This window comes from Dromaius novaehollandiae, chromosome 13 (genome assembly GCF_036370855.1).
Source record: "Dromaius novaehollandiae isolate bDroNov1 chromosome 13, bDroNov1.hap1, whole genome shotgun sequence".
NCBI lineage: Eukaryota > Metazoa > Chordata > Aves > Casuariiformes > Dromaiidae > Dromaius > Dromaius novaehollandiae.
This window is the reverse complement of record NC_088110.1, coordinates 8,014,282-8,086,370: the sequence shown is the minus strand read 5'-3', so window position 1 is coordinate 8,086,370 and position 72,089 is coordinate 8,014,282. Positions and strand designations below refer to the sequence as shown.

General features: G+C 37.7%; 3 long non-coding RNA genes across 11 annotated transcripts in view; all 3 read right to left on the bottom strand.

The window, feature by feature from the left end:
- Nucleotides 1-557, bottom strand: part of LOC135329767 (uncharacterized) — a 15,431-nt gene extending 14,874 nt beyond the window's left edge. For 2 of the 9 annotated variants that reach the window (XR_010391401.1, XR_010391399.1), the window contains exon 1: nt 418-557. This is a non-coding gene — a long non-coding RNA (uncharacterized LOC135329767). Of the gene's footprint in view, nt 1-236; nt 297-417 lie in introns of all 9 variants that reach the window. The other 7 variants (XR_010391400.1, XR_010391404.1, XR_010391405.1 and 4 more) reach the window with 6 other exon arrangements.
- An 11,743-nt stretch (nt 558-12,300) lies between these two features.
- Nucleotides 12,301-52,288, bottom strand: LOC135329728 (uncharacterized). Its single transcript, XR_010391335.1, has 4 exons — nt 52,246-52,288; nt 20,839-20,887; nt 14,798-14,950; nt 12,301-12,430 (listed from the first exon to the last, which is right to left on the bottom strand). It is a non-coding gene; the product is annotated as an uncharacterized LOC135329728 (long non-coding RNA).
- A 2,705-nt stretch (nt 52,289-54,993) lies between these two features.
- On the bottom strand, nt 54,994-69,722 carry LOC112984408 (uncharacterized). The gene is made up of 5 exons (XR_003259492.2): nt 69,608-69,722; nt 65,630-65,788; nt 63,396-63,497; nt 60,217-60,310; nt 54,994-55,063 (listed from the first exon to the last, which is right to left on the bottom strand). It is a non-coding gene; the product is annotated as an uncharacterized LOC112984408 (long non-coding RNA).
- Between the last annotated feature and the right edge of the window lie 2,367 nt (nt 69,723-72,089).

Here is a 72,089-nt window from a genome sequence, read left to right as displayed (position 1 = left end):
AGGACACTCAGAAACACACTCCTAAGACTGGTAGCAGTTTGGATACTAAGACTTTGAACCAGCAAAGTATTTAAAGCATAAATGACATCAGAATACTTCCATTTATTTGTCAAAAGCTTTGAAATATAGTAGCATACAGAAATTAGGGGAAGTGCTCACAGAGGAAATGAAAGAAGATGAATATGACATTTAAAATGCAGTAATAAGATCATTCCCAAGGACTAAAACAAACTAACCTTTTACTTCTGATGTTTGCCTATCATTCCCACTTACATTTTTTCCACAAAATTTTGTATCTAAATAAAGAAAAAAGATTTAATTAGCTCCATAAAAAACGAAGCCATTGCATTCTCCCTGAAAATCCATAAGCAGCTTTTCAGCAGATTTTACTAACAAGCAGAACATACACACACATACCCACACAGAGTTGAGTCTGTAGTTTATCTTTTCCATAAAGCCTTCTTCCCCCTTCTGTGCAAATCAGATGAACAAGCTAAAAAAAAGGGCAAAGTCAAAAGAGAGGAATGCCCTACTGTAATGCATGATGAACTACAAATATTTATAGAAAAGATGAAAACACTACTGTGCGCACATCAGGATTGCCCTAGGACAGCTTTAACATGCATAGTTAATGTTTATGGAACAAACCCTACTTACTGAATGTGAAATCTTGATTTCCCTCATAGGCACGCAAAGTAAATTGACACACACACACACACACACACACACACACACACACACACACACACACACACACACAACCAGTTGTCTGATCCAGCCCTGAGGGGAAAACACAAAGCATTTTTCTTAATACTGTCACAGGTAGACAGAAAAACTCATAGTTGCATTTTCTGATAATTTTATCCTCAAGTTGCATTCAGCTTTTTGCTGCACACAAGTAGAATAGCAGTCCGACATGGAAAGCAAACCCTGGGCCTGCTTTCTCCTAGAGTCCAAAAGAGCTGCATGGTTTGGTCTGTAGAAGCAATCCTGACGTCCAGGGAGATAGCTCCCTTGCTACGGTTTCAAAAGCCTCTCACACAAGGGTTTAGTGCCTTTCAGCTTTCTGAGAACAAGAGTCCATAAGGCTCTTTCTATATATTTGAAATGTTTCAGCTATCAGAGGATACGTTACCCAGGCTTGGAGCTGGCTGTCAGGGCTATAGGGAGCATCCAGGGCTCGCCACCGTCAGGAACCGCCAGCCCCAAGCACTCGGGTAGGGAGCTCTCCTAGCATGTCTTCCAGCTACGGCTGTTAGCATTAGCCTAGCGTACTTCCACCTTACCCGTACAAGTATCACCCAGTGGTGTCCAAGAGTACTTGTCTATATTCCGCACCAGGGCTTAGGCTCCTTTTCCACCTCAGCATTGTTACAGCTGTCTGCTGTATTAAAAAAAAAAAGAAAAAGAGGAAAAAAGAAAAAAAGACTGAAATGTACTAAAAAAATCTGAAAGACTCAAGAAACCTAATAATTCATTAACCTGACAGATGAAATGTAAGTCCTATTGATCAAGAGTAAAACTTCTTGCTTATAAAGGAAGCATATATTATTCTGACAGTATTTTCACAAGACAAACTGAAGTTACAAAGGCAACCAATTTGATTCAAATCACTGTCTCTCCTCAGAAACATTCATGACTACAGTCATCATGCACAAGTCAGTGTTACTACCCCCATTTTTACAGATATGCATAACTATATAATATCAAGGAAACTGGACTGTATCACCCTTACAGCAGTGGCCTTTCTGACCACTCTGGAAAATGTGAAGCAAGACTGACTCCTGCACCACCGACTCATGACACTGCTAAATGTCAACATGAGAAAACGCTGCAACAACACACACAAAGAAAGCTCATCTCTTTCTCCCTCTTCCACCACTCACCCTGAAAAGCTAAGGACTCATTATACCACTAATGAGAATGAACACAGTTGCAGCTGGCCTTCTACCACCTGTAGCAGGCAAAAGTCAGCCAACAGCCTATAAGACTCTCCAGTTGCAATGAACGGATAGAAACCAAGAGTGTGGCTCAGATTCAAGTACTAGGCTAGTTACAGCAGCATAGTCTTAGTGCCAGCAGACCCACTTAAGAGTGGGGAGTTCAGAGGGAGGGGTAGTCCTCTGGCATTCCATGATGGTAAAATATATTAGGCCAGGCATCAATTTAGCTTGGTTAGTTATGTTTTTAGTTATGTTCCATTTTGCTGCCCAAAGGCCTAATTTATAATTCTGCTAATAAAATGTATTATAAGCCAAGCACATGCAGGTTCTAATTCTATTTCCTTTCAAAGGAAACAGCTAAGCTGTTAAGCTCCAGGTTCTTTCAACATTTCCTATTTGTAACAAAATATGAAAATCTGAAGTCAGTGATGTGCTCTTGCAATGGTTTAACTCAGTCTCTCTGAACTATGTAAAATATCTTATCCCTTCAAAAAAAACCCAACCAAACTTTTTTTTAAGATGTTTCTGGTACCTCAGCATCACAACGTCTGGTATTATGGCTTATAATGCCATAAGACTGCCCTGTCTCTCTCACATGGAAGAATTTCAGAGGCTCTAGGTGTTTATTCCAAATCTATTTTTATGGTGAATGCTAAGCAATTGCAAGTTATTTGTGCCCTTTTCATAAATTCAATAATGCATATTCACCCTGGGCCTCTTTTAGACTCGGCAAGATGTAGCTTGTGTTGTGTGCGTTGTTTCCCCATCATCTTTTGTTTTCTGGCCTTCACATTCTTTATTAATTTTAACTGGATAAATACAGAGCTTTCTCAAAGACACTGGAAACTGGGTGTGGTTTATGTCTTGCCAACTTGCCCATCTGCTCTTTGGAAGGTCCTGGAGGCTGCTGCCATGCACAACACATTCTCTGCACAGGAAGGTCTTGGAGGTGGGGGAAAGGAGTGCTCAGCAGAGGAGCAGGAAGCCAGGTGAGCAAGAATAAAACCAGGTAAGACAGGAGGTTTGGAAGGCTCTCAGTACCTTGTCGGTCTATTTATCTTTGTTTTATATGAATACCTATTTGGGACACTTTTAGCAATAATATGTGAACCTAGTTTATATGGATTGACATAAGGGACAGAAACTGACGATGAAAACAAAGTTAAAGCCAAAGTTTCATCAGTAGACATCCACTGTTACACTGACTTGTTTAAACCAGCATAACTCAGGAATCTGACTCAGTTGGCCTAGGGCGCAAGTCTGCTTTAAACTCAGGTAAAGTACGCAAAATCAGATTAGCTAAACATGTTTAAGGAAATCTTTGTAATTCTGTAAGTTATAAGCATCAAATTAAAATCCTAATGTCAGTGCAGTTAGGTTAAAGCAGTGGAATATGCCTATAAGAAAGAATTTTACCAGTTTTAAGAACAATATTTTTTAAGAAATTCAGGTAGTTTAGATCTTGATCCACAAGTAATTGGAGAATAAAAAAAAAAAAAAAAAAAGGAAAAAAAGCTGGAGCATTTGAGAGGCACTGGAATAGCTACTTAGCCTGGGTTGAATGCAGAAGTCAACTGAACTGCTGAATAGCTGTTAATGCTATATTACATGTGCCCTTGTTTGCAAATAAGCATTGGGGGTTCTATTATTTCCTTCCCTTCCAACTCCAGGACACTGCATCCTGTGCCAGGGCTCTGGAAAGTCTGGTATTCCAAGATCTGTAGTTCCCCTTGTTGAATACAGTTACTAGGACACATTTAGCACAAGAGAAAAATAATTTGTGTGTGTGTGAAACTGAGTTCATGTTAACAGAAAATTATGCTCCATGATTCAGATCATCATATTGCTGAAATAAGCAACTGACACCAGAGAGCAACACTAATAACTCTATCATCAATAGTTTTTACAATACACAGTATTAATTTTCACTGTGGCTTCCACTGATTAATGTTTATATTGACAACAAAGTAATACTGTTCACCTTTTTTAAGCTAAATAAAATGATGAAGAACAGTTGCTAGAGATACAGAACATAATAATGATCCTTAATCTTATGGAACTGTTCTTTACTCACATGAGCAGCCAGGCTCATTATTGTCAGTGGCCCAAATTCTGCAGTGCTTAATCACAGACCGTTACCTTCGGTACGAGTTGTTCTCAATTTAGGATCAAAGAACATAGTTTGCTGGGGCCAGCCTTTCAAGGGAGGATTGGGCCCAGACTTTTATTAAGGGGCTTGGTAGCTTACAAAGAGGTGATTAAGATCTTCCTTTGAAAAACGCAAAATGTAGAGTTCTTCTTTCAGATTATAACAGCACAGATAGCCATAGCTTGTGGATTTCAGAGTATTAACTGCTAATCCACCAGTGAACTGAAAAGTTTTTGTTTGTTTGTTTTGCTATTACAGTATTTAGTTAAACTGGTCAACCTTCAATTCTCAGTAAGTCATATTTAAGTTTCTTAGCAAAATATTTTATTTAAGGAACCCAAACTTTGTGCAAGTTCCTGTTCTTTTTCATATATTCCTCCCCATTTCCCTGAACATCTCTACGAATATCACCAAAGGTTTGAGAGATCTCCTGGTTATATGCAAAATCCAGGGTGGGGTTTTATTTGCTTAGTTTTATTTAATGAAAAGCTTGTATTTATTCCTGAGAAATCAAACCATGAAGCCTTGGAAACTAACCCACAGTACAAAAGTTGCTATTTTCCTTAAGTGACGTTCAAGGATTGCTGTTTGTCAGTGACAAACAGAAAGTACTTAGTATAATTATTATAGCACCTCAGTAAAAATCAGATTCTAGCCGTAGGTGATTGCAGCTATAAAGTTTCCAGAATAGGAACAATGAGCCCTATGAAACTAATGAAAAAAATCGCCAACTTCCTCACTCCAAAGTCTGATTTTTACAAGGACTCCATTTCTTCCTTGTTGCCAAAAATGAACCATTTATTTGAATCTAACTTAGGTCTCCAGGAAAACAATTTTAATGTAAAATTGAATAATGTTGCACCAATGACAGGATAATTAAGTGGTTTCAAAATCCAGCAATATTTAGGTGCTTTAACTGTAGCATGCCCCCCTAACGAAAATAAAGAAATCATATTCTAATAATAGCATGGCTAAAGATAATAAATATCCAGACATACCCCTCCTGTATCACTGTACTGTAATCAAATGAATTAGAAATCTAATGACTACTTTGACACAAACTGGTATTTAATATGCTGAAAATGTACCAGATTTTCCCCCTCAAGCATTAGTAAAATCCCCAAGAAAATTAAAATCCAGGTCATAGCTAAATTCCTTTGAAACTGGGATTTAAATTAAAAAAATAAATGTTTACTCACTGTAAGAATTCTTTGTGCTGTTACATTTTTATAAGGTTAAAGCTAAAAATAAGATCAAAATCTCTTTGGAAGTTACATTGAAAGAATAGACCAAGTGTGTTCAGAAATCCATCACACATATGCCTATCAAACAGACGCTGATCAATAAATTAAGTTACTCTTCTTTTCAATCACAGAAGAAAAAAGAGCTGTTAGATATGTTTATGGGGTGACTTTCTTTTGACTGACAAATTTTTGCACACTTGCCCTCTACCGTTCAAAAGTCACTGATACTTCTCAAACATTTTCTGAAAGTGAAATGAAACTGAATGTCTGCCAGTAAAGCCGAGAGATTCGTAACCTGTTCCTAGGTAGTTGGCTTGATCTACGGAGAGATGGAACGGCTCTTTACCAGTGAGGAAAAGTGAATAAGGAAACAAGGTCTGGAAATCAAAATCATTTTTAGTAATTCCTGTCATCACAACCCAGAAAAGAGTCAGGACCTACATATGGAATATCTCAGTCTCCATTTTTCATTGTGACAATCAGCATTTGAATTGATTGAGTGAAGAAGTGTCTTGCACTGACTCTAAATCCTACTATTCTTACAGGAGTTTGAAATATAAATAGGAAAGGAATTTGAAGAACAGTAAATGGTCCTGAAAGGGCTACGTGACTCCCTGAAACATAAGCTTCTCTAGCACTTTAAGGACAAACAACATTCATTTCTACATTTCTTCTTCCAATTATACAAATTTAATTTGCCCCCCCCTTTTTTTTCTTTTTGGAAAACCACACGATTGCTGGAAAAAGGAATTAGTAGATGTAAGGGGTTATTAAACATGGCATTCACCCATTGCTCTTGCTCAGAAAAGGCAGCACTGGAAAAAAACAAAGCTGATTAATATGAAAGGCAGCTAACCTAAAAACTAAAACTTGAACTGAGTGGTGTGCCCTAATCTTTCTCAAATACACTTATGAAAGCTAAATTTGCTGGTATTTGTCATTGCTATGCAGGCTGAGAGTTTACATGAATGACATCTCCTTGGTACAGAGCAAACCAATAAGAAACAAAGAATTTTGTCCTCACTGTCAATTTACTGATTCTCCTGTCCCCCTATGGCTGCTCAAATAGCATACACTTAACAACCTGGGGACATTTGTGATAAAGTTAGTTAAAAAGCAGCCATTCATTACTAGCAATTTCCTTAATCCTCAAGTTGCTTGTAAGGAAGAGATTGAAATTCTGTGTTATTTATTTGCTCTATTGGGTCTACAGTCACAATAACTCAACATGTTAGCCACATTAATAAAATACTTGCCGGATCAAAATCTTAATAGCCAATCTTAGTCTTGCAATTGTTTATTGATGTTTGTTTGCCAGCCTATCTGGAGACATAAGGAAAATCTTAATAGTTCTGGCCACTCATTAGCAAAGTACTGTGGAGGCCTAATCCTATAAAGATATTAAACTATTTTTCCTTACAACAGCAACAAACGGAGGGAATTCTCATTACTTATTAAGATGTGGTACATTCTTTGCATATTGAGTTTCTTCTTACACTTTGAACTCTTATCCCTCATCACTCTATTTCTGAGACTAAGATCAAAGTAGATCGGCCTTATAGAGCTACAGATGAGTGGATGCCTTTCAGGGAATATTAATGCCCTCTTGAAGAGCAAAGCTGGGAAGGAGGTGTAATCCTCTAAAGAGTGAGCCCTGGGAGTCTCGTAATGCTCAACAACTGTAGCGCGCTCGATGGATCAGGTGTTGGAAGAGTGTAGCCTCAGTGAGGTGGAGCTGCTTCTCCTAGTTTAACAATGTGGCCCAAATCTCAAAGCAGTAGTGAGACCAAGCTTTTTTTGGAACTAGAGAATCATGTAAACGTGGATTCTGGCAGACTGGCACATGGCAGTGTGTTTTATAGCAGGAAAATATGTGACGAATTTTGTATTTTGCATTGCAAATTTTTCTGACTTTTCTCCTTCAGACTTGTAACCTCTCCGATTTTACTTTTTACCTCTCGCTGTATCACCTACTCAGGGATTGGTGTTGCTGATGAGCTTGTTGGCATAGGGCAAGACAGTGTTCCCCCTTGATCTTCCACTTCAAGCAGTGATCCTGCCATAGAGGGTTTCTGTTTTGACTCCAGCTTGCTTGCAAACCTTTTAAAGAGGAATTACTTTAGACCCTTTTTAGAGCTAAGAGTAAACATGCTAAGTACTAAGACATTCAGTGGGTATCATTATATGAAAAGAAGAAATGTTATATTTATTACTAGATTTTCCTCTGTAATGAAAAGCATTATCTGCATTTATAGCCCTTGTAACCTAATTTTTGTGACAAAGCAAAGAAGTAAAAACATTCCTTTCTGCCTTTCAGTGACCCCTATAAGAAACCCCCCTTGGAGTCATTTAGGATAGTAATTTGAGTGAAAATATATGTGGCCTTTACTTTGCTTGCTCATCTTAAATTAATAACCATTACCAAGGATAAATTTGAAAGCTTTTAAAGACATTCGCAAAAATGCCTCCAAATTAGTAAGCAATTAAAAGAAATAATAACTTAAAAGACATTTTCCACAACATAAAAAGAGACAGAACATGGAGCTGTGTTGTTCAAATGTTAAAACTGTACATAAAATACCCCTTCAATATAGGTTGCCAGTAAAAACCAAGGCAAAGTAGGTCATTAAAATGTCAGACTTGGGGCAGAGTGGAAAAAATGCTGTGTTTAAAAGTAAACATGTAGCCCTTTTATAATTATTTCCCCTTAAAGTTAACTGTTCAAGGAGGCGGGGGAGGGGGGAAGCACGCTGTCTCCCAAACACACACCTCTGCATCATCACCACAGAGAGCCAAACTGCTCCTAATCCTGTTCCAAAAGTGAACCTAGGGAGACTTTTTGAGTCCTTCTGCTCCACATATAAAATGTCATTTTCCTTTATCCAGTTTCTCTAAAATAAGAAAAGAGTTTTATGTGTTCATGCCACCCACATCAGTAGATTTATGCCAGAGCCGAATAAGAATAACCGCTTCACTAGAAAACTTGAGCGCCCGATGCTCGGGGAATCCCTGGGAAGACACCGACGTGCCACGCACAGACTCACGCAGCGAGGCTTGCAGTGACCAACCGACAAGCATCCACATACACCACTGTGCTGATGGGAGTGTCCAAATACAGAGTTTTAGCTCTGTTTTAAAGAGCTCAGACTAGAAACCTGGGTCTAATCCTTTCTTCTCACATGAACTTAAACTGCCCATTGAAAACGGTAGAAGATTCAGCTAGCAAGAAGAAGAGGAGACGCTATGCTCTTTACTGGCAGCTGAAAGCCCTTCTAACGCTACTTAGTTGAATTACTTGTTTCACAGTCCAATGCAAACAAATCCAGACAGTAACAGAGTTACCAATGGTTTTTGGTACCATTTGCAAATAGAAAATTAAAGCCTGTGTCTTTAGATACAAAGTACGTTGCTGTACCGAAAATAAAGAAGTTGTATTCTACTGTCGCTTTCCCTATTTCCAGAGCTTTTTGAGCCAGTAACAAAGACTGATGAGTCAGAGGGCTATCAATCACATTCCAGTTTTGTTTCCCTCCTACTGGAAAAAAGTGCATCATGGCTCTGAAGAAGATTTTTTCCATCTCATTAATTTTGCATATTTTAAGCAAAGTCTTGACATATGAAGTCCGTATAATATTTCCACTGTGTCTTTTACTGAGCTGAATTCATAAACTGTATCTAAAAGGTGGCAATGCCCCCAAATTGTTACAATTTAGGTCCAGCAGGCACAATTCAGCATTAGACTAGTGTATATTTGAACACCATTGATGCACATGGAGTTATTCCAGATTGACACTGGTTTAAGCGAAAGAAGTATGGAGCTCATAAAACTCAGATAAATGTATTGATTAGGAAATTAGGGCGTTGCTTAAAACTTGAATTCTTATGCTAAAAACTGCCCTCAGGCAGCTTCTGAGACTCCCACTGAAGTTCATGCAGGAATACAGGTATCTGCTTTTGTCCTCTTACATCTCCATATTTCCATTCCCTAAAACTAACAAATATCACTGCTGAAAGTACAGGTTGTCAGATTTACAATCAGTGATTAAAACCAACATCCTTCTGGTTTCCATCTGATAAAAGCAGAGCTCAAAGCAGAGAGACAATGGGGAAAACGCAAAATAGCACCAATAGAGCCAACGCTTACATAACTATTCACTTTTTTTTTTTAAATCTAGCTTCTGCAATGCAATTTCTTTTTTTGATTGGAGAAAGCCTGTAATTACCCCATGAAAAAATATGCATGTATTTTAGCATGCAATGAGATGCATTACACTCAAAGTACATGAACATGAAAGAATATTCTTTACACTTTTGCTTTCTTTTTCTAATTTCCAGTATCTTATGCAGGCTACCTACACTGCAATAAAGGTGAAGGATAATCAAATATATCAGGAGGAAGTGGGGCAGGACCAAGTTGTAGTCCTCTGCAACTACATCAGCAGAAAAACAAACTTACATCTCTTAGACAGCTATGGTTCCACAACCATTAATACCAGATCTGTTTTGATCAATACTTTCTCAGTATGTATCATCAGTATTTCTAAAGCATCAGCCTACAACTGCAACTCTGTTAAAATGGCCAGGGCATACAGTATACTGTTTTTCTTCCAAATCTATGGTAAAAAGGACAAGTAATACTTAAACAGGAAGAAAATTAGATGTTGGGAAAGATGATACCTGATCAGTGTAAAGCTGGCCAGTAATAAGTAACCTACTACAATTTTTTGAACATATTTTGAACCAACAGGATGACTTTAGTCCACTTCTGTGCTTTACATCATTTGGTTTAACCACTTTGATACAGTACTACGAACCAAAAGCCAGGCTTAATGCGTTACCAAAGTGTAGCTTGTGACCACAGCTTTAATGAAAAGAGCACACCATCTACCTGCTGAAACGGTATGTAAGTAAAACATCGGGTTTGAACCCCATTGATTTTACTGTTACCTACAAGTACCCAGGGTGATGGTTCTGGTTCAACAAGATTTACTAGCCCTATGACAGAAAGCTCCTGGATGAACTGCTCTCATTCACCTATTTGCCTCTAACTGTCAGGTCCTTTTCCGACCTGTCTAACAGCAGCCGTTCCCTATTTTCTTGAAGGAACTTCATTCCCACTTCCTACTTACCACCTAGTGCTTCCAGCAAAGATCACTCTGAACTTCTCGAATAAGAAAGGAAGAGGCATTAAGGGAGAGGGAGCAGCCCAGGTGGGGAAGATGCCTGTAGGAGCTAGAATGCACACACCTGTGCAGGAAAGGAGGCAGGGCAAATGGGCAAGGCAGGGTTTTTTTTTTTTTTTTTTTTTTGGTATTCCTTTCATCTGGCCATCTCATTTCTAAGTGTTCCCACTCTTTCTTTCTGTCTCTAGTTTTAATTATTAGCTTTAGCTCATAATTCTGTGTTCTTTACCCCTCCAGCATCTTCATAACTATCTCCTTTTGTTTCTTTGTAACATTGTTGTTTCAGTGACACTGTCAAATGTTACAGATGACTGTAAAACAGCTGCTCTACCTTTATGTTACAGAACAATTTGGATATTAGCTCCAAATCACTGTGGAAATGGACCTATTGCAGAGCCCAAACAGGGTACAGACAAATGCTTTTCTCTATGTTTTTTTTGGCATATTTCCAGAGTACAAACTCAACTGAAACAGAGATGAGCCAACCACCCTGGAGTCCTAAGGTATCTATGTATCTGATTTCCTGACATCCAGCAGCATAAACACACTTCCCTGAACACCATCTACATACACAGTTTGAGATTTAAGTGGTATCTTGTCAATATGATATCTCTTTATATGATAAACATAGCATAAAATACTCCCCCACATCTTTCTTCAGGGGTCCAAACCACTATCTCAGTTAGTGATGTAACTAGCACATAGCCTGGGGGACTAATTATAATAAATCATAGACATCAATCTACTTTGTTGTTCTAACCACATCAGTTTTTTTGGAGGACTAATCAACTAGGTGTTTAGGAGTCTTCTCTTGCAGCTCACATTTCCTGGAACTTCTTTTCCACCCTCTCAGTTCTGACTAACCCTGAAGACTGTGGGACTATTTGTTTAATTGCTGGTTTGGCTTGTATTCAAACTGGCATTGCCACTGCAGGAAGGGATCTCACCTACTTTGCCAGCAGATATTTACTTTCCCAGTGTCATCATCTCTGTTGCAGAAGCACAGACGTTCCTACAGCAACACAGCAAGTTCAAGTAGCAAGTAAACCCAGTGAAAACAGAATAATTAAAACAACAAAGAAAAAGGCTGTTTGACCACAGAAAGGAGAGTGAGCAGAATCTCTGGGTAGAGGAAGCTGCAGAATGGGAAGACAGTGACAGACACCTGTGCTCACTACCCATTTAATCCAGCACAGCAACACCAGAGCATCTTATCTGGCCATAGCCACAAGTAATCTGGTAATCTGGCTGATTTTCACCATTTACAGAAAGGGAGAGATTAGGGATAATTCAAATGAACTGGTCTGCTAGCAGAACTGGAGAAGCTGTGAGCTTCTACCAATGAGTTGTGATAAAATATTTGCAGTCAGAACAGCTGCTTATAGACGCAGCATTTGGCTAGAGCATTAGCAAAGGATGGCTTGAGCAAACCCAGATTGCCTGCAGTACGTTAGAAAATGTGCATGTGATCACTTATACCAGAGGACACAGTGCTGTATTTCTACTATCAGTGATACGAACGGTTCATGGGAACATCTTTAACTGGCACAGCTAGATGCGGAAAGGGGGGCTATCCACACCTTTACTTTCCCTTCTGTGTTAACTCGGTCATTCTGCTTGTGTGCTGAAATCATACCACGAAGCAGGCCTGTGTCCTGCAAGCTGCTCAACAACCTTCAATGCTGAGCTGAGCTTCAGACCTAGAAGTGCTTTCCATTTGTTTCTTGCCTTAACATTGAGAGAACACAGTACAAGAAGAAGAATGATCTGATTTACCTTAACTTATGTAGCTATTACAGCACTCAAGTTTGAAATCAGTATTTTGAGGCCATGCTTAGAAATTTAGCAGCATTACTGCATGAGCTGCCAACACCAGCTGCACTGCTGTTGATTCTTCCTTAACTGATCCAGCTGAAAAAGAACCCAGCAGAAAAAGGAAAAATAATTATTTTTCTGTTAGGTTAGTTTGGGTCCAGTTCACTGTGTCTGCGCAAACACTTCTATTGGAACGAGGCAAGACAAAGCAGCAGGGGCTGAAGCTGCTGCAGAAATGCAAGTGTAGCCACATTCCTTGACATCTGAGTAGGCAGAAAAACTGACTTAGTGTAAAATGTTTTTAGGTGAATTCTTATCTTTTTCTTATTCGTCGATTTTTTCACATTCAGAATAGAAGCAATCCACAGAAGTGGTGTTTTTCCAGTGTATCTGTTCACACAATACTTTACGTTAGCAGTTCATTTCTCTCTTAGTCATGTTTTCAGTTTTTCTTTAGCAGATGTTTACAATTACTCCTCAAAATGTTTCCATTTTCTGTGATCACTGAATGTGAATGAGGTGACATTTTTAAAAATAATTGTAGCTTTTTCTGGCCAGAAATCATGTTGTTAGATTCAAATAGTCTTTGTCTTTTAAACTGTGGTAAAGGTCTTATATCTTTGTAATAGCAGCATCTGCGCTACTTTGCCTATTCTCTTTTGCCAGAATCAAAGAGTTATTTGTCATTATCTGAATATATTTTGTATCTGGTAATCAGATGTGTATGTGTCTCTTTATTTAAACTTAAAGACATGAAGTCTAATCTCCTGATTTTGTGCTTGAGGATTTCTTGGAGGACTGCAGAACAAATGGCATTACAGCAGCCCAAGGTTCTGAAACGTGCAGGAAGGTTTCTTTGCTTTTCTTTCAATCAGTTTTTTCATTTGTTTTTATTGACCTCAATTTAGATCAAAGTTCTCACAAATAATTGTCATGTTGCCAACACCCACAATTACATTGCAATGTTTGCAACGCTTGAATTTTTCTTCCAACCCAGTTCTGGGAGTCAAACAAATATTTGAGAGGTCTCATCTGCTCCTTTTTTTTTTTTTTTTGTTTGTTTTGAAAAATAAGATGTCCAGTTGTGAAAAAAATATGAAAATGTGCCATTTATGTACCATAAAGGCTCAAAAAAAGAATGTCACATACATATTTTAAAAGATCATGTTTTTAACACAGTCTTGTGACTTTTGGAGTGCTGACTCATTTTTGCATGCTTGACATCAGCAATACCACAACTGAGAGAGAATCTTTGTGAAAGATTCCTTTCTAGTCTTCTTGAGACAAAAGGATCCTCCAGGAAAAAAAACAGAGAAACAACTGTTTCTTATTCATGATAGTTCTAAGTTAAAAACAAGCAGAAAAAAAGCAACTTTAAAGCAAACAATCTAAAATATCTGCCAATCCATTCAGACTTTCTTTCTGTATGAGAAAGACTCAAAAAAAAGGTATAAACATATTTTTTTCTCTTCTTTGGTACGATGCTATTAAATCATACAGTGTATGAAAACTAGACTTCCAGTATAATTTAGTATTTTTCAATAAACAGCTTCTTTTATATATGCCAGATTCCTCCCTCTTCCTCGTCAAGCAAGAAGTCTGGCAATGAAGAGAGACAATGACTTTTTCCTTAATGATCGTACACTATTTTTAATTATACTGGGTTTTTTTTAGCTTCTATAGCAGAAATGTAACAACTTTACAATTACACTCCTTCTGCTTAATTAAAAAATGCTTTTCTTTATTAGCAATAAAGTACTTCTCTGTAAGAAAAGTAAAGCAATTTCCCTGAAAAAAATATTTTTAGAGCCTTTTTGCTGTTAAATGAGAATTTTAGGCCTTAAGTTAATGCACTTATTTTTAAGTACACCAGTTGACCCCTGACTTCAAGATTCTACCTATTGAAAACAATTACAGATATTCTTTATTGATGATAATACAGAATATAATCAATAGATATCATGAATACTGTCAATAGTAGTGCTAGAGAGATCCTATAATAAGAGTAAAAATTTGGTTCTGGAACAGCCTGGTTAGGTAATCAAAGCTAGAGTCCTTTATCAGGCAAAACTTTCAAATTAATTCCAAATAATTTTTTCTACATTAAGACTTCAGGATAAATTGCTTGTGGGTAGGTTAAAAATGGTTGGTATGTGCCTGTACTAGAATGAATGTTTTTCGCAGAAACTCATTCAGAGGCAAATCAGGTCAAAGGATGATTTACAAAACTGTCATTGTCATATGGCATTAATTTGATAGCTCATTTCAACTGACATCTGTGAGAAACAGTTGGACATGCTGCTCTTCTTGCATTAACCAGGGTTTTTAATTAATTATGAAAAGACAAAAACAAACAAACAAAATCAGACTTAAAAGTAAAAACTAGACTCAAGTAAAGGCGCACCTTATCCAGATAAACTTACACTAGAACTAAGTCTAAACCTGTATTTTTTTATGACTTACCTTTGAAAAACTGATTAATATGAGAGGAATCATGCAATGAGCATCAGAATCAGTATTCACAGAGTACTGGCCCGCACATGGGATGGAAGCTTCTCCAGCATCACACCTCCTTCCTTTCTGTCCGCCCATTTGCTCTACAAATGGATGAATTCACTATTCAGACATGGACAAAAACAGTTATTACTTCTAATTACTTCTAGTACTTTTAATACCATTACTACAACAACAACATTTCCTCACCACTAACCTTTCAGAAAAGGTATTGAAAAGACACAAAATATATTTTGTTGCACATGAAGTTCAAACTCTTTCAAGTACCTGATTACAAAATGTATATTTTTTTGATCCTTTAGCTGAAAACAAAGGTCATGCTGGGTCTCTCTAAACATCGGTAAGCATAATACTAATTTAGGAATCCCAGAGCATCACTTCATAACTGTTCCTTAAAAATAATATCCTATATTCATACTAACTTTTGCAATTCCAGATTTTCCAATCTTTTTCTGTTAAGCTCAGTCTCTTAGAGCAAGACCATATTTTAATGCTAACTCAGTAGAAAAATATCTGAATAGCAAATATTCCCACTTTTTTAAGCTGTCATGTGGCAAGATGGCATCTGGACAACATAACCATCAAATATAAGTAATACTAAGTACAAGGTTTGGTGTTTTTTTGAGATGCACACAAAGCAGAGATGATGCTGTGCCATTTGATCAAGTTGGGAAAAAATCCCCTATGAGATGATGTCTAAAACACTTCAACAATCTTAATGTGACCTGAGCTTGCCTATACGAGATCTTTTCTTCTGGGGCAGAATCAAAAACTTTTTCTAAGCATTCAAGCTATCAGGCATTCCCCTCTTCCCAAAGCAAAAGATTCTTCACAGTCCTCAGCTCTGTTTGTGCTTTGGCTATACAAAGCATCACTCAATTCACGTACAAAATCTCACAGAGAGGAGCAATTGTTTCTGCATATATATCATGTACTTAAAAACACTATAGATCTGTTCGCATGTGTAGTGTGATTTCTGGAAAGGGCTTTATGCCTGCAACAGGACAACACTGGAAATTAAAAAAATAAATCTGTAACATGAGTTCTTCACTATTCAGATTGTTGCTGTAGATAAAGGAGTGGTGTGGACTGAAAAAACTCTTTGTTGACTATTGCTTTGCAACATACTAAATTAATCCCATTCTCAGGTGGTACCCTGGTTGCCTGCAATACATAAGGAACTTTCCCTTTTGATGTATATTGGCTTCTACTTTTTGTTTTGCTTTCCTCAGAGCATTGAAGACTGACCATGAGTGGAGCTGACAGAGGATGTCAGACTGATACGCTGGTGCTCTTCCCCTATCAGAATATATCAGGTGTCTAGTTGGGGTGTCTTGCTCATAGTAAAACGACCTTCAGATGTGAGGTCAGTGAAGCATCTCCTCCAGATCAGATTGGCATGAACTATTAGGATTTTTTTGATTTTGCTTTCCTCAGGATTTTGAAGGGTAGGACATTATCTGAAATCATTTGAGAGTTTTTGCCCCTCAGATTGTAAGTGATAGTGTCCGAAAGGAAAATAGTTAGGAAATGAGTTCTTGTTTACAAAGATAAAGTAAAAAAGTTCTCATTCTGACCTCATAAAAGCTGTCAAAGTACCACATACAGAGCTATTATGGTATTATATTTTTAAATAAAACCTGTGCAAAGTTCCAAAGGATGTATCATGGTCAATTATTGCATTATGTTATCAGAGCTGCAAAACACTATCAAAATAATTTTCCAGCAGTCTTGTATTTCTACTACTAAGATTCTGACCAAGTATCCACGGTGTAGATGTCTATGTAACAGTGTACATGTATACAATGACAATGACTTGTACGAGGGGCAGCTCCATTACTCAGTAATTGAAAATGGTGTGCCTCAACTTGCTATTTAAAACCAAGCCTGTTTGTCTCACGCCTGGCACAGAGAGTAAAGATAATGGTCGTTGTTTTGTGCATCAGAAACGGAGATTCAGGAGCACCAGAGGAATGCAGGGACAGTAGGCGATGGTGGGAAGCAATCAAACCAGCCTAGTCCTGGCTGTCACATGTCAGGGCAAGGAGGTTTTGCATTGCAAAATGACAGCAAACTGGTCGGTGGGCATGATGACTTCTGCAGCTCCTACATTAGAATCAGAAGAACAGAAATGCATTCGGATGTATTTGCATCCAATTCTCTCCTGCTATAAACTGACATGTTGTATTATGTCCTTGGACAGCTATCCTGAGGATCAAGCTTTTGGACCCAAATCTGCTTCTCTCATTCTCACTGCATATTACCTTAAGCTGTGAAGAATACCATTTAAATTAAATATCTCACTGGAACAGATTATGAACTTCTTACTACTCACTGGCTATCAATTATTTGCATGAATAATCCCAATTATGTTATTGGAACTGCTTCATAAGTGAATAAAGACTCATCAGCCTTGCCAAAAGATGTCCAAACTTGTGCTATCTTTCATTGCAAAAGCTATTTTAAATGGATAGACTGACACAGACATAATTTTTTTGACAAGCAGAAGAACAGCAAGAAAATAAAAAAGACCTGAACAAATTATCCATAGACATCAACAATGTAAAGATAATACAGTGACGGTACAAAGAGAAAGTATTCTTTCACGGTCTATCTTTTCATTGCCGATACCATGTGTTACATCAAGTCATGTTTGATTCCATTATGGTTCCGTATGAGCTTTCAGGAATGAAATTTAAGCAGGTGAGATACAGTCCCTCAACAGGAGAAAGAAAATATTCCCCAAAGCGCAAGTTTTTATTATGTTTTAGTGTACATATATTTGTGTTACCAGCAGAAAATACAAATAGACAGGATTTTCTTGGCACTTATTGTACTACACTGCAACAATTTAATATTGTTATCTGGCAATTAACGTAAGTACATGCATCCTCTAATTATCATATAACTTACAGTACCATCTAGTCTGGGGAAGAGAATTAAACATGTGTTTGTCCTAAAGCTATACAGTGGTTTGTTTTCTGCAATGCAATAAACAGCTGTTTATAGGTAAAGATAATAAGTTGTGTTCAATCTCTGGCCTTGAGTCTATCCATATCATGTATCACTGAAATCACTGGGACTCAACATAAGATCAAACAGACAAATCCCGGCCCATCTACTTTATTAGCATTCTTTTCCCAGCTACTAAGTAAACACCCACTATCTAGAAACTCATGCAATAAATTCAGCTACAAAACACTTTGGTCTTGCAGTATAAACAAACAGCTTGCCAACAAACTGGCATTTCATAGATGATGCTCTCCTGTTCTCAAGAAATGGGTAAAACAGTTCTGATGAAATAGAATATTGGGAGATCAGAGATGAGTGAGTGAATAGGCAAGAAATTATAATCTGTTCATCAGCAGTAACATTTGAGAAATCCAGATATTCCTTTCATTTACCATTGGAAGGGCTGGCAGAAAGATTTTATTAATCAATTAGTAAAATGTTATATTATCTGAGAGGCCAATTAAGAAAATATTTTCTTCTCATGTACCTAAAAATGGGTACTAATTGAAAAGCTTGGACAAAGCATTTACATAGGAATGATGCAAATTTGTCTCCGAACTCCACTTTCTTCACAGTGCTTCCCTTATCTTTGCCAGATTAAAAAAAAAAAAAAGTCAGGATAAGGCGTATATACATTTGACATCTCTGAGACTTTCCAAAAGCTCATCTTTCAAAAATGGATGGCAACTGATGGACTACTTAATTCAGGTTTCCTGTTTCCTTCAAATGCTAACAGAGAAATTGGGATTACAGGGTCCTTAGGAGATTGCTGAATGTTCTCTTCCAGAATTTCTCCAAGCGTAACTCCAGAATAGCAAGTTATGTCCTTTCTTTCACCATGCAGGAAGCCCTTCAGGATAAAACTTCCCACAGCTGGAAAATGATATAATGCTAGTGTTGCTCAAAGACCTTGTAATAGGTTTCTTATTGCTATGTTTTTCAGGGTTCTACAAAAGCCATTGCAGTTAAGAAATTACCATAGCATATAGCAGGGTACGGTTTCCTTCTGGTCAGCTTGACCGCTACCTGAAATGGGCAACAATATCTGAAATTATTGTCCCTCTCTCCTGCTACTCTTTTTTTTTGTATTTCAGGTCATCAATAACAACAACAAAATGTTTGAATTAGAAGGAGCTGAACAAATCAGTGTGAGTTTGGTTTTTTTTGTTTTTTGTTTTGTTTTTCTTAGCACAGAAGTACTGACTAATAATAATGTTTCATGAACCTGCATCGGTGAGGCCCTACAATCAGGATACCTGTTTGGTCACTATTTTGAAAGAGGCTTCACTGAATGTTTTAACAGACTAGAGAGGAGTGAAAAGCCTCTTAAAATTGGTTCAGCTTCTTAGCTGAGAGGATTTGATTTGGTTAGGGACTTTTGCTCTCCTATCATAAGGCCATTAATTAGTATCAAATCAGCTAAATATACAGCTGCTTTTTCTGTTTAGTTGAGGTGGCAAACAGCCGTATGAAGAATGGTGTCTGCAAGGCTCTGGCAGACACTACTTCATGTAACTTTCATGACTGCATTTACTTTTAATTGATCCTGCAGTACTGTGCCCCTTATGGAGTGTTTTAAATCAATGTCAGCCATAAAGTGGTACTAAACTGTACAATGTCCTTTTTTGGTTGCCGTTAAAGATAACTTATTTAAAAGGACATGAGTAAAACTAAGTATATGAATGCAAATGTGGCCAAAATTCTTTCAGAACTCTATTCCTGTAGTCCATAGATTGGAGAATGTCAGACATCAACAAGCATGGATATTTTCCATCTTCCCTCATGAAAGATTCAGCAGATTTTCCGTTCACCTTGCTGTTTTTTCCCCATCCTTTCATTAGCTGGATATTACATTGCTTTCTCATAACACAAAAGAACTTCCAAAGAGTGGAAAAGATTTCTCAACAAGGCCTTAAACATCTATATTCATATTATGATTTACTTGGAGCACCATCCTGGAGCTCGTAAGGTGGCAGCAATAACATTTATCCCAACATTTATTCTAACATTTATTGGGATTTTTCCTCTCTGTGATGTTTTTTCCAACAGAAATAGAATATTATTGTTAACTTTAAACTTTTTTGAAATACATTCATTTCATAGATCTGACAAAAAATCCTCTCTACTGCAAGAGCCAATACTGAGAAGCAGGCATCTTAAATCTATGTGCAAGTGAAAGAGAACAAAAAAATGCATTATGTGGAAGAAATTTCCACTACTGTGTGGTAATGGGAGACCTCGCTTTCAGTGTGACTGTAGACAAGCAGCAAGGGAGAAGAAGGGAGAACTGGTCCTGTCTCCGTTTCAAGGCTTGTATATGTATTACACGTCACCTTCCATGCACCCTCCCTGCTTTTCCGGCAAATGCCAGAACCACCTCCTATCTTACAGCCAAGTGGCTTGAGCACTTAGGAGTGTCAGCTGAGAGAAAAAAGATGATCCCATATCTTTGATGTCCCAGGTGAGTTTGACTGCTAAAAATGTGAACTTCAGTATGAAAGTTAGTTTGGTAGGATTTGATTTGTAAAGTTAACACAGAACCTGTTTTAATCCACGTGAGTTCTAACACACCTTTTTTCTAAGGAGAAAAATAAATAAGGAATATGTTTCCCTGCTATCACGCTATTGAAGCTGCTAGCTGAGTGCTATTTTTTTGTCTTTCTTTTTGTGCAGTATAATCTCCTATCCCTAAATTCAGATAAACTGTTTTTTTACTAGTATATAAAATCCTTAGAGACATGCTGTTTGAAACCATCTGTTGAGTTACTTTTTAATCCACTCTCACTCTACAATGAGAATGACAACTCACGGACTGATTGTGGAAAACATACCACAGTGCTTGATTTTGGAATAGCTTTTATATACAAATAGCCTGAAGTATCCCCAAAGTATCACACTAAACAAGAGGCTTGTCAGAAGTGCTTGTTCATATTAAAGAAACGATGCAGTGAGTGGTTCAAAATCCTGATTAAACTTACCCTGATCACTGCATTTGGGTTAGTTGTATGAGGTTCATTTGTCAGTAACCTGTTCAAGGAAAGAGAACATATGGTGCAATTAATGCAATCATGTGATACAGTTTCTGAAAACTTAAGAATCTCATCCTGCTCAAGTTTTGCTGACATATAATTGATGAATGCATAGTAGTGAAGTACAGAAAAAGAATGTCATCACACATTGTGTTTTTCCTTTCAGATCCTCATAGAAGCTACGAGAGAGAGTCAGTCAGAATGGTGGACACATCTGAAGTCTCATCAAGGTCAATATGAACGAAATGAAAGATGATGAAATAACTACAAAGAATATTAGTTCTCACGCTTTATAAATCAAGGTAAAAGATTATTTAAGGGGTTAGAAATTAAAGGGATATACCAAGACAGCTCATTAGCTCACTTCATTTTTCCTTTCGCGGTTTAAGGCTTACATTTTTAAAAGTTCATTTTTTTTTCCCAGTCAAAGCATAAATCTTGTAATCCATCTAAACCGCGATTTTTTTCTCCTACAGAAATCTTCAGAGTTCCACATATTAAGTGTGTGCCTTATCATTCTATGTCACAGGACAGTTTGCCTCTGAGAATGAAGCAGCAAAAAAAGAGCTCCTAACTGATATATTTCTCAAACCTGTGTTTAACATGAATCTTAAGGGTGATGCTGAGTTTCACCTACTCAGAATTCAAGGTCAGTTGTAAAGTCTTTAAAATCTCAAGCCTGCATTTGACAATACAGCTGCAAGTGCTTCTAGCTTTCTCTGCAGCTCTTCCTTGAAGGGTAAATTCCATTGACTAGGCAACCTGTGAAGGAAAGTTAATACAACCACAGTGTTTGGCCTCACGAGGGATGATGCACAGGGGGCCTGCTGTGCATAGAGCAGTAACAAAGCCAAAAAATCCTACTGTGTTTGCAAAAATAACTAGCTTATTTTTGAAGCAGAGCTGGTTCTTTTATATTCTGACTTAAAATATAACATATCTTTGTAACAGTTTTTTTTTATAACAGTTCTTGTAAACTATTCAGAAGAATGATACCAGTTTTGGCCTCAGCCCAGCAAAGCACATGTTTAACCTTCTGCATGTCACTAGTTTCTGAAATCAATGGGACTGCTTGCAGCCTGAGAGTAAATCATGTGCTTCAGTGCTTTACCACAATAGGACCTTTACAATTGTTTTATTCTGTACAGATAATTCTAGGAACCCTCACAGAGCCTCAATGACTTTCACATATGATGAAGAATCCCTGATATAGGTAGGAGGAAACCTTACTAAACACCTCTTTTTACAGTTTTACAGCCTTGTGTCCCTGCCTTGCTGGATACATAGATTAGCTGTAAGCAGAGGCAATTAAATGCATGTACAAAAGGGAAGCCTTTCCTGCCAAGCAGAGAAAACAGGATAGACATATATAATAGAACAGTTGTAGATATGTAAATTATATGTGCAAAAAATAAAGCAGCTCACTTAGCTGATGCTGAAAAAAAGTTTTCTCTTCCCAAGGAGCAAAAGACTTGTATCTTTGCAAAACTGTCTTTGAAGAGACTCTCCGGGGTACAGAATTCTATTCATGAAAACTGCATTTAACAGGACTTGCACCCTACAGACCATGAGCTGACACTTTAGAGATCCGGTACTGCTGAGAGCTCAGGTACAAGGTGTGGCCAGACTGTTTGCATGAGGACTGGCTGTTAATATTTTAACTTGGAATAGTGCAAGTGCCCTTGAAATATTGCAAATGCCTTCCAAATACTAGGAGCTATATTACCAAGGCTGACAGCTTTACAACAAGTACATGTATTTGCTCTGGGAGAAAAACATTATTGAAATTTGGATAGGCTCAATCTGAACAGTACAAACAAGAAAAGTGAACAAGAAGCAAAACCAGAATTTGCAATTTTTTTCCCTTAAATACCTTTTCTGACTTGCCCAGGCACCACCTAATAAATGATATCCATCTAGCTCTAGCCTTCTGAATATCAATCCATCTTTTTTTTCTGCAGTGAAAGTACAAGATTCAGCTCACTTACTTCCTGGTAGCTGATGAAGCTTCTCTTACAGACAACCAGAGTCTACGATGAAATCTATTATGTGTATTTAAGGTGGGAAAATAGTTCTTCAACTTGGATAAGAAATGCTCCCAGCTTTCTCTCAATATGCTAAGGTGGTTTATGAAATAATGCCTGTGCTCTCATCCTGAAAATAAAACCAAAAAATGCTAAACATAGAGCAAAATTTCATGGAGCTTTGCCGTAAAGAAATGTGAGTAGACTTCTGATAAGCATTGGCTGAATTCATACCTAAGGTCTAATTTTTCTCAGGCACCTGCACCCAAACATTAGTTCCCACACTCCTCCCATCATGCTGTGCTTGATACTTCTCCCAGATGGAAGCTCTGACTCCTCATCTCTTACGATATCATTATACAGCCGGCAAAATGGCAAATCCTTAACATTACTGTACTTAATTAATTTACCAGAATTTGGTGGGCAGGGCAGCTGCTTCTTCAGCATAGTGTAAATACCTCTGTACCCTTGCCTCTGCAGCTGGGAAACACACTGCTCTGCTGTCAGCATGAGGAAATATTCATGAACTGAATATTGCCTGAGCATGCTGATGAAAATGAAGCCAGTGTTCAGGCTATTTTGCCTAGCAAACGTTTGATTTGTCAGCTTCACTCTGCATCTTTTCTTGGGCAACAACATTGGAGGTGCATACACACTAACTTCTCCATCCACACTGCTTTTTTTTTAAACACAACAAATGCTTTGAATTCACTGCAAAAGGTAAAAACTAATCCCTAGCACCTAAATCTGCCTCTGAGTTCAGTGACGTATTTCAGTCCTGCATATCTGACATGAAGTAAAATACCAGCATCTTACAGTACCAGATACTAATTAGAAAAAGAAATGCGTTAGATGCCAGGCCTCGAGAAAGCAAACTTAACATTCTGACAGCAGCTGGAGAGTGATAGCCATAATCAAGCATTGTCCCTGCTCAGATCTGTGCCAAACAACCTCCCTCACTTCCAGCTAATTCTCCATCAGAGACGATCTTTCTTTACGATTCCAAAGAAACATGTTGTCAGTTCCCACCTGCTGGCATTGCTAGAAATAAAACCACAGTTGATCGGATGCAATAGGTCAGCAGAATAGTGCATTGAACTGTTGTCTGTGCTTCCAAGCTGTGTTACAGGGGTTTCGCTAACATTTATTAACCCTTCTTCAAACCATGTTTTTTGTTATACTTTTACAAAAACAGTAAGATTTTACAGATGAAAACATGTCCTTTTAGGAATTTCAAAGGAAGCAAAATTTGGGCTTGCTGCCAGGCTAAAAGTTCGATATCATTTGAAAAACAAAATATATTAGAGAAGAAAGAAAAAGCAGATGTCAGCTTAGTGACACAGAATAATCTATTTGCTCAGTGCTTGTATTTTCCTACCAATTTTGTATTTTTCAAAAAGGACAATAAAAGAATTGTGCTCACTGCTAATTAATGACAAGCTGGTAAAAGCATCTATCCATTGTTCCATTTATTTCTTCATTTCCAGCAGTTAACAGCCCTGTTCTGAAATGAATCAATGTCGTTTACACAATGCTGTCACCCCTATTGTTTCTGTATCATCCTTGCATTTTCATAAATCGGAGGTGTTAATCCCTTAATGGCTTCTCTCAGAGGTCTAAAATGTATGCAAAATGGTAATCCATTCCCTAAACAATTCACATTTACACAGGCACCCTCTTAAATATGTTTACTATCAAAATGAATCCTTTGTTTGGATCTAACCCTATCTGTTTGTTTTCCAAACACTGAAACATAGCAGGTACAGAGCCTAATTTTAATTGGTGACTATCAAGTAACCCTTTCCTTTTTGAAGCACGGTTATTTGTCTTCAGAGGTGAAAGACTATGTTTTTCCATTAGTCGTATTACGTATATATGAAAATGAGTACATGCCTGTCAGGTTTTGAAAGAAAACCAAGGGCTTGAGTCAAAGATTACCAGTGTAAGGGAACGACATATACTGCTCTTAGTGGGCTTTGGGCCTAAGCCAGCTGCATTATATGCTCTCTCTCAGAGACTGGAAAGGAAAACTGCGACATTTATCCATAATATTTTAAAACTGTCAGACTATGTTGGCTAACACATTGAATAAATTGGCATTCACAAGCACAGTTAAAGCTCTGGTTAAATCTTTGCAGAATTGGGACAATAAACTTTCTAAGCCAGACTGTACCTTACTGTCTATGCAGGAATCTACACAGGAAGCCCTGCAACTACTCTCATTTGGGAGCTTTTGTTGTTAGTAGCAACAGAAATGCTCTTGCTCCCTAATAGATTTTGTAAGTTTTTAAAACTGAAGTCTACACAGATCAACAGCTTCATCCCTAAGTTATACTTTGCTTCCATCAGGGTTTTTAAAAGGTCATTATCAGTGCTAATACTGCACATCTACTTCCCAGAGCCTGATTCAAAGTCATTTAAACCACCCAGTTTCATTTCAGTGGCATTATATGGCTTTGGGCCAACACCAAAAGGAGCTGCACTGAAACAATGAATTATATGCAGAAAAATATAGGATAATTTTGGTTTTCCAGAATCAAATTGCAAATCTTTTAAAGTGAGATTTCAAACATATTCTGATCTAAGGAAGGTGCAGCTTGATGAGATATTATGCTGGCATTAAAATCAATATAAAAATGAAAAAAAAAAAGGTACAACTGAAATGTCTGACAAATAGGCAGACAGGCATTTCAATAACTTGGAAAAAAGAGCATTGGTGGCAACAAAAGCAGCAGTATGAATAAAAACCAAAACCAAAACAATACTTAAACGTCGCTGGTGTAGTTCTGTTTAATTCACTTTTGTTCCTAGTTGCAGAATATGTATTGCTTAGAAGTGACACTGGAGTTCTCCAACAATGTACAATTGTGTGATCTGTGCTGCTTAAAGGATGGCTCCTTGGAGTACTGACACAGAGAGGGGAGATGAAGGCTTGGCAGTGACCGGAACATGCTGCTGCACAGCAGGCAAACACTGGAGTTGAGCAGCTGCACCACCTCGGGTTGTGCTGCCTTCCCTTCACGCTCTTGTTTTGACTTGTGCTAATCACCCACTGTTCTAGGTGGGAGAGCCAAACTAAAGGACGGGGTGATTGAATACAGGACCACGGAGCCAGAGGGAGCAGGTGACTGGAAATTCCACCGCATAAGGAGGAATTAGAAAATGCACCACATGAGCAGGAATTGGAAGTACAACCCGGAGAGGTGTATCACCAGAAGCAGGCACAACAGCCGCTGGTTCAAGGTAACTAAGGCTACATGAAAATACTCTGTAGTCTTCCCAAAGTGTAAACGTCTGCCAGGACTGCACAATGGAGAATGCTGGGACTCTCAAGTTGCCATGAACTTACAGTGCCAGTTTTCAGGGGCTGAAGTTGTGTAGCACAATGGGAGGAATAAAGGAGACAAATGGGAACAAATGAAAAAAATTACCTTGAACATTTTTGTGCTCAATTTTAAGAAACTCTTCAGCATGTTCCTGCCTTACATATTGTCAAATTAGATAGCCATTTCATACATATTTTTAAGCATGGAGAAATGCTTGACTCAGTGAAGAATTTTCAGCCTTTTACATACGCTACATATATCCCCATCAAGGGGATTCACCAAGAATCATTCACTTGGTTCTATCTAATAGAAAAAAAAGCCCTGTGTGTACTTCCTATCAAAGCAAAACTAAAAAGTTTAGCAAATTTTATGAGAAGAGTCATTCTCATGAGATTTCAAGCCAAATTTCCGTGAGCAAGGAGGTTTTGAATAAACTTCACATAGGAACCCAGAAGTATCACATATCATGACGCTCAAAGCTCTTGGAGCTTTGCCAGTCATTTCTCATTGTGCATTAACTTACCCCAAACGTGGTGGGATCTGGGGACAGAACACATCCCTGTCTCTCAGACAGGCAAAAAGGGAGGACACACTTTGCCCAGAGTAGCAGTTACCTGAGCTCCTGAGTAAGGTTAGTGCTTATACTTTTCATGGGAGCATATGGACCACTGAGCCACGCCAATACATCTTGTGCACTCTGGTGACTTCCCTCAGGCTTTTTATTTGATGTAGGTACTAAGATCCTTCTGCTATCTGTGGAGTATATGTTTCCTTGACAGAAGAACAATACAGATTGAAAGAATAAAGGGTTGATATCATATCTGTGTCTGGTTTAATTTCTCTTGATGTGATGATATCAAAGTACATCACTAGGACATTCAGCAAGATTTGAAAACAGAGATCAGCAGTTCTCCAAAGACCAATAATACAACTGTTTCAGGGTTAAAGTGTTGCAGATAAATTGGAAGTCTCACTGTCCAACTACAGGTGGAAATGACAGTTATTTGGGCATAGACCTGCTCTCTTCCTGTAGCACACTGCAATTTTTGAGACTTTCAGGCTCCTGTACTGACATGTCTTCTATTTGTGATACACCATCCTGGGATGGATAGCTGTGTTTTGTGGCATGCTTGGGGGGTGAAGAAGAGACAGAGCTAACATTTTTGATCAAAGCAAGTACTGACAAATGGTAAATGAATTAGTAAATAAGGATAAAAAGGACCGGGATCTGATTTCTACTGTTTTCAATTGAAATATTTTCAGTTTATAGCATGGATAATATGGCTTTATCTGTGTTCCTTTTTTATTCCACAGAGCAGAACCATCCACATAACCTAAAAAATCAGGATTTTCTATTACCTGACTGAAAGATGGAGTTCTTTCTGTAGCAAAGCAAACAACAATATTGGTGTGGCTCTATTGACTGCCCTAAGTCATGCAGAGGAAGCAAAATAATTGAACATATATCGTCATTTACAAAAGGAGTCCTCAAGTATCCTGCAATATATATTTTTCAAAAGTATCACCTATGAAAATTATGCTTGAATAAGATTGAACTGTGAGGTCTGGCACAGCATTCTGAGTCTGGAGTTTTAAAATCTAATTCCGTTGCAAATGCAACTACTCTGATTGTTTTGATTTAATCAAAACTGGCTGTTAAATCTCTAATTCTAATGTCTTTTCAATCTTTGCTCAAAGTGACACATAGGTACTCTGTGACTGTGCATTATGAAGTTAACAACTTGTTATTTGGCCTATCAGTTGTTGAATATTCAGCCCCTTATTGGAATTGTTCAAAATGTAAAACTACTTCTGCCTTTATCACTCCTGTCTCTCAATTCATTCTTAGAGATCATAGTTTTTCCAGAAATCAATTAAGAAAAATACAGAGATGTTGTATTTTTAACTTCTGGTGCTGAAGGCTTCCAGACTCTCTTTGTAGTTGAAGGAGGAAAAGAATTAGAAGGAGGAAGAATAAAATATATGTTTCATCTTCCAGTGATAACTCAATACAGAAATATAGCTATTTTTTAATTATTTAATCAACAATTAATACAAAATTAAAATGGTCCATAGATTATTTTTAAGATAACTTCAGAAGATACCAATCAAATTTTTATACTATCAGATTTTTTTTGGCAGACTGGAAGGTTAATTGAAACCCACATATTTCAGTTCGTTTCTTGGTTGATTTTTTTTCAACAGCTATATATCATATATATCATACATATCATACATAGCATATATCTACATATCATCAGTTCAAGCCAGTTTGTTCATGATAAGTTGCACATACTATCAAGAAAACTGAAAAAAGTTATTCTTAGCCAAGTGACCTAGAATTGTATGAGCCTGCTCTGAATCTTACAGAAACTGCTAGAGACTCCTACAGACTTCAGCAGGCTTTGGATTAGGGTGTAGATGTACATTAGCTTTAGTGACTCAGTATTTTGATGTTATTTTTGTGATCTCACACTAACTATCTGATAGGCTGGTCTGTTCCATCAATGCCAGCAATTTTTGGCCTAGGCTGGTCTCTGTCTTGAATGAAAGGATCACGTCTACTCTTCTTTGGCTTTGATTAACATCATTAACCTATCATACACTGAAGCGACTTGCAGAGCAAATTGGTAAGCCAATTTCAGCAAGCAACATAAAGCATAGAACAGCTTGGATTGTCAGATAAACATACCCAGAGGTGCAGTTAGGATGCTGAAATTATTAGGTGAATGATAGGAAGCCAAAAAATCAGTGAGCCACTTGAGCAGAGAGTATAAACATAAATATCCAAAAGCATGCCACAGTGCATGCGTATTTTATGTTGATGTGCTAATACATTATCTGCTAAGGGTTTATTTAAACCATTTTTGTATTCCCTGCAATTCATTTATCTGCATAAGGAAGAGCCACTAACAGGACAGTTCCTTATGAACAAGGAACCCTGTATGTTTTCCACTGCTGTTTATAGTTCTTCATGCTCATATCTATAATTCATGAGCAAACTGGTTCGTGAATGTTTCCATAAAGGTTGAACAAAGTATGGTGCTGTTAACACTCGCACTGTCATGCACAGAATCGAAATGTGCCCACTCTCATTCTATTCATCACAGCTCAAAGACATTTTGGCAATGATATTATCCAAATATTATTAAAACTTTGAACCCTGTCCCCATAAATTATAGCAAAATGGCTTCAGAGCCATTAGGCAAGGAGGATGTATGGGCTCCAGTTGCTTTAGAGTAATTATGTGCTTAAAAGGAAGCGTGGCTAAGCATTCTACCAGTAAAAAGAGAAAAGCTATGATCATTTGTTACTGCTTCAGTGCTGTACACAGTATTGCTCACACAGGTCAAGCCAACCTTACAGCAGGACAATTATCTGCCTAGAGAGACCAAACATCTGTTATTAAGTACGCAGAGGCACCACTGCAACATGCTAGAAATCTTGTCCACTTCATTGGTTTGGCTTACGGTAATGTACTTCAAACACTTGGCTAACTCTGCACAACATCCCCCCTTTCTTATTGTTACTGCAACAGTTCAGCTTTGAAATATGCAGTACCTTCACTCCCCCATTACTTCCTTTAATATGCGCACAGCTGTTAAAGATGCTGGTGTAACTTTAGATGAGTCGCTCTTTCTCTTCTTTTTTTTCTCTTTTTTTTTCTTCAAAATGTGTTTTGAGACATTCTTGTACATTTACAACTTACCAAGTGAGAGTCACTGTAGAGATAAAGAACGGTGCAAAAGCACAGGGACACTCAGTCTTTATATAATAAAACAAACATTTCTTGATCTCAAATATTCCCTAAGCTGCCCAAAGAGGTAAGGGAGGCCTTTTCACTCTATAGTTATGAAATATGTGTTTAAAACAAACAAAAGCAATGGAACAGATATTTCTCTTCTGTCTCTTTCTTTTCTAAGAGACAGAGAAAGTTGATGAAAGAGAAGAACAACCATGAAAAGAGAGACGACTTGATTAGTTCATAAGGAGACGGCTAAGTGGATATGTGATTGTAACTGAGACACCAAGAACAGAGGCAGCCAAAATCTATTCCAAGTGGATATTGTAAATCCATTCTGGGGCTTATTGATCCGAGGCTGATTGTTTTTCTGTGGTGAAAAATGTTACTTAACAAAGCCTGCACTCACTGACAAACAGGTAGAATGATCCTCTGCCGCCAGACTGATTAGTCACCTGAAGTGAGGAGATTCTGAACTGTACACAGTCTGCTCCAATTTTAATAGCTCTGCTGTTAATAGACAACAGTTTTTCTCCTTCTGATAGAAATTGCAGATGTAACTGACACATTTGCTTTCACAGGGCATAGCGAGAACTCTAAAGAAGAGTAATGAATGGGTGGCAGAGATGTCAGGGTTAGAAATTAGATCCATCTTATCTGTCTTGGGTTTTTCTGTGGTGTCTATCACAATGCTGTAATCAAACCTCTGGAGGAGATGCTAGGTGGGAGAGCTACAGAAATTAAAGATCCTAAGAATATTTTTTATACAGGCTTTCAGGAAAAATGTACAACTTCTGTATTTGCTTTATACACAAAGTCTGTACTTATTGTAAGAGGAGCTGATACAACTGGCAGATTTATGCTGTCTTAAGATTCTATCAGCATAAACTTCTCTTTAAAGAAACCCAGATTTCCCTCGTGGAAGAACAAGTGAGAATAATACCCTGGGCTGAAAAGCACAGGTCCACAGCACTACAAGCATAGGCAGAAAGTAGAACATGATGAACAGGACCAGGACAGGAAAAACTGATCCCGTGTTAAAGAGAACATTACTGTGCAATCACCAGATTTCTTTGCCCCTTGGCAGATATAGGGCTTCAGAGGAAAAGGCACACCTCATTGCTACGATGCATAGCTCTCTGCAGCCATTCTCATCTACATCATGCCCTCCTTTTAATGTACATGACTGTGAATAAGAGACCAGTTGGACAGAGAATTTGAAACTGGATCAGTGAAGAGGAGTGTGTCTTGTGTCTGAACTTTATATTTACTCATGCCTAGCCTCAAAGAAATTACAGGATCAGTTCAAAACATACCTATAAAGGAAGGATTTTAGTTAGCTTTTCTTAATTTCAAATTTGTTCGTTCTAAAGCCAAGCTCATAAACTCAGATATGCTCTTCCTCCCACGGTTACACCAGATGCTGAATCTGTAAGGCTCAACAGTCAAAGAATTTAACACCTAATTCTAGAGAAGGTATTTGGGGCAAGTCTGAATGTGGGTGCATCAGCAAAGAGATTTGCTTTACTGTTCTAGGATGACACTCCTGGAAGGAATTGCAATTAATCGTGCACCTTCCTTTGACTCCCTGTTGATTCTTACCAATGATAAGCCTTGTAACATGTTCAGTACACTCCCAGAGATGGCCTGGATTGAAGAAAGGAAACTGATCTTTTTGAGCAGGCCCTTCAAGAGGATACATTTTGAAAAGTACATATACCTTTTCTCTAGAATTCCTTGTGTAAAGAAATGCATTGCATGAAGTAACTGGAATGGGCATAGTCAAGCAATACATTCGATTTAACTGGGACATACTTCACAAGTATTTGTGAATCATGAAAGTTATCAGCTCAGAAGAAACCTAGAATATTCGAGGGGACTCTTGCTTCAATAAAAGTAACTTTAATCATGCACAAGAGACACTGGAACTCACCTGCTGCTGTTCAAAGCCTGTAAGACCTCTGCCCAGGACAACTGTTGCCACCATAGGGAAATGAAGGTAATACAGTGCAATCTCCAAGAGAGTCCCAGCTGCAGCATGTTACAGGACAAAGGCTGAAGTTTTGGAAGAGAGAGAGATGCCAGGACACACCAACAGCCAAAATAATTTCATAAATGACTCAGAAAAGTTGAATTGATGTTGAAAAGCTGAATTGATTATATTATTATAATTAAGAAGCAAATTCAATGTTATTGCAAGGTGGAATAAAATGGTATCCCCCTAGATCATAGATCATAGAGAGAAATATAGACTGAATAGAGAAAATTCACTAATTGGAATAAGATTCTTATGGGTAGAAACATGATCCTAATCCTACTGAGAACTGATCCAGTTGGTCTCATTATGCCCTGTTATAGCTAGCAAGAAGCTAGTGGGATTTTCCTATCCCAAATATTGATACTTGGATAATTACTTATTCAAAGTTCAATTTTTTTAATGCACTTAATACTAAATATTATTACCTATCTAGCAACAGGCACTTTCAAAATGTACACATAAATTCAAACTATAGAAACAGAGGATTATGATTTTACATTATAATTGTTATTTTGAAAGTCAAATAGACAAGGTACATTTTTAATCAAATTCTTTAAGGTTTAGAAAGATTTTCTGTGCAATTTTCATTTGATTTTACTTGGTATAATTTGGTTTCATCCTTCTGAATTCCTAAGGACAATAAATAATCACAATGGACTGTAAAACGACATTTCTTTAAATGTAGAACTCTCCACAGAAATCAATTGAAGTTCTATTTAAAAATCATAGCAGCCTCTGGTTACAATACAAATAGTTTTCTGTCTGAAATAACTACAGCTTTTAAGAAGTACTTATGATAAACCAGGTGTTTATCTTCAAAATGAGGCCATGACTTTACTGATAAGACTCTTCCAAAAGAACACGTGTATACATATACCATATGTATTTACCTCTTTACCAAACAGACAACATTTACACAGAGCAGATGCATAAATTAAAGCTGCATTATGGTCAGCTTTATGGAATATATCAAATCCACTTACAGCACATAAACTCAGTGTTTTCTAATTCTTTTAAACACCATTATCACCAAAGCAGGACAATTAAAACTATTCTGTCAGATGACACTGTTTGTCAACACGTTTACAACAAACAGAGGTGCACAGCTTTCTGCGTCGGCATAGGGGAAGTGACAATGGGCAACACGGAGCTTGCGGCTGCAATGGGAAGATGCAACAGCGGTGAAGTATTATTCTCCTAACTCCAACGTTTCTTGGAAGATGCCGCTTGTGACAATGAACAAATCAATCAGTCGTCTGGTGCTGGAGTTTCTTCATCAGTGAAACTGGACCGATTATACTTACATCCTAGGTTTTCATGAACGTAATCACGTGGGGTAACCAGTAGGCACCAGTATTCACATCTAGCTACACCTTACCTATTAACTGCAGACATATCGATTACAAGGTAAGAAACCACTCAGCATGAGTAAAGGCATCAGAATTATTTCCTCGAGATCACTGCATAAAAGAAACTCCATAAAAGCAAAGGTAGATTAAACAAAAACTCCATGCAAATAAAATTTGACAAAGAGAGATTCAGTCCTGACTGATGGCTGTTGCACACAGTACATGTTAACTCATGCAGCTTTGCAGCTCCCTGCACTCCCTACATTTGGCTATTGCCAATTATCGTAACACTTGATGCGGCAGACAGCATGCTAGTCACTTACACAGCTTTCCATATGACCTAGTACATGCACTATTTGTGTACATACGCTTACATAAAAAACCCCAGGTATTTGTAAAATATATGATGATAATATCTGACAGTTGCTTAAACACAGTATTTGTTTATGCAGTGATGAAAAATAGGAAGCTTTAAAAACACCTTCAATTATTGTCTAAATTCAGATTATAGAGAAATAGTTCAGTAGGAAAAAAAGAACAAGATATTCTCTGATAGATGAGACTTTGAAGGGCATGAATGGAAGTTGTGTGAAAACAGCTAAAATTTAGAGAGGACAAACGTTCCTCATTGAGGGAAAGTGACTAGCACATTAAATTTATCACATTTGAACTGTAACAATCCATTATTTCTTGTGTAAGTCTAAAGACGAAAATTACAGGAGTGTGCACATGAGAGAAGAGAGACTTACAGAACATACAGAGGTGATGTATATATTATGTCTTTGATGCCTCTGCTTATACTCAGTAGCCCTCTGTTCCATGAATAAACTGGCAATCCAAATCCTATTGCCCACCAAGACGCATAAATTAGCATAAGTTGCAAGGAGGAAAGTTTGCAGAAAAAGAAAAGCAAATTTGAGTGGCAGTCCTCCAACCCCTGCAGTCTAAACTACGTTCTTTTACATTGGCATGCATTTTTGTTATTTACACTTAGTATTTCTGAATTTGGCTCTGTATTGATAGAGAGACTTCGTATCTCCTCTTCTGAAATAAGTCTTAGAATAGATAGTACTCTTGGGATAAACAGGCATTAATACTCACTATTGAATTTAATATCCAATTTGCTATCAACTTCATTGTGAACAATAAAATACTATACTTTGTTGCTCACTGTCATATTCCAAATGCTCTGCCTTCTTAGATGTGAACATAGGGGTTTTCCACAGAGCATCCTGAGTATGACATTATCCCCAGACTAGGTTTCCAAGCATGTACTATTATTGGTTCTTTACTAGGGTAATGAAAAAATGTGTCAGAATGAAGAGTGTTTTCACAGCATAACTGATTTATGGGAGTAAAACATCATGAAGATTATTACTTTCTAAGGGAAAAATTCTTACTCTAGACATAACAAACATATCATTTGGGTCTATGCACACAGATAGTGAATTCACACTTAAGTGAAAAAGCCTATTCACTGAAATGTTACGCTCAATCATATTATTTTTTCTTACTTTCTTGTGGGAGGAATCCAGACACATTACATTTTTTGTATGGTGATGAAAGAGCTTTTCCAACAGATACCACATTCTTTGTAAAGTAAGGAAAGATCCGGGGACATGAGAGAAATCACTGATAGCATTACAAAGTTCAGTTCTGGTCCTTAGTTCATCCAACAACCTCTTTCTCATGACTGCCTCACCCAAAGCCACAATCTCTAGAGAAACAGCCACTCTCCCCTCTTTCCTGCTTGGGTAAGGCGACAAAACCACAGCTCCGCCGTACCAGCAGAATGCTTCTACCAATCAGGATCAACACTGTATAGACATTATCATCTTAAAACAATCCCACAGTCATTTTTAACAGTCTATTTCTTATATCTGACCAATCACAAGCTACATTCATTTTTAAATTAAAGTATAAATGAAATTCAAATAAGAATTACTGAGGCTTGTAATTGAATTGGTTTTAAAAATATACAGAACCTGAGGCCATAGCAGAAAATATTTTCAGGGACCAGAAACCATACCTGCACCTTCAACACTCTTCCCATGTTCCCAAATCTATTTGTCAGCCTAGTAGAACCTGCCTTATTCCGTCCCTTAATTTTTAATGTGTATATCCAGGATTTCCGTTAAATACTGATTGCCAAAGAGGTATGTAGCCACTAAAATAGATTTTAAGCACAGCTTTCTTAATCTGAGGAAGCGCTTAGGAAAAGGGGAGAAACCCAATAAAAAAGCAGGTTAAAAAGGAGAAGCGTGGGAAGGAGCTTGTCACAAAGGGTTTTCGATCTGTCTCACAAAGTATTTGACTATGTGAGGAGACAAGTACAAGTAGATGAAATTTTCCATATAAGAAAATTCCTCCGCAGTCTAGTTTCAAAACAAAGAAGTACAAACATTAATGTCAACCATTCTGTGCCATCTGAATAATTTTTGCAATCGTATTTTAGGTTTCTTCTTCATTGTCAGTTGTAGTTTCATCTGCATGCTGCTACATTTTTGAGCACTGCTCTCTCTCTATTCAAATAAACTAATCTGTTACATCGTATGTGTCAAAAAAACTTTCAATACTGCTTTCCCTCAGACAGGTATAATTTATGGTAAAGCATGCTTTCTCAAGACCTCCCCTGATTGAGAGGACTTCTGTGAAACTTCAGGCATTATTTTGGACTCTCTTTTGCCTGCTTGATAACAGATAATCTAATCTATGTTTCCATACCACTTCCTCTTTAGGAAGGCGACAGTAATACCACCCTTTAACTGAAAGAAAATATTAGTTTCTGCAGGTATGATCACACTTCCAAACAGGTGAGAAGAACAGTTTTACAAACTCATTTTGAAGCTTTTTTATGTTACGTTATAAAGATACTGCCTCCTGAGGACAGATGCCTTATACTGGTCATAATGCATCCCCAGTTTCAGAGCCTGAGTTATAAATAAAGTGCCTCCATGTGAGTATGTGAATAAAATATTCCTAGGGATCAAGTAAATTTCAAAATTTCTGTGACAAATTTGCATATTCTTTTTTCATTGTAGAGACTTTCTCTCAGTACTGGATTGTGGTGGAGTTGAAAAATAATCTAAATGGTTAACATGCAATGAAAATTCAGTAGCCTACAGGGAAAAATGTTTCAGTCCATTTTCGAGAAGACAAACATCCAACCAAAACATTAACAGCTTCAGTCAGCAATAATCACCCTGGTTAGCAATCTAAGCGGGGATTGTATAGACATAGAAACTAAGCTAAAATTTGAATATTAGTATGGTCCAAGTTTAGTTGCTAGACTTAATAAGGAAAACGATAGCCCCAGCTTTGTAAATAAAGACCCCCTTCCCTGACTGTTTATCCAGTCCTTTTATATGTCCACCTGAAGACACAGACACACACACATGCTCCTGTTCACTCCAAGTGAGCAGAATATTCCTTTTAGGAAAAGCAGGAGACAAACGGATTCACGATTCTAGAGAGTTTTTGTCAGGCTTTTCAGCAACGCTTGCAGTGTTTATATGAGGGTGATTCTGCCACTAAATTATTTGCAAATGTTCCCCTTTTGGGGGCATTTGGAGCCAAACTGTAATAAGTAAGAGCAGACTGACCCAGATTAAAAGGTACAAGTAGTCTGTCTGAATAGTAAACCTAAAAAGCACTACTTACACCAAGTTATTGTTTTTATGACAAAAGAAGACATCCTGGCAGAACAATAAATTCAGAGCCATAGATAAGAACATTACGATTTACTCCAAAGAGTATGAAAAATTCAGTTTAGAGATACAACAACTCAGAACCAGTAGAATTGAAATATCATCATATCAAAGGTAAGTCTGACCATACATGTACACACATACGTAACTGTATGTGTCTGATTCTGTTTCATATCAAAGCCACTTTACATTATGGTATGGATGAAATTTTAATCCTATTAAAATCAAGAGCAAATTCCCATTGATCTTCAGTAAGAGTAAGCTCTCACATAAAATGGGTCTTTTGCAGCAGGCAGTTAGGCTCAAACTAACTTCACTTTACAGTTCCAGTGGGACCTATCTTAGTCTAAATTAAAATGAAAATTAGGTCTCTATGCATAAATATATACACATCTATATTTTTATTTGCACACGTATTGAATTACAAACTGCTTACTTTAGGGAACACACCCTAAAGTATTTTTTGGTCGCTAAGTTTAGCATTCATGACAAACAATGCATCAGTCACTACTTGCTGCAGGGGGAAGAACAGAATTGAATGCATGTGCTATCTTATAAACCACTATTCTCAATAAACAAATAATACTGTGAAATGTTTGTAGAATAGATATTTTTCATATCCAAAGTTTATTTAAAAAAAAAACAACAACACATAAACAGTATTAAACTCTGAAACTATTTTACTGTGGAGACCTGTACCACTTCCATTCAAGCACTTTAAAGATGATGGTATGCTACCATCACTTTCCTCTCTCCTTAAGATGTGAAACATTGTGCAGTTTGTGAATACCTGTTAGAAGTCTCATTGCATAGTGTAACAAAATACTGGCACTCTTCCAGCTTGAACTGTGCTCGTGAAGCATGGGCATCCATGATGGGCAGCAAGAGAACCTCAGCATGAATTCTTCATAGTCTGAAAAAGTGGTACTCTTTGTGACCTGAAAATGTGCTACCCTAATTGATATCACTTAATAAATCAATTCAAAGTTGGCAACTCTACCATTTGATGCTCCTAAGAAGTCTGCCGACCCATACATAGGACATTATTATGAATCTACACCACTGGATTCCTGAATTGTGTAAGGGTCATGAATAGGAGCCATGTGCTATTTCTCCCAGAGCAGACCTCAGAGTTCCTCAAAAAAGAGGCATTTTTTCCACAGTATACAAGGGATCTCTGATCAGGTCATCAACTGATTTTGAAAGACTCATGATCGCAGGATCTTCTGGGCAGCTCTCTTAAGTGGGGAAATGACAATTTTATGCCCATGATCTCTTCCATATAGAAATTATGCCATTTTTCCTTCATTCTGTGCGATACAGCTTCCCATCTGCTGCAGAGTGCTATGATGCCTTAAGTGTGACCATATCGTAAGCAGTTTCAGGATGACAGTGAAATGTGCATTTTTAAAACTAAAGGGAGAAGGAAAAGCCTGATGTCGAGACAGGAAGCTGATGAGTCTTATAATAGCTGAGTCTGTTATACACAATCTTTGTGAGAACAGAAGATGAGTAAAAATTGCCTTGCAAGAGACAGGAGGAAGCCCTGGGAAAAGCTTGCTAAATAGTTTGAGCAGCCTAAGAGAAGATCTCTATAAAAACCTCTCTTTTAGCTATTATATTCGTGCTTTGACTCTAGGTTTTTTTGTGAAGAACATACTTACTTTTGTATAGGTACATATTGTTACACATCTTCATGTGCATAGGTAGCTAAGCAAGGAATTAATCCTGCCTCATATGCCCATTTGATCACACTTAATATGTCTTTTTTAGTATAGTGCACGTTTAGATTTATTGTAGTGCTTGTATGGATTTTACGACAAGTGATGTCAGGCATTTCAATGAATTGCACATTTCTCAAAACCATGCATGTAAAATCATCTTCAATGATTTTTAAATAAATAATTGTAAATACATTAAACTAAACACTAGGAGCAGTAAAAGTTTTCACTGAATGTACGGAATACTGTGCAAAGTTAAAAGTTGTTGAAAGATACAAAATACAAGCTGTTGCCTACAGAGAAGATAACTTCTGCAAAGCTCCTTCACCATTCCCATCAATGTTTATGATGTGCTAGCTGATTCCCTGTCTTTTTCTCTCCTCTCCTTTTCAGCACACTGGTTGTATTGGAAAATACAGAAGAAACAAAGGATAAATTATTTTCTAAATTATTCAAGAGTCATTTTTTCCCTCAGTTATGCAATTCTGTACTCTTCTCAGTCTGAAAGTTTTAAGTTTTTTAACCTTGCTTAGAAAGAACCAGGCAACTCTGACAGCAAAGCTAGAGTAAAGACAGTGAAGAACAACTTTTTGCTGTTGAAGGTAAAGGGCTAATAAACATTACTTGGGATGCACACATCATATGGGGTCATTGGCAAATGAGAGTATTAGGAATTAACTGCTTGTGTACTTATGCACGTATCCTTGAACAACCTCGAGGCGTATATAAGGATGAAAATAGAGCTGCTCAAACATCTATGCACATACCAAGAAAATGTGCCACTCTGGGGTTTGCCAGTTTGTTACCCTCTGAACTTCTATAAGAATGGAAGCAAATGTTATAGGAACCGTCCTTGCAATAACAAACCAGAAAAGAGCACTCTATTTTGGCAAAACATTATTATTTTTTTCTTTCTTTAAACTTACCTATAGATCAAGAAAACTCACATTGCAAAATGCACAGAAATCTGTTCTTTCCCTTTAACTCCTTAAAGTGATCTGAAAAAACTTTCCTTTGGAAAATAGCAGCGACAACATCTCATAGCAGTTCAAAGCTGAGGTCATTAATGAAAAAGTTGAGACACTAGAGTTGTTCTAGTGCTTTTCCTCCTCTGTATCTGCTCTTAAATCAATCATTCCTTGCTAATGCACTCGATGCAGCCATTGTCAAGAAAGTGCTGTGAGTGTCAAGGAAGGCATGCATGAATGTGGGAGACCTAGCACTTTGAAGCAGTCATGGTGTTTGTCTACTTGCAGAGAAAATGAAGTAGGAAGAGTTGGTTCATTCTCTAAGAATCACAGTTTTGAGCAAGGGATTTAGAAAACTTCCAAAGAGTAAGAGTTATAAATCAGCATTTTGCCATCTTCATGGTACAGAAATAAATGAAGTTCCCTCTATGGTTGTATGCATTTTATCAGAAAACAATTATGTAAAGTAATTTGCTTCCGGTTCAGATGTCTGCCAGTCATTAAGTTTAATCCACTTGCTATAATTTTCAAGAGGGTCCTTTGCTGTTGCCTTGTTGAATGGTGCTTGCTTCAGCAACCACGCTTTTCTGGTATTTGAAGACAATGTACTGCTGCAATTCATGATTTCCTGCAATGGAAAATTTGTCTTTCTTTACTGATAGCTAAAGGTTGTCCAGTGGGCAGAGCCTTACACTGCATTCACTGAGATACCCCACCAAAGTGGACAAAGTGCATCATTGTCTACTTTTTCCCAGGTGCAGCTGCTTTACACTGTGTTTCAATAATCATATATTAAAATAACAGGTGGTAGGCAAAATATATATGCCAAACCCACTCCAAATAACTGAAGCTATCCAATGAGGCTTAGTGTACAAACATGGTGAAGGGGTAGAGTTAAGGTTACCCCAGAGGCTCAAACCTGACTTCCCATTTTTTTACATACCTACACACACACACACAATCCCAGACTGACTGGGCATAGCTGTTTTGCTTTTCATAAGGGTTATGATGTGGGTGTGCTCCCATAAAATAATTAAAGCAAAGATGACAGAAAGATGCAGGGAACAACTATCACAGTCCACAGGTATTTCTGCCTCTGTCTAGTTTCTTGGTAGTGTCTATTCCGTCATTGAAACCTGTGTAGACATCCCTGATACACCTCCACAGTAGCTACAAAACCCATTTGAAAACCTGGGTAATGGTCTTGTCATTGGCTGATGCTGATTCCTCTGCTAGGTTATATCCACAGTCCTAGAAGCAACTGCAGTACAAAAATACCTTTGCAGCATTTCTCAGGTCTTGGAACTTTGCTTTTTACTGTCTGTTCTTCCACTTACTCTTAGGGATGGTTTCATGAGCCACTTGAACTAATGTAGTAGCATACAACTTCAGAAAAGAGCGGTCTTACTCTTGTTTCTCTTCCATCTCACCTGATTCTGCCTGAGCATTAGTGCAGACACTTACCAAACCTCTCAGTGAGATGGTTTAGTTTTCTGTAAGCTATTAATTTCTGTAAATTCTCCACATGGCAGAAATGATACCCTCAGACTGGAGCTTGGCTTGTCAGACTACGTATCTACCTTTCTTGTCCAGCAAGTCCACTAAGCCCATGTAGCTACAGATTGTGTCCAGTGATGAACAGTGATCAGACAACCTTCTGAAAGCAAGAGCATTATTTATTAATAGCAGTTAGATGCCTGCTCTCACCTAAGGCCAGTCATTCTTGGCACCCCGACCAGGTCTACTTCCTCTAACTCTTCTCAGACAATAACTCTACCTCAGTCAGATTCTCCTGAACCAGAAGATCCCTTCTCTCAATATCATCCTTTGAAAACTATTAATCTTCTTCTGTTCTCTTCTATTTGTGGGACTTTTCCTATACTGGTTCGAACAGCTGACAAGGAAGCAATATCTCCAAAGTCAATAGCATTCTCCTAAACAGTTCTTAAGTGTGCTGAGAGGTTTCTATTGGGGCCATTCTTTCCCCTTTCTATTTTTTTTCCTCAAAGCCTCCATTAACTGAAACCAATGTATTTACACAATAAACATTCCGCTAAGCAAGTCCACATCTAGAATGATTTGATTATTGCAAAGCAGCTCCAATTTTCCAAAGCAACTTCTCCTAGTCATAAGAGACTAAGACATAGACATACAACATAGAAAAAGTAACTAATCATAAAAGGAAAAAGTAGAACAGAAACTGAAAACCTTCTCTTTAATATTCCTCATGACAATTTCTTCTTTATCTATTCTATTTTGTCCTAAGAGTTTCTCTAATGTGTTACTAGCTTTATATATTCTCTGAAAGTGGATCAAGCTGCCTACCACTGAAACGGAGCCAAACAGGGCAACCACTTAGCAGGGCACATTTTTATGTATACATTACAACAGGAAGTGCAATATCTCCTATGCACTTAAAACTGCAAGGCTTCAGGAGGTGGGAGAGGAGGCTGGGAAAGTAGAACCGGACTATGCCCAAAACACAGAGTGAATATCCTTACCGCAGAATCACTATGGAATATATAATCACAAGTACTTTGGAGCTCAGTGTTTTATCTCATCCCCCTTAAAAGCTGCACTGTGACAGAGGAGTCAATATCAATTCTAATTGTGTCACCAGTAACAATGACAGTTATTATTACTCTTTATTATATGTAAATTCTCCATTTGTTCCTGCAGCTAATTTGTCCCTTAATCTGGCAACAGTGTGGCATAGGTGATTTCTGTTCTTATTGGCAAGAACATATTTCATGCTGGGGAAATATGACTAGTCATGGAAAAGGCTTACTCTTGAAATTCAGCTACTTTTTGTTTCTTGGTGGCCTCTAATTGCAAGCTTGAGGCAGTGCACAATAATTATCAGTCTGCAAGCATGAAAAGGAGTAAATGCCAGTCAGGCTATATGGTTGCTTTGTGCACACAACGATATCTAAAGAACTCTGCCATGTCAGTATTGAGCTGGCAGCTCGCATCTTCAGTTTAATGGCAGTGATTCAGCTAGTAACTGGATGAAAAATTGCAGCAGGTTTCCCTGTTATGATTCTTTCATGCATCTCTGTCAATGGCAGTTTACATTCTGGGATTGAGATCATTTGTTTCCTGTTTGCTCACAGCTTCAGGCTTTTCTTGTATGCCACCATGGATTTACAGCCCTCTGCCCCCACCAGAAAACCACATCTAAAGGGTTGAAGGATTATAAGGCTTAATACTTTGCAGCTCGGCACATGTAGCAGAAAGTTAAAACTACTGTAAAGGGAATGATGACTATATACTCCTGCGAAATACATATATGTGCATGTGCCGATATGTATGTGTCTATGCAGAAAGAAGCCCACAAAACAGTCTACACAGTGCTGAGATGCTCGACCAGAAGCTTTATTTGCGGTCTTTCTTCTAAAAAACTAACAGGCAAAACCAGAAAAAATAAAAATAAATAACAATCTCCTTTTTATGGCTTCCCCTCCAACCCTGCTTAGAAAATGCTAGCAAAGTAAAATACACACTTCAAAAGGCTTCCAATAATCAGACCTTCCTACAGTTGATGAAAAAGATGTTGCTGTATTCATACAATCATTAAGCATAAATGAGAGCACAAAATCAAGTATGAATGACTTGATTCAGCACTTCTCATACATGTCTAGGAGGAGAGACATTAACACTCCATAACACCCACCTGTCTAGCCAGATACCTTACATATTTTACTCACATGCTTCACTACCTCTAATACCTGTACCTTCTCAATGCCCATCTGAAGTAGGGAAGTGCTACTACGTATGTTAACAAATGTATATATAAGCAGACACAGGAACGCTAAGGCTTGCATTTAACTCCTGCTAAAATTAACTGGAGCTGATTTCAACCTTGAAAAATGTGACCCTAAGTACCCAGAATAAAACATGAGGGTAGAGCAGGGAGACTAGAACAAAATGGTAAGTGTGTGATTAAATGGAGAACCGAATAAAAGTTGCCCAAACTACAATCTTTCTTCCTCAGCTATCCTTTTTCTTTATCTATGAAAGGAAGTACTGTTTGTCTTTATCACTCCTGTCATGGTCAGCAAAAGCGGGTGAAACACATAATTTATTTGGCAAATGCCACCTGTTTTTTGTTTTTCTATTCACTAACTTCTCAGAAGCAGTTTAGCATTTCCTTGAATGTATATTTGTATTCAGAGAATTATGCAGGGTTGCCAGCTTATTCACAAGCAGATCATTACAAGCATTCACTCTTTAAACACTTGGTTAATTTTGACTAGATAAATGGCTGTAGGTTGCGATTCTGTCCCTGACTGGATCTCTTAGTGTTCAGTTTCTTGATTAAGTACTCATGTTTTCAAATTTCCAACTCTCTAAGACTGTTCAATATTTATTTAGTATACATGATTTCAAACATTTCTGCCATAAGAAAACAAGCATTGCCACAGCAGTTCACACAACAGTCTCCAGTGACTGAAGTTTTAGAAGGCGCAATGCTTGTTTGACTGAATATAACCAAAGTAATCTTATTTAAAATGCAAATGTGATGTTCTATCATATTGCTCAGCTGTAAGAAAACTATTCCTTAGAGGAGTGAAGATATACTATATGAAATCCTCTTATTTCACTGGGATATTCTGAAATAGAGCAGCATACGCGGATTGTTAGAAATGTTTCCAGATAAACACCGCTGAACCACGTTTACTGACTGGGTCTTGTTCTTTTGCATGGCTCCAGTGACAGAAAACAGTTGTAAAACTGTCTTTATCAGCCAGATTTATCAGCCAGCCTGCTTACGTCACCAGAATGGTCCAAAGAAGTCTTATAGAGCTGGCTTCAGGCATATAAAATGAGGCAAAACATCACTATAATAGCTTCTGTTATATTCACTCCCATTTACTGCAGGTTGCACATAAGAATGGCAGAGGTGCCCTTTGGGGGAAACAGTATTAAAGGGTTTCAGGACCAAGTCTTGTATCAGGTTTCACTTTAAATATCTGTTCATTATGCCAGATGAAGTCGAGGGGAAGGACCTAAAGGAGGCAAAGGTCAACCTTGGGGCTAGCAGAGGTGGCCTAGCAGAGGTAGCGCCAAGGAATAGAAACGAAAAGGAAAAGAAGCTAACTTTCCTTGTGGCTACTGTTTTAAAGCCACTGTTTAAAATGTGCAGACCACCAAGAGCAGATTCTCCTGTGAAGAAAGGCAGGAAAAGGATAACCCACTTCTTCCAACTGAGTCAAACCACAGTCTCCATGCAAAACTGACACTAAGTATTTTACTCTTTACAAATAGTCTTTATAATTGGGATTTTTAAATAATCCTTCTTAAAAGGGATTGCAGCTGTAATCAATTTGTGAAGGGCTGTTTTAATAAGAAGCTGCTCGAATAGGATTAACTATGAGACCCTAGACCTCTTTCCTCCAGTCCTTAAATTCCTATTTGAAACATTTAGATACCCCATAAATTATTTATTGGTCTTACAAGGTGTCATCAAGCTAAGAAAATGATGCTTGACAAGTTGAAAACCTTAGCCATTTCCACCAATTTGTTAACAGCCTCTCCCACACGGCACGTAAGGTCTCACTTCTGCCTTGTCTTACGGGAATGGTAGTTATATTCATCCATTGCACCAAAAGGACATGGTGAGAGCTGGCAGACCTTACGCATTTCGTTTATTTCAAGAATTGTACCAGAAACTGATTTATAGACAGCATGAAAATAGAATGTCAGAGGGGATTTCGTTTTCCTTGCAAGGTTCATAAATAACAAGGCAATAGAAAAAAACAGTTTTGCACTCCTGCCTGCCTGTCAAAAAAAAACCAAAAAACAAAAAACCAACAGACTCTTTGATTTCTGAGCTGCACAAATGAATACTCAACTAGACCTGCCATAAGAGGCAATACAGGGCAAATCTGTGTGGGCTTTTGCAGGAAAAGAGGAATCACTCCTTAATCTGAAGCACACGTCCCAACTGTTGTGTGGGTCAGTTAAGGTTGTAAGTAAGGGTACTGGAATGTTTTGGAGGGCTTCTCTGGTTGGTTTCTTCAAGGACACTGATAATGGCAGTGGCCTGAACGGGGGACATAAGTTTTCCTTAAGGGATCTAGCTAAAGGAAGAACCACCTAAAGCACGAGGCAATCTGCATTTCGTGATTATCATCGGAGCCCTAGCAAATGATGGTAGACAGAGTAACATTTCTCTTGAAAGTCAGTCTTTATACCTTTGATTATCTGAGAAGCATAGGAAGTCACTGCAACTGGAAACAAACTATGGCTCAACATTATTCCTTGTGTGAATGTAACACAAGGTTTCATGCTTTTTTTTATGTGTAGAGTCTTAACACATGGAATCCCATACCGATAATGCTTCCCCATTAATTGTTACAGTTTTCTGGGAGGGTCCCTATGCCATAACATTTTTGTCTAAGTTTGTTTTTGTTTCTTACAGGCACTGTGAGATTATGGATTTGATCCATGGTGCAACCCATCTTTCTATCATGAAGCAGTCTGTGTTAGTATATCACATAAAGCAATTAAAGAACTGGTTAAACAAAGACTTCAAAGTGTGAAGCCCTAATTTATTACATGCCATTTGTTTACTGTATTATTCCACTAGTACCAGATCAGTCAGCCTTCAACAGCCATATAATAAAACTGTCCATGGGACCAAAGTTGATGGGGGAGTGAGCTCTAACTTTGGAAGTGTACTGTTTCCACAGACAGAATACCTGAAACTAAATCCACTTAAAAGCACAAAACTGGGGAAACTATAGATGCACCCAAGTAAGATTTTGTCTGATGTACTTCCTGATATCATTTCAAGTTCACTGAACTTCTTTGATGTTTGCCCATTTTAAGAAACAACGACTGCTGAAAACTTCTCTTCCATTCAGTCGTATGCAAGTGACACAAAGGAGAGCAAAAACTAGCAATACTACCCTTAGAATATCATGTACCTCTGAACTTACCAGACATTTTAAACATCTGGGACCAGATGTGGTCATTTAATAGAAAATCCCTCTGTGTCTTAAAAAATGAAAAGAATGGAATATGAAGAACTGAAAAAATTTAGGGACATAAATCTATTATTTTCAAAACAGTTAATCTGTTCCTTTCTGTCTCCTTATAGACACCATGAGATTATGGATTTGATTCTTTGTACAACCCATCTGTCTACTACGAAGCAGTCTGTGTCAGTTTATCATGTAAAGCAATTAAAGAAACTAGTTAAACAAAGACTTCAAAGCGTGAAAACCTTGGTTGTCCTGGCTAAAAATATTTCAAATACAACATAGCACACTGTGCCTTTTCCACACAAACTACTCTACAGAACAGATAACTCCCAGTAGGCTGGAAACATTAGCAGAAGTGTCACTGAAAGCATAAACAGATATAATGCAAGAAAGTTACTGTTCTCAGTCATCTGCTTTTTAAATGTTCACATATGATTTATTTTTAAGCCACTTCAGTACTTTAAAAATCAGTACTTCTGTTTCATAAACTTAAGAAGTTAAACAGGTTCATTTAAAAAAGATATTGAGTGAAAACAAATAGTGCTTTCCCATTTTTCTTTGAAGAACCTGATCTTAAGTGTAGGAATGGTCAGCCATAAAGTTACTGTAAATCACAAAAGGAAAACACATCCTTTAGCCTCAGTTTGTGGGTGAGACACATTGAATAAGAAATGCCTGAATATGCCGAAACATGTATATATCTTTTTTCCCTTGTTCCAGGTAATTCCCAGAGTTGATATGACAGTACAGCTCTAGTCTTCCATGAACGAAGCAATTTTATGTTTTTAAGAATACACAGGGAAGTAAATGAGTTTACAAGATGTAGAAAGCAATATAATTTAGCAGGGGAAAAATTAAGAAATTCTTGTGCTGCTCTTAGGAAAGAAGTATGTTGGCCTAGAAAACCCTTTTTGTTTATAATTTCATAAACGGAGTCAGTAGCCTGAGACAAGCTTGTCACATCTTTGGCTTTGAACAAGGGTCAGTGATGGATAACTGACCTCCTTTCTCACTTTTATCAACAAATGTCAAAAAAGGCAAACAACAGCAATGACATCCTGCCCAAACAGCCAAGTGTGTTTCATTTTCTTTGCACTTCTGTTTCCTCTGTGCCTTTAATCAGGGCCGGGGGATGTAATTGCTCTGTCTGGGCACAGCTTAAGGCATGCTGTGCAACTAACAATTAGTTTAGAGACTGAGATCTATAAATTTTGAGAAAAGAGTAAGAGGATTTGGTGTGCTTGAGCTATCCTTTCTAATGAAGAAAAATATCACACCGGAAGGGACCCAGAGTGTTATCAAAGCAACTTAATATCATCTGGTAGTGATTTGTAGGCCCTGATAATCTATTGTGATCATGTTGAAGGGGGAGGAAAAAAGTCCACGTGTTCCACTATTTATGAGATTTCTAAAATGATGGCCGCCATCTGTGCAAACGCCACTAATCGCAGCCACCGTCTTGATGGCAAATGGCTCCATGAGATTGTCCAAGGGAAGGGAAACACTGCAGGAATGTAGGGCTATTTATTGTTTATAAAAATAAACCAACTGGACTAAGACATATGCAAGGAATTTATATCAAACAGCTGCAAAAGCAAGTTGCCTCAATGGGGAGGGTGCATTGGTGATGCAATCGGACCACACTGAAAGATTCTCCTATTAATCTCAGAATATACACGGCACACTTGTGATACCATTTTGTCCCTGTCTACACCCAAACTCACCTTACATAGATACTCTTAAAATCATTTTTGAAAACAGTTTATATTGGCTGAAACTCATTCACTACGTGAATTAATCAACTACATAAATATAAGCAAAGTCTAAGAACAGGCTGTCCCCACATCAGCTTACCTTGCTTAAACAACATTTCTTCCTTGCTGTCTTAGTTAAACAAGCACAATGCAGATGCTAATATTCAGTGTCAGTGAACCTTCATCTCACATGTATACATTTCTAGCATTTGGAAATTCCCTGTTTTATGGTAGGCAATCTAATCCCATTAAAGTATTTTCTGAATTTCTTAAAGAAGAACAGCAAATCCATCACAATCAGAAACAAAATTCACTGAGAACAGAGAGTCAAAAAATAACAACATAATACCAAAATGATAAATGGTGCCACAGCAAAAACACAAAGTACAATATTTTAGTATTGGGCCTGCATAGCATCGTCAGACAAAGGAGAAAAGAGAAAAAAGAAAGGAGAGAGACAAACTTCTTGCCTTGCAAAGCCAGTTTACCAGACACGCTTGACACTGGAGAGAATCTAACTTATTTAACTGTTAATGGGTTGGTATGTCTACAGCAACCTTTGGGAAATTCTCTTTCTAGGTCTACATGCTTGAGACCAGCTATCTTTGCTTTTCATTAAAACTGCATGCACTTTGAAACACCTGCTTTCAGAAAAACTCTCAAGCTGATTGACTCTAACATGAGAATTAATTCAGGCGCGTGGGCAAGGCATCGCAAAAGTGTGTCGGTATTAGGCTTTTCCATAATACGAACTGGCAACAATTGGTCTTTTGGGAATCCTGCTCAGCTGGAATTCAAGCTGCTTTGTTTGACAACCAGCTTTCAAGGTGTGTGTCCTTTTCATTTAAACAAATACATGATGCTTGAAAGCCAAGGTAAAAGAGTACATTAAATCGTATCTTCTTTTTTGTAAAGAGGACAGTTGTCAAGAAATTGTTAGCTACAGTTTGTGAAAGTAACTTATACAGGCTGATCCCAGAACATTCTAGCTGGAAGGGAGAAAAAGAGTTTTGTTTGGTTCATTTCTTCTAAAAGAGCAATCATAAAAGCCACTAATAGGTACCAATCATATTTTCTGACTCCTAGAAGACTCCAGCAGTTGGGTTTTCCTTTGTTTGGAGAAAAATTAATTGCACAGGCACAAGACATTTTATCTCAGAGGCATTAACAGCTAGGTATACTCTTGAACAGGACCCTTTTGACTAATGGAAAAAAAACAGGGCAAACCAAACCCCACTCCAGCCCCAAACAACCCTCCCAAACCATTCAAACTACAGTAAAGTATAGCTTGTGTGTTAAAGATGCACATGTGCATTGGTCACACTGTTTCAGTGAGTGACTTCACTAAGCGTGGAGGTCTAACGTCAGAGGGTAGACAAAGCCAAACATGCCACAGAGGTCCAAGTTCCGGGAGTGCTTCCAAATCTGTCTTCCTTAACTCTCACACATAAATATTTTTAAGTTCTCTGCTCACAAACCCATGACCCACAATTCAAAAATCATACACTTGGACAATGGTTCAGGTCAGAGTTATGACTAATCTGAAAACAGAAGAAAGGCTGTTTAAATTTATTAGTGAATCTGCCCATGAACTTGCTCTGAAGAGGCAAGAGATGGTTGAGAAACAAGTTCAAAGATATCTGTTTTCTTAATAATCAGCCAAATGCAATCTTGGTATTGCTCAAGGTACAATGCATGATATATTCTTTGGCAGTGAGGCCAGCACAGAAGTTCTTTTCTTTCCTTCCAGACTGACTGCTAATTTCTGTTCCTATGATGCACTCAGTTATCTTTGCTGTGCTGAAACCAACAGAAGCAGCCTCACAAAAAGCTACATTAGCACAACAGAGGTAGGGCCTGTGATTCAGGAGCTAGGGAACCTCCTAAGATGACATCATCACAGAAGAAAATAGATCACATAACTGCATCATCAATACATTTAAGTTTTGATCAAGTTCTAAATTGGTTTTAGGTCGAATACACACAAGGTCCTAAAGGCTACTTTAGTAAAAGTCTTCATTCCAAACTGTGCTAAGTCTACCCTATCAAGTAAAATAGTTCAAGCAGTTAAACTGGAAGCATGTAATGAAGAGCAACACCCGTTTTCTTAGAACAGGACTGGGACATTTGACACAAACCAGTCTCCTCACCATTAAAATGGTGTGCCTAGGCAAATTTCCTTGCATCAGTGATTCTCTCTCTTTGCCAAAATCTGATCATGTATTTGAATGTAACATCCTTTTTTTTTTATGTCTGGTACCAAACACATAACTGTTCTGAAGACACTTATGACTGGGTATGCACAAAGACTCAGAAAAATGAAAGCAAATCAACTAAAAATCAGTGCGCATAAACTAATATTTGGCCTATCGGTAGATGCTCTCATACATCAACTCGTGGTCAGACACTGATTCCAGAAACAGCTCTGGCCCTTTGCTGCTTGCTTCTACTCTCAGTGGAAATAAACTAAAAGAACGGGTGTGACCACTCCTCAGCTCAGAGCTTCCCACCAGGAAGTCTCCTGCCCCTAAGCACTTGCTCACACCTCCTGCCACAATTTCTTATTCTGAGTTGTACCATTCTGACTGTTTATGAAGTCATGCTATAAAGCTGTGAATGCCTGGTTGGAGGAGATGTGAGGTTGGCAACTGTCTCTTTAATCAGCTGTGCTACCTAGGAAATAGTGGACCATACCTAAGGTTATCCTTTCCCTGTTAGGTTTTGACTGTATTTTGAAGTGTCTTATGTCACTAAATTTGCAAATAGATCACAGATCACTTTTTGCCTAATGTGAAAAAATTGCAGTTTGAACCTCACCAGTGAACAACTTTTTCAAGGGAAAATCTTACGCTGGCACTGGTTTGCATACCTATAAGCAAACTGACCCAAGTAACACAAAGCAAGTTTCAAATACAGAAGCAGGATTAGATTGTGTCCCCCTATCCATGAATGTCAGGAAAGTACAATCATGCCTGAGGACCTGAAACGATACACATTTTTTTGTTCCATTATCTCAAATACAAACGAATCACAAAATACACTTCTCTAGCTGATTTCTTTTTAGACTTCATTGTAAAAGAGATCTTTATAACTCCAGTGTACTTCCTACTCCTACATATTCCTGCATCATCACTCATCCACAGCACTGTAAAATACCTTGTTTGTCAGTCTTTTGGAATGTAAAGGTATATGCTACCTGCGATATGTTGTTTCTGTATTGCTCAGTGATTCACCCTATGATGGCAGACAAAAGGCATTTGAGAGTAAGCCAGTGACTGACTTCTTTCCACAAGTTATTTATTAATCTTTCAACAGATCACCATATTTTTTTCTATTAAACCACTTAGCTATCACCTGGGAGCTAGCAGAAGTTATGGCATTTTGCTGTCATTCACAAAATACAGACTAAAGTACTGGTAATCCCAAAATATATACTGTTTTTCATTGTATTTAGTAAGCACAGAGGGTTGTAGGATGCAACATGTCCAATTGCTTTACTAGAAAATGATTAAAAATGTTCCCTTTCTGCAGAGCCTGTATACAATTTGCATGCTGTCTAACGTGAAGAGGTTTATATAGAATCTCCTCCTAATCAGCAAGTACATATGTCCAAGACAACTGACAAATAGCATTCAGCAAGCCTTAGAAATAACATATTTTTTGCAGTGCTATTCAGCCCACCATTTTGCACATGAAAAGATGAAGTTAACAAACACCGAGTCAAAAAGGGGATCTTACCTCTTCTCTGCATAGATGTATAATTTTTGTAGTAATCTGTCCTTTAAAACAAAAAAACCCACAACTTTTTGTTATTTTTATGACAACAATAATTTTTAGATCCTAGATATTCTCTTTTGTCCTCAGGTATCAAAGCACTTTCTGAAGAAGGTAAACATTTCCATCTCACTCTAACATATAGTATAGGAACTGGCCCACAAAGAGTCTAAGCAGTATATAAAGCAGAGCAAAGGCAGAGCTAAAATTTTACTTACATCTCTATTCCACTCTCCTATAAACTAGTCTTCTGTCTGACCGGTTATATATTATCTTTAAAAATATAAGTAGATCTTTTCTAATTTGTAGACATAAATGATTCACTCATGAAAAGAATGGTTTTCGAGCCTTGGAATCTGGCTTGATCCTTTGTTTAAAGCTGGTACGTTGAAGTGCTGAAACGGCACTTCTCTCAGTTACTACATACTGCATCAGTGCTGTGGAAAGAGAAGGGTCAGTCTACCTTTGGCAGAAAAGCCTACAAGAAAGGAGCTTATTTTTGTAAATTAGAGCACTCTACATTTAGCATTTTTCCTAGGTTGTATGATAATTTTTTTAACCATATGATTTAATACTAGTTAACAAGGGCTGTCTACAGTGAAGAGCAACCTGGAATAGACAAGATAAGCTTTACGTCTGGCTAGCATCAAAGCCAGCTGAATCCACTGGAAACTTGAGGAGGAAATATTAAGTCTTAGTCTAAACATTAGAGAGAGTGAAATTTCAATTTTATGATAAAAACTCATTTCACTTGTAAAAATCTTGCAGTGGATAAGAAAATAAGCTAATGCATGTGCCATTATTTTTTTCTTTGATCCTTTAATATCTCCTCCAGTATTCTCCTAGCCGGCACACCTGGAACTTTCCAAAAGGACATACTTTGTGCATGCATGTTTGAAACTTTTGCCACAAAACTAAAAATCAAACAAACGAGAAACATTTTAAGATTCAAATAAATCTTACATAATAGCACCAGAATATGATACTTTGCATCATTGTATTTTGCTGCCAGAGTAAAAACAGAGGACTGATCATGTCAAAACCAGGAGGAGGAGACAGGAGAATCATGCAGATTTTAACCTTGCTCAAAGAGCTGTCTGCATTAAAATGGAGAAAGGAGGTTAATATCCAGGCAGCTTCACTTGCATTGTGGCTTCCTGGGAGTCCAAAGTGCTACTGACTATTTGACATTTATTCTGGACATGGTAAAGTGTTGTTAGAAGTTAATGCTGTTTTTCACTTCTGCTAACACTATTTTTTTCTGGGTCTTTTACACCTCTTTTGGAAGGGACTACCTCACAGAAAATTTTTAACAAAAAAGTGTTTCCTCACATTGATTCTCTAGTTGCCTTGCCTTTCATAGGTTTTGTGGAGTAATAAGGTTATCTAGCACCGACTTTACAATCAGCAAGACCTGAGAAAATATTCTGTATGACATTAGGAGCCAGAATGTGAACTGATATTTTAGATTGTGCAGTCAAAGAAAAAATAGTAGATCAGCCTAACAGAGTGTCTTTTTTCATATTTTCCTATTAAAAAATAGAACTGTTTTTCAGGTTTCAGAAATGAAGGAATAGAAATTAAAGTAAGGACTGTTCTCAATATTCTTGGAACAAGTGATTCGTCATATTACTACTTTTTATGGCAGTGACTGTCAATCATCAATCTTCAAAAATGTCATAAACACCTACACATGCTATTTCAAAGATACCTAATGTAGGATATATAATACCATATTTCAAACTGGATTCAAAGCTTTTCATCTATCTAATAGTTAAGAACAAGGAAAAACACAAACATCAAACGAAATGAAATGTATTTGTTGATGCTAACTGCAAATACTCATTTTATAAAAATTATTAGTCTACTATATATCCATTTTAAAATAATTTTTCTTCTCTGAATGACGGTAGAGAGCCTGAAATGCCTGCATCCATACAGGACCAGTGATGCCAGCAGGTGACGGGCCAAGCAGGACTAATCTTAAAATGCTTACTGATTTCTTTATTTCTAAAAGAAACCAACAATCTTACACAGTTATCATGCCATTCTGACCTGATCTCAGCTATTCACCACGAATTTACAGTCCACTGAATAGGGGAGGGGATATTCCACACACTTGTTTTTGAGAAGGTATTCCTCTCCCAAAATAGCACAAATATTTAGAGGCATCACAACACAGTTTCTGCTCCATTACAGATTCTACTAGCAGGTTATATTAAAAAGAGAACAAAGATGCACAAGACATAAATTTGCACCCTTTTGCAAATTGATATGAAAATTAACAGTATATCTGAAGATGGACAAGCCAAAAAATTATGGTTCTGTCCCGCTGTTATTGAACCAATAGAGAAACACTGTAGAAAGGATCCACTGGACAATCAAGGGAAAGTTGTAAGGGAGTCTATAGCATCTTAGAGGGTGTGAATAGAAAGCAATGTGAAGGAAGATGCAGAGAATGTAAAACCGAAAAATTATTAGGAGAAGAGGTAACCATTAAAGTGATGTGCTCCCTGATCATCTACGATATTGGTGTAGGTAGGGTTTAAAATTCCTCTAGTGATGTTTCAAAATATCAGCCAACACTGACCAAAACATGTCTTGACAGCCCGTGTCACAAATGTGTCAAATATCACAAATGATCCAAATGGATCAGGATCCCCTAGTGCTTTCCTCAGCACCACTTACCTCTAAACTTTGTCCTTTCTCCTCCGAGTTTCTTCTTAATCGTAAGAAAAGGATGAGTGTGTTGGTACCATTGCTGCTTTGGAAACAGACGGGGCTAGACATAAAATGAAGAAAAGGCAGTCTTTAAAGGGTTGACGAAGTGTCCTGCTATCTGGTTTCAGTTTCAGCTAGAAAATGCTAGACAGCAACAAGCGGCAACACACCAACTATTCACGCACTTGTCTAGCATTTCCCACTGCTTCATTCACTTGCTCGACCTCACCAATACCGGAGTGAAGCTGTAGCCATTGCCTTAAAGGATGAGGGAGTGGTTCATCTAATCCAGGAAATTACAGTCACTGGCAGACCTTTTGCAGACACCAAAGGACTACACTGATTGTCCTCTGTGACAGCTATAGATAGTCAAACAAAACAACAGTTATGGAATAGTTAATTAACAGCTGGCTGCTATCACTGCTTGGTTTATACATGAGAGGCATTTATATTCTGATCTGTGCAACTGTGGACATTCCCACATTCTAAAGAGATCAAAGATGCTTCTGTACATTTATATATTAGCGCAGTGACAACACTGTTGGCTGACAACCATATGGACCAGAAAATCTATGAAATCTATGATCTATGAAAAATTCATCACACCATCCAAGGACATGGTAAAGGAAGCAAGTGGCCAGAGCTTCTTCCCTACAGGGGAGCACTGGTCATCCCTCACTGCTCTCTGTGCCAGGAGGCCAAGGACAGTGCAGGGTGCAGCCAAGCCCGTCTGCAGGTGTGTGGTGTGTGGCACAATAAACAAAAGGGATTAGAGATTCAGACAATATTTAAGCTTGCGTTCTTTTCTTTCACAACCCTAAGTGTGAAAAGTTCAACACTACATGAAGAGCCTAGACAAGTGCCCAGTTACCACCCAAGCCACTGGGGCACGTCTCTGCCACGCCTGCACCTTGTATGCCCTTTTGCGAGTCTTCAGCCATCCACCCTGTAGCATTAATGAAACTCTAGGGCCACTAAAAAATACCCAATATATTTCTCAGTCTCAACACCAGCTTTCAAATAAGTGCATTACTTATTCATTAGTACTACACTCAAAGTGCTGTTTCCATTGTTACTTGGTGAAATAAATGAAAGAACAGCAATATCACTCTAAATCCAAATTTACAGTCCTTGGAAGCCCCAGATGACTGTATCATAAAATTCTCTTTTCCCTTCCCGCAAAACTCTATTCTGCCTTGTATCAGATTGAGAGAATAACTGTCTACTGCCAGGAGCTAAAGGCTGACCTGGCAGCCTTCCTTAACCAAGTGCATTCTAGTATCACCAGCAACAGCTTCCAAGAGGAAGGGAGGACAGGCCTGCACTTAATACCCTGAGCTTGGATCAGAGGATTGAGCCCTACATGTAAGGTGCACCTGGAAATAAATTTCTCCTCTGGAGGAAGATCAGGGTGAGAAAGTAATGGAGACTGAATTGTTGGAAAATATGCCATGGGGACACGCCTGGGCAATTGTTTGGCTTCTTTGTTTCATTACTTATCATATAGAAAACAAAATATTTTTCTGAAAAATTTCTGAATCTTGAATTTGATTTAGTGCACAGATGAGCTTCCTGTGACTCTAATGCCCAGTTCAGTCCTTTCTGCTCTTGTATGCTTCCATGGCTCAGCTCGTAGACTTACTGTCTGTTTTTGTATAGTTGTAATGAGACACAGCAAAATGCAGGCAATTTTAATTGTAGGCAGTTTTCAAATCCAATAGCTTTAGGACAAGCTTCATCATTTAGGTTTTTGTCATTGTCCCAGCTCTTGGCTTTTTCTAATTATGTGAGAATTCCAGCTTTTACTATTCAAAAAATTAGACTCAGACTAGACTTGGGGTACCTATCCCTGCTACTTTCAACACTTCATATTTGTAAAGAAAGTCTTAAGCACATGAGCCCAAATGCTCATTTATTAGAATAAAAATATTTCAAAAGGCCAGAGTTTTAAAAATTTCATGATTTTTAAACTCAATTTGGTGATTTTCACCATCCTATCTTATGAACATTTGGCAAAACTGCAACCTGGCTGTCTGAATCAACTCACCAAATGCAAGCATAATTTCACTTCAGACGTGCTACTGCTAGGACTCAGAGCTTTCGTTACCTATCTCCAGCAAAATTTACCATGTTTTGTGAAAACCTTGCTTCATGGGAGGGAGGGGATTCAAAGGATTGTAGATATTAAGCACTAACCTCTGACAGACTTCTGTAGTGATTTAGACTCTAAAGAGCCATATATGCCATTGAAAAGCTTCCCTGCAATTGCTAAAGACAATACTATCTACCACCTCTCACCTTTCAATTCCCTAGGAGCTGCTTTTGAGTATTGAAACAGCTAAGTTACTTCAGTATCATGAGACATGAATTCACATCTCCCCAGATACTCAAGTTTAATGATGCAGAGAAAAGTTTGCAGGAGATAGCAGATGCAAAGATGTATTTGTGTGTGACTACATGGGAAAGAAGGAATACATATATGTGTAAGAGGGTGACACTCAACTAGGGGACGACTCCTGCTATTCTCTTAACTGTTTAAACACACTGAGCTACTTTCAAACTGGGCAAATACTAGCTGTTAAGGAGATGCAGACATGTAAACTATGACTTTAGAGGATGGTCTAGTGTGACAAAAGCAAATTTAATCTTTACTATTTGAATAGGCAGCTCAAAGAGGCTAAAGTAGGCAGAATTAAATTAAACCAAGGTCAGAATGTAACCATTGCTAAGACAGATTTAGGCAGCAAACCCTAAATCGCTTGAGGACATAAAAACTGGTAGTTTATCTTGAAATCTAACATGCACTATCTGGCAACAGCATTGTTTCAATTATGAAACAATTCACATCTCGCCTGACACATGTAATGAAGCTTGCTACTTGCCTAGCACATAATTTAAGGTAAAAGAAAAGAGGGTGTGTTTTATCATGGTCTATCATATCTTTGTCTATTGTTCTGCAATCCATTTGCATACCTAAAGGGAAATGGCCTTTTTAATTTCTTTCCCCTCTCCTAATCATCTGAGGCCTATTAAGAAGTGTTCTGTATCCTGTAATCAGACAATTCATATAGCATGCACCCTTAGGCTGCAGCCATTACAAACAAGCTGGAATGCTCCTTTACAATAAATGATTAGCATGGGAAGACATCATTCATAATTAATTTTTTTTCTGGTTGTGTTGGCAGATGGTCCCAGACATTGAAGCATGGCCTACAGCCCACACCTTTATTCTGAAGAAAGAAGGGTAGCCTTAGAAGAAAAAGAGAAACGTCTATGGGACTGGTTCTCTTTCAGAATAAACATGCTCGCCAGCTTTTCATGAGTCCATGCAGGATAAGGGCTGGATTCAAAGACTGCTGAAGTCAAAGGAAAATAAATCCTATTAGCTCCTGACCAGGACCTGGGTTAAAACCACAAGAAAAATATTGACTGGGAGGACAATATGACTGTTTTTTTTCCCACCATTTTCCATAATGGTTACACTTGAGGCATATTAAGCAGACATGCTTACATATTGTGCAGGTGGATTTGGAAACAGCATTGTATTTCTGAAAGCTGGGTACTCACTGAGGCAGTAAATAAAAGAGAAACCTGCTTTCAGCTGCATTTTACAACACACATTTCCCTGCTACCACAGAAAGACAGCTGATGACAACTTCATTCCCCATTTACTCACGTATTTATTCACTGTTTATATCTTGCTTTTCAATATTTTGTCTGCAACAACTTCTGATGCCCTTCTGAGTCGCTGGCATCACTGCAAACTCCCCCAGACTGAGATCCAGCCAAGCAGACTGTCATTTTAGTGTCCTGTGCCAGCATTTTCTTGATGGTGACAGGATAGTCCTAACTACAACATAGCAAATTCCTAACTTAAGAATAAGTAGAGCTTTTTCTGTCATGACTCAGAATACCCTGCCCCTCCCTTCTGCTCTGCAGAAAAATAACAGGCTGTATTTTCTCACATGATCTTCAGCATGTGACCTATTCTGCTCTCACCGAAGTCTACAGTGTGTCTTGAGTATTAGTACTGAAGTCCAAAGTCTGTGATGGTCCATTCAAGACCATCTGTTTGGATTTAAGCACACATAATGAGAAAGTCCTTGGATGACCTCTGAGGCATGGCACAGGGAAGAAAAGATCTAATCTAAAAACTCAATCCTAAAAACTAGCCACTGCAAGTATAGCAATGGCTAGATCTTGGGATCCCACAGACCTAGCCGTAGCTATACTTGCCAAGAAGATTCATGTACCACAGCTACCCAGGGCCAACATCAGACAATCCAAGTCAGCTGGAATTCCTCCAAGGAGGAGACAACAGTGTATACTTTGGGTAGCACACCGCCACAGAGTAATCACACAAAGTTAAGAGGCCGTACTGTGTTCTAGCCTGCTTTTGCCTCCAATCACAAATCAACAGAGTCTCCAGAGGCTTTATGAAGTTCTTGCTGTTGACTTCAGGGATTTTTCATCTGAAAATGTAAGCACTAGTTTGCACTAGCATTATATGCTATGCTACTTTTTCCAAAAGAAAAAGGAAAAAGGATCGTATGGTGTCCAAATATTTTCCTGCCTGCTGAAGGTAATCTTCAGCATTGTCCAATCTCAAATGGCAGGGTTAGGACTGAGAGCCAGGCATAGAGGATCATCCCAGTGCATTAGGCACATACAGCCACTTCCAGGCAGCACATGGGTAGGGGAATGGAAACTGGGTACAGACTTCACAGTGTGGTAAATCTTTCTGACTTCTGCTTGAATAGAGTTTTGGGAATCACCAGAGTTGCTTAACGTTACTTTGGTATTCCCCTTTCCCCATTGTGCCAAAGCCTACTTGCTTGAGCAGATGTTTTGAAATACTAGCAGAAAATCTGTTTTCACTCTAATTTCAACCTGGCTTAAACCATCAGTTTTACACCATAACACATGGATTTCCATATGAAAGCCAAAGAGTTTCATTCAATTTGGAAAAATAAAGCTTTTGAGTTTTCAAGCTTCATAATTTCTCATAAGATGTTTGCCCTAGCCCTATCAGTTCTCTCTCAACAGAACTGATGAAGAAACTCTCTGAAAATCTCCAATTCTGAAAAACTAATCAACTATTTTAAAAAGTGGCATTGTTCTTTCTGCAACTCAGAACCATTGTATTCTAACAGAGAACTAGACGTCACTAGATATGCCACTGGTCCAAGGAAATACACTTCAAAAAAATTCAACCTTTTTCCTTCAGGTGAATACATTATTCTTTTTCTCACTGTTTCTTGGAGCTGATGCAATACAGATGATGTGTTCTGTGTAGCTTGAGCAATACCTGTAATAATAATAATAGACTGTTACTGATCTTCACAATGAAAAATAGCTTATTTTATTAATAGAAACAAAGCTTGAGGCCACTGGAAGATTATTTTCTTAGGCATTCACCATGTACTGTGTAAAGATGGTAGTCAAGGTTCCTGTATTTTTCTGTTTCCTTTCAGCCATGGAACAGTAGCTTTTTCTCCTTCCTCCCTCACAGATAGACACTTAAAATTCACATTACAATTACTACTAGACCATAACAATGTACAGGTAAGGCAGATGTTGGGAGTGAGCTACTTGACAGAGCCTCTCTATTTGTTTGGATGACTTAATAAACTGCAGAAGCTGAGGTCATCAAAACCTCTCAATCATGTTGCAGCCTAGTGCCAACAGCTGTAACAGAAACTGGTGATGTAAAACATGCTAAACATGCCAAGACCAAGTTTTGGACAAGGCAGTCCATTACAAGCTTATTTTCTACTTGAACATTACACAGCAGTGTGCTCAGATTTATTTCTGCTGTTCTTAATAGTAATAACCAGAAACTCTGCTTTACTTTCTCAAGGATGAATGAAAAGACTGTTTTGTCATGAAACAGTCTGAGATCTATACTGCTTTCAGTTCCAGATAGGCAGAATGCAGGTATTCAAACTGGATTTTAGAATTTGGGTTTCATCTTTTGTAGGAAAAAAAAACCTTCACATTTTATTAAAAACACTGATTATTACAAGACTGGGGGGAAGAGAGAGAAACTAAATTAATGACCTTCACATTTTTTTTCCTAAACCCACTATCTTAATTCTTAATACTACTTTACATGCTTATGTCAGAGTTATTCAAGAATCTGATAAAAGGAAAGCATGAACAGCATCCAAAAAAACCCATAGAGCAACACTGATTGATCAGATAAAATAAAAGGCCTTCGGCAGGGTTTCAGACCCTGAAAACAATCTACAGGCAGAAGATATACAGATTTCTTTACAGGTAAATTATATTGTAGTATATTAAGGGAAAGAAAGTAAATAGAAAAGAGAGTAGAAGGAACTCTACGTGGTTTTCCTGGGACACCACTGTGGCAAAGCCATAGGGTCAGATTCCAACATCTAACGCACAGCACGCATTGCCACACAAGTCTAAGAAAATCTGCTGACACTCGTAAATTGCCACATGTTTGGATTTCCAACAAGATCTCACAACAAGCTGTGTTACTGCAAGTCATTATTTCCTTTGGGGAAACAACGTCTCCAGTGATGTTAAAACTCAAGGCAGGATGTACTACAGTGTCAGGATAGCTCACCAGGGAGCATTCCTGCCTCAAGGCCAGGAGGTTGCATATAAATTCTGCACCTGGATGGGGGGAACAGGGGATGAAGCTTATCCAAAACCTATACAGAATCAGTGGTAATGGACAGTGCCATACTGACAAATGCTGTGAGTGAAGGTAGACAGGAACCATGCGAGTCCCTCATTGCTCATGCATCTCAGAGCCCTCATGGGGAAAGCATATCTGAAAGATGTTTATGCAGGAACTTGGCTCTTCAAAGATGCACACTAAGCTAAAATGAGATTTAGAGATTTTTCTGCCACATACACCCATTATGATCAGCTAGTCTGAATTCCTCTAAAATCACTGACCAAAGAACCTTATCCAGTATTTTCTTGTACATACATGGCATGTATTTGGTGGGTTTTCCTGAGATATGGCATCAGAAGAAAATAGCCAGAAACACTGTGTCAGTTTGCTGATTTGCTGTGATATTTTCAAATTGACCTACAAGATTCCAGAAACTCTTAGATGCTTTATATTTTACAAAGTCATGCCAAAATATAATTACTTCCTAAATGCAGGAAAACCAAGAGATACAGTGATCTGAAATAGCTTAAAACTCGGCATTAACGGCCTATGCAATGCTCAATATCTTGCCTGTCTTATCTACGTTCATGCTTTAAAAGTACAAGTATTTGTGACATGGTTAGTGTTGGCCTCCAGTTGATGTGTTGCTCCAATGGCCTAAACTTAAGAGTAAACATACAAAACTGTTACTGAATTTTCCCATGCCTAGATACAGAGAAAAGGAGAGTTTTACCATTGACTTGTCAGTGCCCTGTGATAGACAAGCAGATGAGTTATCTGACGTGTTTGTCAGATCCTCAGTAGAGTACAGACTGATCATCTTACAATCATGAACTAAATTTTATCTTTGCAACACTGTTGAGAGACAGAAAAGTGTTGTTGTAGTCTTAGGAGGGGAAGCTAACACAGAGTTACCACAGTGATCTACTCACAGATGTACTAGATGAGCCAAGAATCAAGCTAAGCGGAACTGAGTCCCAGCCAAGTGCCCTACAAATAGCAGCGCAAATGCTCCCTACTTACAACATGTTTGTATTCACAGCTGCATGCAAGGAAGGACTGCCTTAAAGATTCCTGAGGACAACCGTTGACAGGTTTTTCACTGTATGGTCCTTGGAGGCTGCCTGCACTCACCTAGCTGAACTGATTTTTGACAAAATAGCTGGCAGCAGTCAATGGCAAATAGTTCACAAAGATCCAGGTAAAACACAGTTAAAAAACCTCCAAAAAACAAAACCAGAACTGGATGTCAAAGCAGGCCCAGAGTATCAAGCCATATCTATTTCTCAAGGACACAACTATATCAAAGATTGGAGCTCTGTTCCTTGCATTTAAAATAATGTCCATTCACAACCCAATCACATACCGAAAAAGAAATATTATCCTTGCATCAGCCCCAATATATTTTACTAAAATAAAACCTAAAATTTCTTATGTGTGAACATTAACGTAAATGGCATGTGGCTGGCTACTTTTGCCAGTATAAGGCTTGGTCTGGAGCCAATGGAAGCCTTCCCAATCATCTTTGTACCACTGTAATAGCTAATACACCAGCAATATCTAGTCGAATATGGAATAAAAAGCATTTTGACACAACCAGGATATGAAAATTCAGATCTTCCTCATGCATGCTATGCTAGACATTCATATTATGCTACGCATAACAATGACATAGTTTTTAAATTCAAAATGAAATATTTATTTTATACTATGTTTTGAAATTAAAAAAACCCCATATACTTACATTTGTGACTTCTGTTTAATATTTATTTATACTCTCCCATGGAGATGCCTTTCTCTTACTCTAAAGAAAATCACAAATTGTCTTGTACACCGACTTCTGATTCTAGGTAGAAGGAAGAGAAATACTATGAATGTAATACCATGCTCCTCTAGATACAATTTCATTTCAGCAGTACTGCTGATTTCAACCAAATGGGATTGCTGAAGTATGTAAAAAATTTACCACAAAATTCATTAAAAAGCAACAATCAATTAATTAATGACAAACATAAGTAATGTAAACTAATATTTTGACTATGAAGCACATGCTGTCTTTTCATAAAACTCTCACAACTGGCTTATATGTTTATGTATATTTACAATTAATACAAAATTGACCCCCAAAAGTGATTTATTCTAGAAGTATAGGTTGACTTCCTTCATTTCTTAAAAAGGCATTTTGTTTTATATACAAAAGTATTTGTACATGTGCAAACCCATCTATGCATAGTGAGAACATAAATTAACTTCTCACATATAAATGTGCTGAATCATACAGCAAAAAGCTATGAAATCATTTACTGCATAAATATCTCTCTTAATTTCTGTAAACCTATTAAAATTCCTGGATATTATAAATATACCAGCAAAGGACTTTAAACTGGGATAGGTTGGAGTTCCCCATTTGTTTTTATTAGACTGATTACTCATTAATGTTATATATACATATATATGCTGCTAGGAATCTACTGTAGCTTAAGAAAAATGTGTGATCCATAAAGTATCTCGTCGATCTTTATGTACATATCTTAGTGAGTAAACTAATTTGTTCACCAGTGTTAAAGAGGGTGGGACTCAAAATTATAGAACCATCTAGGCTCAAAAGGCACATCTAGCGACATTTCACAAGTGCTTAACTCAATTCCTGTGACAGTCCTAGTAGATATTAACCTATATCTTCATGTCCTTGAATTTGGATCACTGTTTATATTAAAGATCTCAGAGCCAATGCAACCTTGTAATGGGACATAATTTAACAGGACCATCTCAGTGCATAAAGCTCCCAGGTGACATGCTTTCAGCTGAATAAAATCTATTTTTCCCTAAACATGTATTTAAAGGCCTGACTCACAGCACAGTGAAAATAATCCAAAATATTCTGAATTTACTGGACTGTGGAAAAACAGTTAAGAAAGCCTGATTCAGAAAAGCCTGTGTTTAGCTTGATCTGAACCATGGCATATATTTAAGCTTCAGTCAGGCATAAGTACAATGCTGCCATCAATAGGGGCTGAAAACAGGAGGATTTAGGACTCTTGGCACTTTGTAAGTGGTTAGGGCTGCTCTTCATTGCCTTGTGCACCACTGTGATTCTGATTTAGTAGTATTTTACACACATTTTTTCAGCAGACGAGAGGAAAAGGCAAAGGGTACAGTCTAGCATTTTATGAAGTAACCTTATGAAACACTTAAAGAACTTTTTTGAAAAATAAATATGTACTCTTTTTGTTTTCATAAAAGTGTCATGATAACGTGTTTTGCAGTGGGGGAGTTTCTTTGAGAGAAAGGGGAGGACATGGTAGATTGGCAACATTATGAAATCATCTGTTACATATGTGTACTCCTTTTTAATAAAGTTCATCTAAAATTGCTCTGCAAGAGTTTTGGCCCTATTTCTTCAGTTATGCAGTTGCAGATGAGAACAACAAAACTCTGAGGAAAAGATAAATAAGATCCTTGTAGCTGTTTCCTTATAGCCATGCTAGTGATATGAAAGGTTTATACTACCATTCAAACAGAGACTAATATAGTTTCTCTAAGCTTAATTTGCTTTTCTGTGTCTTGTTCAATGTGAAGTTGAAAGATAGCAGAAATGGTACATTTTAACAGTTTATGTGTACATACACACACACATACACAGGTATAACACAGGTATTATTATTTCTCAAAATCTACCAGACTTACTCTCCTAGACCTCAGTCTTGCAGAAACTTATAGCATGAATTACTTTATGAGTTTGTCTTTTAAGTCAGCGAAACTGCTTATGTGTCTGTAGCTAAGCCGATGCATAACCACATGTGAGGACCTACTCATTAAATTCAAGGTGGAGAGAAAGCAAGCCCATTAGCACACATATCTGTGAACTTACCTAGCCAAAGTCAAAACACAGCGAGTCAATCCCCCGCTTTGGATCAGACAGCACAGCTCACCGACAGCAACAGAACTATGCTGGCTTACACCTACGGAGGTACCAACCTGATCCATGGGAAGAGAAATTCTTACTCCAGACACATTCCAGAAACTTCCATCAAGCCAAATATGGAACCTTGTTGCACAGTTATTTTGGAAGATATAATCAACCGGAGAAGGAATGTATGAATGCTGATTATTTTACACTTGTCAGATGACCCAGACCTGGAATAAAATACATGAGATGTGAGAGGCCTTGGCTGATGTTCAGAGTCCATCTGCGCTGGGACGCGGGCAGGAATTCAGGCTTTTCTGCCCTCCGAGCACATGTTCTCGCCGCTGCGTAGGAACGTGACCCCTTCTCTGCCCAGCGGCATACAGGCCGACCATGTGAAGTGGTGACCGCCACTGGGATGAGAAGCGGAGTGCACCAACACGTGTCCTCCTGCGGCAGGGCAAGGGTGTCTCTGGGAAGGCAGGAAGACCGGGATGTGCTTCAACCAAGGCATCTCCCAGCAGTTACGTGCTAAAAGAGGACACAAACTTCAAGTAGCTCTGTGAACTTAGCCTTTTATTTCCTTGGCTTCCGTTACGATGCACAAAACCAAAACATTTTGAAACGTCAGAACAGTTCATTTTGACATTTTCAAAATGAAGCATTTCAACGTTGTGCTGAAATGTTTTTGTCAGTTTTGCTTCTACTCAGACTATTTGTCAAATAGTTTCAGCCACTCTGAAACTTCTGTGTTCAGAAATACATTTTGCTGATATTTTTCATTTATTTATTTTGATCAGCTTTGATTTTCAAGTAGCTCAGCCACAGCTCTACTTACACCCAGTAAAACTTTTTTCTATTTTATTCCAAATAGCAATTTTAAGTAAGAGGCTTCCTGTAATGTAAAAAATGCAACAGACTGCTTAGTCAACACCAGCCCTGTGTGTGTTTAGGAGTTCCTATGGTGTTCAGAGGGAAACAGGATATGTAACATTCTGCTAATTGATTAAGACAGCTTTTATTACTAAGTAGTGTCTTTCCATTTCCTACTATAGTCAAGATATTTACATACATCTAAGGCTTCAATTTACAGGCTATAAACAGCCAAGTCATAATAGCTAATAATAGCTAGTGTTTTTTGTATGCAAATTATTCAACAATTCATATTTTACAAGAAAGAGTAATGGCTATTTTTGGCTTCACAAGGCAATCTGTCCAGTGACATATTTCCCAGACTTCAGAAACAACAGACTTCAAAAAACAGGTGGATATAAGGTGATTATAATGCAGAATTTCAATGATTCTTTTCTACATGTTTAGATGTGTAATTCACTTAGGAGCTTAGTTAAAACACACATCAAAACATGTAGAAATGCATTTCTGAATTATGATTTCTGAATCAACGGGAAAAAAAAGAACATGCTGAAATGAACTGCCTATATCATTCAGATCAGCTGAAATGATCAGTTTCATGGTCTTTTAGTCAATGTGTGTTTTCATTTAGAGAACAGAGCAGAACTGTCAATATCATACCACTTTGCAGCAGAGAAATAGCCCTAAACTATGTATTGTGGGTTGTTAAGATTCTCTGTATTTTGAATGTGCAGAGAATCCAGTGATCTAAAAATACATGTTACAAGCTTTACTGAAACCTTATGAGAATGTTACATAAAAAACACTACCAGACTCTATAGAAATGATGACATAAGGGTACATACTGTCAGGATACGTAACTAGCCAGAATGACAATTTGAAGCAAACTACCAGATTAAATGTTCTTCTTCCAACTTTAAGGGGAAAGCTTCAGCCATGCTCAAATATGAGCACACACTTCTAGACATGTATCTGACTTTCTTCCTTTTGACAAATGCAAATATTACATTGTGTGCTAACTGTGATAGGAATTTGATTCTGCAATTAATCATTATCAACATCACTTCCTCCGAGATGTTAAAGAAAATAAAGCAGAAGTTTTTCTACTGAATAGAAAAAAGAGGTCTTCATTACAGGTATGTCCCAAAATCCATGAAGTCAAGGTGACATTTTACAGTCTTGAAGGTACTAAGTATTTTCGTTCCAAAATTAAACTAACGATAGCAATTTCTTTACGATCCAACTAAGCCTGAGTTCCTTACAAAGCTGAAGTAAACACATTTATTCACATTCGCCTAGCTAGTAATTACATGTTTTATCAACTTTTTTATGCTAAACCAAATCCTACAATCTAACGTACAAGGAACCTTTGCAAACATGAGTTGCCCTCTGGAAGCGTATGGAGAATAGTGGAGAAAGGCCTGGGCTTATAAAATATGATTCTACAAAGGCTCAGGCACAACATGCAGTTGACAGGCTTGGACACCTCATCAGTGATTGCAAGTGGGGAGGTAGTCAGTTGTACGAGCAAACTAAAAAGAAACAATGAGTTCCTCAGTATAGTCAGTGCGATTACTCAGGAACCTAGTGTTACACACATTCTTAGCTGTCTGTGGGATTAGGATCCTATATTGTCACTGACATTTTCCTCAGAATCATATATTGGTATGGCCTTACATAATCAATATTCAGAAGACACACATGATAGCAAAATTGAATTAGCTAACACAGCTTCAAAAGCCTGTTACAAACACTGTTAAAACTTCCATTTTCAAAGAACAGAGCAAGAAAGCTCAAACATTACAAAGAAAGGAAATAAGCTACATTTAAAAATATCTGATATGTGAAAAGGTTTCAAATCCTGTTATTTTTAAGCTTTTCTTTAATTCATTAATTCATTAATTTATTTGCTCACTCAAATCTGCAAGAGAGTAAGACCTTTTTTTGTCCAAAATTCTGACAAAGTCTCTGCACAGAACATTATTTTTAATTTTCTGTTTGTTGCTCAGAACCTTGTACTCAGAGCTACAAGAATATGTCTAGTCTTAGAGTCAAACACGGTGCAGTTCCTTACTTTGACTGGTGACTGTTAGTAATACGAGCAAAAGACATTGCACGGCTGGTGCCAAAGCTTTGAACAAAATTACTTCCTTTAACACACCGCCACCTTAATTATGTGCTGGGGAACATAAAACAGGTCAGACAATTTGTACTGGGACATCATAATTCCATCAGTATAATGCTGACATTGCTAAAGATTTATGAATGGAATGTCGTAATTATTTTTTTAGTAAACATATCAAGTTTCACTAATGGGGGGGCTGGAAGTACTAATTAGCCTTTTTTTTTTTTTTTTTTTTGCATTGTATCATATAAGATGTGGGGAGAAGAGGGCGGAGGGGAAGGATCTGTGACAAAAACAAGCACACACACAATTTATGTATGGCCTGTAATTCAAGCAGATGTTCTTATATAAAGGCTGCAGGAATTAAAGCTTTTCTGCACATAATTCCATTTTGCTAACTACCTTCTGTCTGCACAAACCTTCCAGGCTATGACACACTTTTACTAAACTAAGTTTATTAAAAAGAAAAAAAAAAAAAAGAAAAAAAAAAAAAAGAAAGAAAAGGAACAGAAGAAAAAGAATCCTAAAAACTTCTGCTGTTAAGTACCAGGGTTTGGCAGCCTGACTGGGATTCTTTAACCTTTAACCAGCTGGCTGATTCCACTGGAAGTTCTGTTGGAATTACTATAACTGTGTCTGACAAGCTAGGACTCTGGCAGAGCCTCTTTCAGAAATCCAGAGTCAAAATTGCACTTGAACATAGTAGACACATATACCCTGGATTTGCAGAAATGTAATGTATGCATGATAAATCTGAATAATTCACTTTAAAATTATCTGGAGACTTCCCCTATGGTGTCCTTGCTTAAAAGATTGCTCAAGACAAACAGGGAGCACAAGTAGAAAAAAGAAAGAGAGGGAAAACCAGGTAAGTGATCTAGTTAAGGCCATACTACAAATTGGGGGCAGAAAATTCCAAGATTAGCATTTTTAACACTTGCCTGACAGACATACCGCTTCTAAAACATAAGGACTAGTCACAACAGTGAAGGGTTCTAAAGATTTCGCCAAAACTTATATTCATGCATCAAAAGAAAAAATTGGCCAAAACCTTTCCTCAGACACAGTTGTGTGATTCCGCACTGACATTGCTGCAGTAACTCAGCATTCACACCAAGCAATATCCAAGTGTCAGTCTTCAGGGAAAATCTTTTCTGTTCTCACGTGTAGTCAGATACTGGAATTTCTATGAAGGAAATAGAGATAATTCTCATAGCAAGGAGAAACTGTTCAACACTTCAGATTTCAATTATTATTCCTTCTTCTTCTTGAAAAAGAGAAAAAATACATCAAGATAATCTTTCTAGCACATTTGTCATGACTATTCTACTGCATTTCCTTCTTATGAGTAAGAAACAGAGACACAACCATGAACTAATCCTTCCTGCATGCTGTCATGCCTCTACAAACTGAAGGCTCATAACAATAGCACGTGGTCCTTGCACAACCTCCAACGTCATGCTTCCAGCTCTCTGTGTAGAGAGAGAGGAGGAAAGAAGAGGGAACAGGATTTAATTCTCAAAGTGGGGCTGAAGCTGAGTTTCACAGTCCTCTATGTCCACTATGTAGTTAACCAGCTCAATACATTTTTTAAATTGAATAGACAAGATTACTCAAAATTTGTCTCTGGTGTAGCTGGTGAAAACTGTATTTTTGTGAGATCTAATAGAATAGCTAAATGCTGCCTTACCACCATCTATAAATGACTGCTCTTCCAACTAGTAATATAACAGTTTTAAATACACAACTTCAAGGTCATCTTCACTCACAGCTACAGATAATGGACTGACACTGTCTATCTCTACCTAGTTCAGGAGGATTTTATATTATCTCTTTTTTTCAAGTCTCTCTGCTTCATGAAAATTTTCCTGAAAATGTTGCATGAACACTGTGGATTCTTAGCAACATACACTTCAGCACATCTCAACATTTCTCAAAATATCTTTGAAATGAAGGAATCCAAAGCAAACTAGTCAAGCAAGTAAGCCTATAAATGTGCCAGTTCACGTACAGTGATAGGATAGATTTCTCAGAATAAAGGTTAACCGTAAATTGGCTTTCAATTATGCTCATATTAGAGCACTTCCGAAGAAATCTGGATAGCATTCAGATAGCTGAGGATTCCCTGTCGTCTTTGAGAAGGTTTTTAATATGTTGTTGATCACGGACACTCCCATCTTCTTGTGCTTCAAATATGTGACAGAAACATAATTTCCTTTCCTTATGAATCAACCAGCTGCAGTACCTACTTTTATGTTCACTTTTCATATTTCATGAGTGATCTGAAGCTGTGTGTAACTGCTTGCACTTCACATGGACATGTCATCTAATTGTAGTCTTCCTGCAGTTGCCTGTGTCTTCAAGGCCCTGAGTGTAAAATGGAGAATAGTCCTGAGCCGTTGTATGCTTCATCAGTACCAATATAAGCACCACATATGAAGGCTGGCTTTTGCCCACATTTTCTGGCTTGTTTTTAAATCCTCTCTTTTTGGCACTGAGATTTAGAATACGTAGGATCTATTTTTCAGAACTGATGAACTCAAAGTACAGATGGTGGTTCATGCATTTCTGTAAAGTGGGCCTTTCTCATCTCAAACTGAGATGTCAAAAAAGATCTGCCCAGCAGCAGAGGCTCCTTTTGCAAATTTTTAAATGAATAATTGCAACTTAAGAGGCTTGAGCACAGGAATGAAAAAGACATCACATTTGAACTACCCTAAAAATTTTGCAGATGAAGTATGAAAAATGTCAATTATTTTAGAAACAAAACAAAAAAAAAGACAGAGCATACCTATTTGTCTCTGGATTATATTATGAATCGGCCACTAAAATTCACTAATTTTTTTTCACCATGTCCAAAAGACTGTATTCTCAAAACTTGTGTTTATTCAATGCAAGTAATATAATCAGGGCATCACAGTGGAAGCTTCTGAGAAAAGGATGGCTATTCAAAGATCACTCAACTGTGATCTCCTTCAGTGACATAATGATTAGTTATACTTGGTGTCATAAGAAAATCCCGCATAGGAGCTTATTTTATGGTCTCAAAAGAGAAACACAATCATCAAAGTACTTTAAATAGGAAAATATGTAATCTAAATCTTTTTCGGCTTATTTTATTCATATTTATATTTTTATTTCCAATTTTTGTATGTTTTTGTATCAGATATTAGAAGGATTTTTTTGATGCAGAAGGTATAATCAAAATGAGATTAAGGTGAAACTATTTGACCATTCAACATCTATTTTTGTTAATATAATGATTATATATGATGTTAATATAATGTTAGTATAAAGTTATTTCCTTATTCACTTGCAATCTGAAATCTGTACTGAATTCAGTGTTTCTAGAAAGAGTATTAGAAAATCTCACATGAGATTCTGTAGTGTTTTCATAATTCTTAGATAATTATTTTTTAAGTACTTGCTTTAAAATACTTACACCTTAGTTGAAAGAAAAAGAGTGGGGGAAATATTTTTCTTCCTTTTTATATCACAGACTAACATCTTCACATTACTTTTAAAGCACTTCA